The sequence below is a fragment of the Neospora caninum genome, chromosome X, assembly GCF_000208865.1.
Source record: "Neospora caninum Liverpool complete genome, chromosome X".
Lineage (NCBI taxonomy): Eukaryota > Apicomplexa > Conoidasida > Eucoccidiorida > Sarcocystidae > Neospora > Neospora caninum.
In genome coordinates this window covers 5,939,427-6,007,638 of record NC_018396.1, presented here as the reverse complement: position 1 = coordinate 6,007,638, position 68,212 = coordinate 5,939,427, and the positions used below count along the sequence as shown (strand labels likewise).

The 68,212-nt window shown below is 58.4% G+C and overlaps 6 protein-coding genes across 6 annotated transcripts in view; 3 read left to right on the top strand and 3 right to left on the bottom strand.

Annotated features, from left to right (window-relative positions):
* The window catches only part of NCLIV_051790 (putative retinitis pigmentosa 1-like 1 protein), a gene marked incomplete at both ends in the record, with an annotated part of 4,929 nt that extends 1,077 nt beyond the window's left edge, over nt 1-3,852 (bottom strand). Inside the window, 2 exons of the mRNA XM_003884732.1 lie at nt 1-12; nt 79-3,852. The exon at nt 1-12 is cut by the window's left edge and continues 1,077 nt beyond it. Coding sequence (XP_003884781.1) covers nt 1-12; nt 79-3,852 — 3,786 coding nt within the window. The remainder of the gene's footprint in view (nt 13-78) is intronic.
* Nucleotides 3,853-8,485: 4,633 nt separating this feature from the next.
* On the top strand, nt 8,486-13,952 carry NCLIV_051780 (conserved hypothetical protein; the record flags this gene model as incomplete). The annotated part of the gene is made up of 3 exons (XM_003884731.1): nt 8,486-11,548; nt 11,897-12,567; nt 13,058-13,952. 3 exons carry the CDS (start codon nt 8,486-8,488, stop codon nt 13,950-13,952), a joined length of 4,629 nt encoding a protein of 1,542 aa, XP_003884780.1.
* Nucleotides 13,953-16,152: 2,200 nt separating this feature from the next.
* On the bottom strand, nt 16,153-22,089 carry NCLIV_051770 (conserved hypothetical protein; the record flags this gene model as incomplete). The annotated part of the gene is made up of 9 exons (XM_003884730.1): nt 16,153-16,252; nt 16,500-16,639; nt 17,372-17,446; nt 18,455-18,517; nt 18,958-19,058; nt 19,186-19,360; nt 19,964-20,061; nt 20,488-20,900; nt 21,710-22,089. 9 exons carry the CDS (start codon nt 22,087-22,089, stop codon nt 16,153-16,155), a joined length of 1,545 nt encoding a protein of 514 aa, XP_003884779.1.
* Nucleotides 22,090-27,055: 4,966 nt separating this feature from the next.
* Nucleotides 27,056-42,720, top strand: NCLIV_051760 (conserved hypothetical protein; the record flags this gene model as incomplete). Its single annotated transcript, XM_003884729.1, has 15 exons — nt 27,056-28,942; nt 29,438-30,347; nt 30,677-30,819; nt 31,494-31,626; nt 32,087-32,187; nt 32,664-33,189; nt 33,494-33,847; nt 34,218-34,689; nt 34,954-35,566; nt 35,814-36,159; nt 36,431-36,837; nt 37,205-38,284; nt 38,522-38,853; nt 39,292-39,517; nt 40,081-42,720. 15 exons carry the CDS (start codon nt 27,056-27,058, stop codon nt 42,718-42,720), a joined length of 10,170 nt encoding a protein of 3,389 aa, XP_003884778.1.
* A 2,662-nt stretch (nt 42,721-45,382) lies between these two features.
* Nucleotides 45,383-62,905, top strand: NCLIV_051750 (conserved hypothetical protein; the record flags this gene model as incomplete). The annotated part of the gene is made up of 13 exons (XM_003884728.1): nt 45,383-45,915; nt 46,225-51,759; nt 52,022-53,441; nt 53,935-54,267; nt 54,796-56,286; nt 56,801-56,880; nt 57,340-57,778; nt 58,506-59,242; nt 59,787-59,883; nt 60,514-61,386; nt 61,617-61,871; nt 62,091-62,231; nt 62,789-62,905. 13 exons carry the CDS (start codon nt 45,383-45,385, stop codon nt 62,903-62,905), a joined length of 12,051 nt encoding a protein of 4,016 aa, XP_003884777.1.
* A 3,651-nt stretch (nt 62,906-66,556) lies between these two features.
* The window catches only part of NCLIV_051740 (hypothetical protein), a gene marked incomplete at both ends in the record, with an annotated part of 4,173 nt that continues 2,517 nt past the window's right edge, over nt 66,557-68,212 (bottom strand). The window contains 2 exons of the mRNA XM_003884727.1: nt 66,557-67,162; nt 67,748-67,822. Of these exons, the coding sequence (XP_003884776.1) occupies nt 66,557-67,162; nt 67,748-67,822 (681 nt within the window). The remainder of the gene's footprint in view (nt 67,163-67,747; nt 67,823-68,212) is intronic.

Genomic DNA, 68,212 nt, shown 5'->3' with positions numbered 1-68,212 from the left:
TGCCCGGTGTGCCTGGGACGTGTGGCGAGGGCACAGAGAGGGATTGGAAGACGCGACTTCGCTCGGGCCTGGACTCACACTCGCTGAAGCCTCTTGACCTTTCTGAGGCGGCGACGAAGGCTGCAGAAGCCACGGATCGATCTCCTCAAGACCGGGACGACTGTCCTTCTTCCCCAACCCGCCCTCGTCTTCCGCACCAGTCTGGATCGCCCCCGAAGGCCCGCGCGCTTTACCCCGCGTCGCGAGCGAGGCAGCCCGCTCCGCCTGGATGCTTTCTTCCTCCAAGGTCTCCAGCAGTCTGGCTTTCTTCCTGGGAATTCGAGGCGTGCTGGAGTCGAGCAGTGGGGGCGCACTCGAGGGAGGGCCCGCCCTCTCGTCTCCTCGGCGTGAGACAGCGCCGTCGACAGACGCGGAGAGCTTCTCTCGTTTTCGGGAGTCGACAGCTGAGGCATCCAGCGACTTCACCCTCTTCTTGTCTTCGCCGCGTGACCGCTTCGCCCCGAGAGACGCCGAGGGCCCACAAGACGAGAGACGACTGCTCGAGGGCGACGGAGACGCAGGATCTAGGAGCGCCTGAGGGGCGTGGGAGGACGGCGCGGGAGCGAGCGGCTCGAGGCGTCCTGCTCTCTGTCTTGACTTCCGTTTCGGCTTGACCTCGTCGTATTCCTCGTCTGCCTCTTCCGGACGAAAATCGCACTCCGACGCCGCGTTTCCACCGGGTTTCATCGCTCGCCGTCCGCCTCTTCCTGACTTCCTCCTGTCTTCCACCTCTCCCCCGTCGGAGTCTGCAGACATCTGCCGTTGCTTCTTCCCCTTCTCGTCCTTCTTCATTTCTCGCACTCTCTCCATATCGCCCTCTCCCTTCTCTTCAGTCTTCACCGTCCCCGTCTCCTGCCCATCAAATCGCATCTCGCAGGGGACCCCGCGAGAGACGGCGCGTCGCACGCCGGACGCATCTTCGTCGGCACGCACGACCTCCCCGTCTCGTTCTCCGCGACCTTCCACACCCTTTACTTCCCCCGGAAACAACTGAGCAAGACGCTGTCCCTGCTCGGCGTCGCCCTCCTCAAGATGATCTTTCTCCCGCTTCACTTCATCCATGCCCAAACCCATATTCTGGACCAGTCCGAGTGGCCGCCTTGAAGCTGCAGACAGCGTCTCCGACTCAAGTTCGCCACGCGCAACTTCTCGTCCCTCGCGGCGCTTCGGGTCATCTCCATCTCGAAGTGCACGCCCCCTAGCCGGAGTCGACGCCTCCCCGCGAATGATGGCGGAAGCTTTTCTCTCTTCCTTCGGCAGAGAAGGCGTGTCCACGACGAACGACGCTGATGGCAAAAGAGTCGCGAGGCTTGTAGCGAGTTCGGGCCTCTTCTTCCGGTTGCGTGCCTCGTCGTCTCCACCTTCGTCCCGTTCTCCGCTGTGCAGCAACCCTGGCTGGAAGACGGTCTCCGCCTCATCGAAAGGCGCTGGAAAGGCAGAGCTCCACTCTCTCATTTGCTGCAGATACTGTTCCTGTCGAACTCTCAAGAAAATCGGCAGATTCAGCGGAGAAATCCCCCCTTGCCATACCCCTAGGAGTCTCTCGCCGCCCTCGCCACCCCACACCTCGTCGCATGCTTGCCCTCGCCGCCCGCGTCCTCTCTCGACCGCGGTCGCGGAGCCCGAAAGCGCGCTCTCCGCTTCGACCGGCGGAGAGCGATTCTCAGGCCCCGCGGAGGAGGAAGAGGACGCGATTCGGTCCACGTGCTCGAGATTGAAATCGCCGCCTATCCGCATGCCCGCGTCGAGCCGCAGCGCCTGGTGAACATGCAGAGCCGCCTCCAGAGAGCAGAAGAGCCTCTGGAGCGCCTCAAGACGCTGCACAGGGTTCAGGGATGGCAGGCCGGGGGGTTTCCCCGCCGTGCTCTGAGGAAAGGGCGAACTGTCGATTGCCAGGATGTGCTCGAAGAAGGTTGCCAGCGTTCGGGACGCACCGAGACACGCAGGGATCCCCCGAGAAAACGAGACAGCTGAAGGCGGCCGGGCGCACGCGCGAGGGCCTCCTTTCATGCGGCCTTCTGCACAGGCAGCCAGAACAGCTTGGAGAGCCGCCGCCTCTTCACTCGGCGAAAACCCCGACCGCAAAGACGGCGACCAGTGCACTCCCGCCCACGAGGCAGGAGCAGAAGAACACAAAGAGGAAGAGGAAGAAGAGGAAGACGAGGGCGGAAGCGAGAGAGGGAGAAGATGCGACGACGCACTCTCTGCGCTGGGCGCCTCTTCTCGGTTTGCAGAGTCTGGAGGAAGCGCGGGGCGGAGCTGCGGCGTCGACGCAGTTGAACTCGATTCCGGCAGCGAAAAGGACGCGTTATAGATGTCCGCGGGAATAAGGGAACACCACTCTGCAGGGTTCACCGTTGAGTCTACAGAACCCCTGCGAGAGCTGTCTCTTGCTCCCCGGCGCGCGGCCAAATCGTCGGCCTCTGGCCGAGACCAGCTCTGGCCAGAGCCGCGCTCCCCGTGGCTTCTATCGAGCAAAGTCGCTGGAACTCCGCCTAGCAAAGAAGTGTCTCCAATCGGGTGACTGCCTTCCTTCTCAGCGGCAGAACCCGCGGAAACGACGGGAGCGAGAGGAGCCCGCAAGGCGTCCTGGCTCGAGACACCCGGAGGCAACACGTTTCCTTCTTCTCTCGTCTCTTCTCCACCTTCTTTGTCTCTTCGGCAAGGAGCCCGGCGAGCGGCTGGACCGAAGGACGCGGGGCAACCGGCGACGAGGCGCTCGCGCGCGTCCTCAGACCCCTCACCCTCGTGGACGAGACTTGTGAGACCCGGAAAATCCCCCCCTCTCGCCTCCTCAAACTGTGCCTGGACACCTGCGCTGTCTAGAGGCTGAGCCTGAGGAAAAGAGACGCCACCTGACAAGTCAACGACGGGATTTGAAGACGGGGCCGAGCTTTTTCCTTTTGCCGCTCTTCCTCGCGGTTTGCTCTCTCCGTCGCCCCGTTTCCTCCCTCTCCCGCCTCCTCTCAACGAGCGGCCGCCGTCTCGCCTTCCGTCTTCGCCCTCGCGCCCTGGCAAACGTTCCGCCTGCTTCGCCCCAAGGCCCTCCTGCGTGCTGTTCTCTTCGCCGCGCGTCGTCTCCGGGAAAAAGAGACCAGGCCCCATCTCAGCGCAGGCATCGGGACGCAGCGAAGGCTCCAAAAACCCAAAGGAAGCGTGAGAAGGACGAGAAGAAAGAGAAGAAACCCCGTCTCGTTCTCGACTGACCCCAGTCAGAGTCGAAGTCGCCTCGTGCATCGCTGCGAACGCCGCTGCTCGCTGCCTCTGTTGAAGCAGTCGCTGTTGCTGGAGAGAAGAAGAGACAGAGCATCCAGGAAGGGAGAGGGAACTTCCGGAGCTGCCGTCGCCGCCCCACCCCGCTCCGGCGTCTCCCCCGCCGCCGGGGAACGCGCAGACGGACGAACCGTTCGGAGCGCCGGCGTGCGTTTGAGCGTTGGGGAAGAAGGGGAAGCCTCGAGTCGCGCGGTGTGTGAAGCCGAGGCCCTCGACTGAGATCGGAAGGCCGTCTCTGCATGCGTGGCTGGGATGTTCCCGCAGGGGCATGAGGTGACTGTTTGCCCCGCTGGGGGGACCTGCACGGGCACGCTGGGCCTCTGGGGGCGCGGCAGAGAGCGCGTCTCGGTGGCTAGGGTCTCCATCTCCGAAAGGAAACGGAGACAGCAGGGACTGCTGGGCGAACTGCGGAGCGAAAGGGCCCCACGCCTCTCTGTCGATGGCAGGGTTGAGGCCCGCAAACCCCGCCAAGTGGGCGGTCGACTGCGGGGCGCCTGACGGAGTGCGATCCGGCCCCTGAAGAGTGCCCGTTAGATCCATAGAAGTCTCACGGCACACGTCGCGAGAAAGCGAAGCATCGGCGCAGAAAAGGCGAAGACAGCCGCCTTGGTGAGACACTCTGAGAAAACGACGGAAAGCGCGGTCGCGCGGGAAAGGGGGGCGAGAGGACAGGACAGGGACGACCGTGAATACGTTTGACAAGCACAAAGGCACTAGAAGAAGGGCGTGACAGAAGAAGGACTGTGCGACGGATGGAGGTTGCTCAACAAGAGGGCCAACGGACCTCGACAGAGGGAGGGGGGTGGGGGGGATCTGGCTTTGCCTCGCTTCAATCGGAAGGGGATCCTTCGGCTTCCGTGTCCCTTCGGCGACGGTGCTGCCGGCGTCTCCTTTTTCTGGAGACTCAGCGGGAGAAATGGCGAGGAAAGACAGAGAGAGCACAAGAGAGTGCGCCTAACTGCAGTGGTGTCGCGTCGAGAGCACAAGTTCAGTTCTGGAGATGCGGGACGCTGAGTGAGAGAGGAAAAGTGAGGAGAGGAAAACGAACGAAGGAACGGAAGAAGCCATGCGGGGGAAAAGGACGACAATAGAAGAGAAGGACAACATCGGAAGAGGAAGACGACAAAAGGAAGGAAAAGGGAGGGCTTTGGTGTGGATGGAGGCCAACGGGAGACAAACGTGGCAACAGGAGAGGAGGGTGAGGCGTTTTGCGCGTGTCCGAAGAACGAACGGGAAGGCAGAAAAGAGTGAATCGACTGGTTTTGTCTCTTTGGTGATGAAGAGATGGGCAGGGACGAGGGCTGAGGCTTCTGGTCACCTCTCCAGTGGGAGTCGCGGTCGCTCCCCCGTCGGGGGAGGCCGCGCGGGAGACAGCTGAAAGACGAGGCGGAAAGGAATCGCAGTTAGGCACACACAGTCCTATATAAGAGTACTTATTTCACCGGTGACGAAAGAAGAAAAGATGAAGAAGTGGAGGAATCGGGTGCAAGAGGAGAGAAGAACGTCACAGTGGCAGAAAGCAGCGGAGAATCTCGAACTCAGAGAGGCCGCGGAGCCGCCGAGTGGCGGAGGAACGGCAGAACAAGACGGGGAGAAGAGAAAGAGGCTGTCGCGAGTCAAAAAAGGGAGAATCTCCGGCCTTCAAAAAATGCTTTGAGTTGTTCTTGAAAGGAAAGGGAAAAGGGAAAGTTCAAGCGACGCACAAAAGAGTCTATAAGCGGCGTTTTCTCGAAAACGCGCGCAACGCCGCCGCGCGAGACTTGGTACGCTGTGAAAAAACGTGCGCGAAAAGAGCGGTTTGCGCACGAGACAGGACACAGGGGAATGAGGCACGGAATTCTCAGGAGGTCTTTGTTCCGTCGCCGGCGCTGCCTTTTTCCTTGATTCTTCTCTGTCGTCCACGACATGAACTTACGAAAGGACAGCCGAGTATCCGTGTTGAGGCACATGCAAAGCGTTCGGTTACACATCGCTTTTTCTCTCGCGGGTAGAATACGCGTGATAACAGTAGTCCATATATTCCGCCTAGAGCATAGCCCATGTGGATAACCTAATGTCTTCGGAACCTGAAATCCGACACTTTCGCTGTCTTTAGCGGGCCAGTGGGGTGGTGGTGGACATATTTGCCAAGAAGAAAGCCGACAAAACTCTTTTCCCAGTGTTTTCTCGGGGGGTGGGTGCCTTGTGGCAAGAAATGACAACTTGCTCCAGGCAGTGATGAGCTTGGTGGATCAGTGGAAAGCGAAAGTTTACTCCATTTACAAAAGAGTTTACCGCCAAAGATGTGCCGGCCTTTTAGAAACGTAACGTCTCCCACATGAGGGGTGATCCCGCCACTCGCTCGACGAGGCGCCGCGATCAGGACACGCACACAAATCTACACCTGTCCTCACTTTCTGCCTTTCTCCCCGTTCCGCCACACAACTCTCGACTCTGTGTTGCGTCGCGAATGCTGGCCGCATCCTTCTCTGTAGAAGTCTCACGAAACTTTCTGCAACGCTCTGGGGTCACTCTGTCCCCTTGTTGCCGAATATCGTCAGGCGCTCGTATCCGGGAGGATCGCGGAAGCCCGAGAGGGGGAACGAGGCTGCAAAGCAACGATGTATCCATTCCCTCGAGTGAGTCCGCTTCTCTCTCCAGAACTCTTTTTCTGGCCTGTAGGCGACTGAGCCGTGACACGCCGCTGGCAACGAGACACAAACTCTTGCGATGCTGCAGAGTGGAAGACACGCGTTTGACAGCTTTGTGAAGAGGCTGTTTTTTTAGAGAAATGCCGCCGCTGTCAGAAAGGGGAGGCCTCCTGCTTTTCCCAGAAACGCTAGGTGCTGCACACCGCCGGCTTTGCCTTCCGCCCTTTCCCCGTGCGTTTTTGTTTCTCACTTCTCGTGGAAGAAACGACGTTGCTCAGCTTTTTAAAGAGTCGTCGTGGACATCTTTCTTCCGAGAGCCGTCTTGAGGGTTACATGAAACGTACCCTTTCCGTAGGATAGACCCCTTTCGCACATCTACAACGCTGCAGAGATGTGAATTTCGTGGAAAGTACTGTCACCCTTTTCGATCGACAGGAGCCTCTCGAAAAAACACAAATCCAATGCAGCAGCGGTGAGACAGGAGAGCTTCGTTTGCTTTCCTGGGGGGTTGGCGGATGTACACACCAAGAACCCAAGAAAGCATAGCGTGCGTTTGCAGAACGACGTTTCACCACACTTTCCAGCCTTTCTACGCTGAATCTGTTCATGAGGTTTGCGAAATGTCGATGCAGGCAACGTGCATCTTTGCGTCTGGAGTGCTGCTGCGGGGTAGAATCACGCACTGAGCACCAAGATCCACAACGAGTCAAGAGGAACGGCGCTTTCATGCGTATGCACGTGCCACGCTTTGTTTTGGGCGCGGCGACAGCAAAGTTTGTAGCGTGGCGTTCCACGCACTCTTCCAGGAACCGAGCCTGCAAAGGAAGCCTCTCGGCTCGGAGGCTTTTGAGCCCAGCTGCGACGGCACGGTTGAAAAATAAACTTGCACTTTAAAAGAGGCGAGCGCCACTCCCGACGGAAAGAGCTGACGCCCTTTAATTTTTGCGTCGAAATCCGCTTTCACGTTTCATTTGTACTTTTTCTAAGGGGTGGTTGTTCCCGAATTGCTTGCGGGGGCCTCGTGTTTGCGAGCGTGTCTATATCAGCTGCGCTGCTGCGTCTGTTTTTTGACTGTGTATTCGTGTTGCACACTTTTCTCTGCTCTCCTCCACTTTGTGCTTCTCGCTTCACACTTCTGCATTCTCCTCAGTTTTCCCTTTTCTCACCCCCCTAGGGGGAAGCAAGCGTCCGAACCTCGTCCGAACTCACGTGGCAAGACGAGATGTCCTGTCGCAAAGCGCGCCGACAGCGAAGAAAATGTGTTCACCGCACGGTAAAGCGAACGGAGAGGGGACTGGGGCGAAGAGCTCTCGCGTCTTGGTCGTTTCATGTTTAAATTTTCAAGGAGAGACGAGAGGACGCGCCTCAAGTTGACGGGATACTTGAAGTCCCCTGCTCCTTGAACTCGAGCCCCTGGACGGTGTCTCGTCGCGAAGGCGCCACAGTTGGGAGAACGCAAAGGCGGCGAGTAGCAACGCTGTCGTCCGTTAATGCAACTGCTGGTTCCGCAAGTCAAAGTTTTGCACGATTTGCTTCTTTTATGCGTGAAAAGACGACCCAACTAGGTTTTCCGCCTTCTGAGGTCCCAGCGGTGAAAAAAAACGAGATTTTTTTACAAACATAATACAGGACTTATCTGTTGCTCGATTGTTTTTGCGTTTGCTTGCAAGGCAGCGAGATCCACACACAGACCGAAGCACTCCAGAGGCGACGTGTCTTTTCACAGAGCGACACTCCAGCGAAAACTGGCAAGTCCAGGACTTTTCCTTCTCTCCTTGCTATTTTTGGTTCTTTCTCGTCAGTCTCGCTGTTTCCCGTCCTCTGTCGTGTTGAATCGTGTTTCTGCCTGTACGTACACCTGAGAGCTTCCGCGCAAAAAAGACCGCCTGCCGCGGTTCACAACGCATCTCATTTTCCTCAGTTTCGGTGTTTGATCTCCGACTGAAAGCGTATCACCGGTGGTGTGTAGTCGACGCATATTTTTCTGTCTTTCCAGGTCGTTTTGCATCCCGAGGCTTTGCTGGTGTAACAAGTAGCACCGTGCCGGCGAGCTGGATGCCCTGGCAGAAGGTTGTCGCATTGTCAGGTTGTCTTTTTTCGGTTTCGGCTCGTTTCCTCTCTCGTCTCTGAGGACTCAGACCCTCTCTTTCTTCCTCGCTGAGCGCGCCTCTCTTCCCTCCAAGAACTCCTGTTCTCCACGATCGAATCCGACGAAAATGTAGCAACTCCGCGCCCCCCTTAACTCTCCTGCCTCTGTCGGTGTTGATCCTGTGTCTGTGGTGTACGAAGGGCACTTCTGTCAGCGGTTGTCTTCCCGCCTCTGTCGCTGTTTCCTTCTCACCTCAAACCGCCTTTTTGTAGATAGCTCTCCCACCAAACAAGATGCGGTCTTCTTTTGCCTAGAGCAATTTTCTGTTTTTGTCGTAAGCTGCCGTTCACAGGTCTTCCGTCAGTTCTTCCGTTTCTCTTTCCTGTTCTCTCGTCTTTTCCCTGTTCCTTCGTTTTTTCCCTGTCCTTCTTCTCTTTTCTTTTTGCCGGTGCCCATGAGTCGATCAACTTCGTCCGGCGACGCAGCTGCGCGTTCGGCTCTCGGGGCGTCGCCGTCGGGCAGCGAGGTCGATCGGCTTCCTTTTCTCCCGTCTTCTTTTTCGCCGTATTCGGTTCTCCGAGAGCCTGCTCGTGGCGTACTCAACGCAGCTCGACTCGCACCTTTCCCCTCGCACAAGAGCACCTCTTCTCTGTCCCGTCTGCGTCCACGGCTCGCCTCTCCATCAGCTGCGCGTCAGGCAGCTGTCGACCTCCCTTCTTCCTCTGCTGCCTCTTCGGCCTCCTCTGCCGCCCCTTCCTCTCCGTATTTCGCGGGATGTGTGCCTCGTGTGCACGAGACTTCTTCGCAGGACCAGTTTCCAATCGGGACCGGTAACGCGGACTGTCCTCGTCGAACCCAGAGCACTGCACAGCCATCTGTTCCTTCCGAATGCGATCCTTGGCGCAACTCTTCTCACTTCCCACCTCAAGTCGTCCAAAATTGTCTCCTGCCTCTTTCGTCCTCATCGTCTCCGTCTCCTTATCCGTCATCTTCTGTCGCCTCTTTGTCCCAGTCCAGAGGCCATGCTGTTCAGCATGTCGCCGCGCAGGCAAGCAGCAGGGAGTCAGAGCCTGAGTCGGCTGTACGGACAGTTGGCGTGCGTCGTGTCTCTTCTCGCTGTGGCCTTGCGACCCAGACCGGAGCGAGCGACAGCTCGGAGAGTGGCGAGTCTCCTCTCCTCGGAAATGCATGCGACGCGTTCGCCTTTTCGATGTCAAGGAAGGAAGAAGCTCGCCACTCGCGCCTCGGCCCGCCAGTGCCGAGCTCGTGTCAGTTCCCTGATGCTGGAACCCCGCCAATCTCTCACGCGAGACGCACAGACATTCCTCCAGCTTCCTCCGTCACCTTTGCGTATTCGGAGTCTCATCCTCATGTCGCCTGGCTCTTCTCGACGCCTGCGCCTTCTTCTCTTCCCGCCCGTTCGTCCTTTGCTATCGGTCCCTCGTCGCACTCTCCTTTCCTGCCTCGGGGCTTCGGCCAGTCCCCACAGACCGACGAAATCGCTCCGACCGTCCGGTACAGCGTCGCCACTGCGGTAGCTGAGGCGGAATGCGAACAGAAGAATCATCGCGACTTTGAACGAGAGTGCGACGCAGCCCACGACACATGTCCTCGATTCCACGTTTCGACAGATACCAAAACGACGTCGTTCCCGACCGCTTCTGCCTCGCCTTCCTTCTCTCCCGTCTCGACCTTCTCCTTTCCGTCTTCTCTCTCCCATGCTGCGTTCGTCTCGTCGGCGTGGGGGCTGCGAGAAGAGCTGCAAGGCGACGTGGGCGCATACCAACAGACGCGCGACACCGGAGAGAAAGGGCCAGGAGGCAGCGGTTTCCTCGACACCGAAGAGGCAACAGTTTGCCGCGGTCGAAGGCCCAGCACCTGCGAGGCTGTCTGTACACCCGCGAGGGAAGTACACCTCGTCGAAGACACCTCAGGTTCTCCGCCTGCCGTCAAATTGCGCAGAAGCGCTCGCCTTCAGGAGCTCTACGCGAAAACCAAACGTGAACGGAGCAGTCCTGACGACTGGCTTGCGCGTCCTCCGTCCTCTGCGTTGCCTCTTTATGCGAATGCTGATGTGTCGCCGGCCGTCTCCTGCCCTCAGAAAACACCTCTTGATCAGCCGAGCCTTTCACGAAAGCGCCCGTCTTTGGAGCGAGAGCCTCGCCTGAGGGCTGCACAGTGTCGACCTTCTTCGCCGCCACCATCTTTACCGGAGAAAGGCCCGAGACTAAAGCTAGGAGGAGGTGTTGTCGCCCCTGGCTTGGATCAGGCGCGGGCTGGTGTGGAGGAGGCTTCATCCGCTGCGGCGAGGCGGACGGTCTTGATGCATTGTGGGGTTGAAGCAGGCGGAAGAAGACCTGACGGGGAGGAGGCAGGGAAACGATCGGCAGAGAGCGAGGGAGCGCAGCCTTCCCGGGCGGACGGCGCCGCCTGTCTGTTTAGCCCGGAAGACCCGACCCTCGACGACCGGATAGATACAGAAGAGCGAAAGAGAGAAGGAAGAGGAGTCCGGAGCTCGAACGCGTTCACGGTCCGGCGAGACGAAAGAGTCGTAGATATCGTGACCGATTGTTCGCCAGAGACGCACGGACGCCTAAGAGGGCACAGGCACGAGCTATTGCATGCACTCGCGGCGGGAAAGGCCAACGCGAGCGAGACAGCGACTGCCTTTGCTTCCTCTTTCACTTCTTTGTTCCCTGGGTCTGGCGGGAAAACACGCGCCGTATCGGCCCAGAGGCGCGTGTCCCTGGGGCCTCTCCGAGACGAACAAGGCCAGGAAACAGTTCGGCGACATGGGGAAAAGGAGGCGATAGAGACGATCCGTTCACCTCTCTTTGTGACGTCTGTTGACGACGTCTTTCGAACGAAAGGTGATATCCCCGCTTCGCTCTCTGCGGGGCGTAATGAAGGCCAGACTGTTTCCTTTGCGGGCTCGAAGGGACAGGGCGAGGCAGGGCCCGCCGGGAGAGAGCCGGCGGCGGCCCCGTCGACTTGTGTGTCTCTCGTCAGTCACGCGTTCTCGTCGCGAAGTCTCAAACTGCGAGAGGAGACACGCGTTCCGGCCTCGCGAGCTTCTTCGCCTTCCTCTTCTTGCCATGTCGGGTGCACGCCCGCAGCTGATGGCGGATTCTCTGGCGAGGGCCCTCACCGTGGACTTTCTCGCCTGTCTTCCACGTCTTCGCGCCTTCTCGCTTCCGGCTCTTTCGTTCCCGGCTCGTCTGCCTGGTCCCCCTGCGGGTTCCCCGCCTATCCGGCTTCCCCCTCGTTCCACCAAACGCTGAGGCAGCCGGCGCGGCGGCAAGAAGGAAGAGACGACGGGAACTGCGACCTCGAAAGAAGACGGGTGTCCAGAGGCGAGGAATGTCCCGAGGCGGCGAGCGGACACGTTCGGCGAGAGTTGTGCGAGTTGGCCGTGCCTGGAACGGAGACGCGGGGCCGCAGAGAAAAAGAGGCGAAGGAAATGAACTTTCTGCGGCGCACCGTCCTGGGAATCGTCCTCTTTTGCCTCCTTCGCAGGGTGCGTGGAAACGCCAAGGAACCGAGAACAAAAGCAACCAAACACACTGGAAAGGGCATCGCGAACGTCTTCAGACACGCAAGAGGCCTCAGTCTGGCTTTCGAGAGATCTACGCATACATGGATCTGCACACACACACACACGTATTCATACATGTACAAATATAGGTATATAGACGTTTTGTGTTCTGCCTGCCCCAACCCTGTGAGTGTGTCTCTACATGCGTTTCCAAGTGAGCATCTGCGAGTTCCTTCTGCCGCGTTGTTTCCAGTTTTCGCGTATCGCCATGTTCGCTTTGGTTGTGCACCTACCGTCTCTTTCTGTGTCACTGTCTGTTGCTTGCCGCAGCTTCTCTTGGCCTGGCTTTGGCCATCGGGGCATGGCCCGCCCCCCGATGCCTTCTCTCTCAGCTCGCCCGACGAGGGCGACGCGCGTTTTCGAAGGCTCATGGAGACGTTGGCGGCGGAGTTTCCGCAGCACCGGCATCGGTTCCTGCCAGAAACGTCGTCTTATTCCGCGCATGCGTTTTCGCCCTTGGCTGTCGCCGGGCCAGGAACGACGCAGGGTTCGGGTTCGTGGATCTCGCTTCTGAGCAGCCTTCTTTCGCGTTTCTCTTCTCGCGGGCACTCTCTGCGTCTGTCGCTCTTTAACGAATTCACGCGAGAGGAGAGAAGAGAAGAACGACGTCCTCTGTACTCAGAAGATGCGCCCTACCTAATCGAGACGGCCGACTTGGAGTCGACAAAAGCGGAGAGTGCCTCCGTCACTTCGTTCTTCTCCAGAATCGTCAGTGCGCTTTGGAGGCCGCCCTACGGCTTCTCTCCCGCTATCTCTGCGAGTCTGCCTCTCCCTATCCCGTCGCGCGGCGACGCCGCGACGCGACTGGAGAAAGAGACCGAATCCCGAGAGACAGTGGAGCCGAACCACTCGCCTCACTACAAATCGTGGAAAGCGAGAAGCCCCAAAACGGTCCCCCTGGCTGCCGTCTTCTCGCTTCTTCTTTTCTTCCTTCGCAGCTGGTGAGACGCGAGTTCGGTCAGAAGCGAAATGGCGTCGAACCGATTCTAAATTTCTTCGCGGGTCAATCCTTGCATTCGACACCAATCGTCACTTTCAAAGGCGAATGTTCGCATACATAGAACTGTATACATGCATATATATATATATATATATGCATCTATAGAGAGAGGGATATTTATTTATCTAAGTGTCCATACGCAAAAATGTATAGATATATAAATACATCTGTTTAAATAAATGCAGATTCTTCAGCTATCGATGTATACATATATATATATATATATATATCTGTAGATGCACGGGTGTGTATCATGGTGCATGCGCGTATGTCATGTGTATCCGTGGCTGTTTTTCATGCGAATGTGCCCGTGCGATGAATCTCCCCGCACTTGCTTTTGTCTGTGCATCTGTTTCCCTGTGCGTGTTTCCATTTTTTTTCCTCTCATGTGATTTCCTGCTGAGTTTTGTTGTGCCGACGTGTGGGTTCAGGGGCGTGCTGCTGCGTATGGTCTTCACGTGGGTGATTGCTCCGCCCTTTGCGCTTCTTTTTCGGCTTCTTCTGTCTCTTCTCGTTCGGCTGTCTCTCTCCTTCTTCTTCGTCGCGGCGACCTTCCTCGGCGTCGGCTACTTTCTTCTGGTCCACCTTCGGGGCCTCTTCGCTGTCCCCCCCACAGGCAGGAGACATCCTGTCTCTCCGCCCTCGCCGTCGCACCGCGCGTCGTGTTCTCTCTCTTTCCTGTCGCATCCCTGGAGCTCCACGTCGATGTGCACCCGTCACGCAGGGGTTTTCTTCTCGGCGGTCTCTGGATCTGTGCCTGTGGGCGAACGGCGGGGAGGTCGATTCGTCCCGTCTGCCTTAGATGAACCCGCAGACGGTGGAGTCTCTGCGCCCTGTTCCCTTTCTTTCCTCGCTGCCTCAGCGCAGCTCTGCGCCTCTGCAGCTCGGCCGCTTCTCCCGGTGGTCTTCTCGCTCTTTTCGCGGGCCGTGCATGTCGTTGCGGAGACACAGAGACAAGGGACAACCGGCAGCCAGGGGAGCGAAGAAGAAAGAGAGAATGCGAGGGAAGAAGAAAGAGAGGATGAGGGGGAAGAAGAAAGAGAGGATGAGAGGGAAGAAGAGAGAGAGGGTGGGAGGGAAGGAAAGAGAGAGGGTGGGAGGGAAGGAAAGAGAGAGAATGAGAGGGAAAGAGGCAGGGGATATGGAGAGGTGGAATGGGCTGGAGAGGAGATGCGCAGAGAAGACACGGAGAGGACGTTGAGGAAGGAAAGAAACAGCTGGAGGTGGAGGGTGACACGCGAGGAAGATGTCTTCATGGAGGAAGAAGCGAGAGCAAGCACCCCGACGGAAATCCCGGGAAAAGTCAGAGAAGCGGAGATTGCGTAAGGAGAAAGAGACTGAAATCGAGATGCGACGCGTGACCACAAGACGCGGTGAAACGACGAATCACAAAGGAGAAGAAGGGTCCAACGCGTGTGTATGTGTGCATGTGGGGAGTGTGTCGGAATCGATTTTTAAAGACACAGATAGGAACTCCACTTAGGAAGGCAGAGGGGACACTCGGGGAGGCGAGACCTCGTGGATTCTCATACAGGCTCGGTGTCGTGTGAGCTCTGTCAGGAGTAGAACGTGGAGGAAACGCGCTCTTCAGATCAGGTAACAACTGTGCTGGGGTGGAGATGGAAAAGAAAGAAAGCGCTATAGCTCGGACACTTAGCCTCTCAAGCTTGCGCCTGGGGTAGCCAAGTGAAACTTGGCGAAAACGGAATCCGTTTCCGTTAGTGTCAGGTGTTCACCGTGTTCTCCTTGAGAGACCAACGGGGGGCGGAGCAGCAGCGCAGGAGTGGCGAGAAAATGTTTTTTCCTTTGTCAAGACATGAAGGCATCCATACGAAGAAAACACACGCAGAGAATGCCTGCGCGATCGAACTGATTGCAAGCTGAGGGAGGCTCGTTTTCGAGGTGAAGCGTCTTTTTCTTAGGGAAGCATTCAGACGAGAGAGCAATCCTTTTTTGTAAAGCACAGTGAAGGAACTTGTGAAGAAAAGTTCTGTGTTTTGCGCGAAAGAGAGATCGCGGAAGTGTGGGCTGTCGCTGTACAACATATATGAAAGAGACCCGACAGAAGAGAATGTGTGAGGAAGGTCCTCAGTTTTCTGTTTGGAATCGTGATGCATGGAACGACGGAGGCGCTTTCTCTCCGCTTCTGGCGACAAAAGACTCTCGTCGTGGAAGACACGGAGGTTGTGGCTCCCCCTTCGCCTAACGCGTATCGCAAACTTGTAGAGTTTGAAATATTCTTGATGGATCATTTGTACAGAGAAGAAAGGTCTGTTTTCCAGACCGCTTCCTCTAAACATGAAGCTTAGAGTTGGCGACGAGCGAAAGAGACTCTTTTCTCCTTTATCGAGGTTGCTGTATTTCACGTGTCTCCATCGCTTTTCCCTCCCCCTCTTCTATTGCATCGTCTCCCAAACTTCGCTTGCCTTCGCTCTTTCTGAAGCGTTCTCGTTTTGAGGCTTCGCTCTTCGACTCGCGCCCTCGCTTAGCACTCTGCTGCTCCCGCTTCTTCGTTCCCAAAAAACGCATGCAGGCAAACGCCAGATGACGGTGTCTTCAGGTCCCAATGCCCAAAACAAGGCCGCTGTCGTGACCCAGATTTTTATCACCGATTTTGCGCTAGGTTGTGGAGGGACAAAAAGCACACGTGCAAGCTCACCTAGACAAGGCGGAGCTTGAGACCTAAAGAAACGACCGGTTAAGATTCACCTAACGAAACAGGTTGCGAATACCCACCTAAAAAAGGAAGCGTGTGATACCACCTCAAAGAACGGCGGTGTTTAAAGCCCAGGGGGCAAGAGAAGCGCGCGAGTCGGCCGTGACAGCACAGAGAGAGCGATCCAAGAGGAACTAGCGATTACACGTATTTTTGCAGATCTGTAAAGACACAAATCTCTCATTGTGTGTTTCGTCTCGTGCGTGGAGGTGTCTTGATCTGGGTAGCCGTGTGAACGTCTCGGTTTTTGCGTTTTGGAAACCGTGGGCCACAGCTCCATCGCCGTGTTTCTTGTTCAAGTTTGCCGTGGTTCACAGGTTTCGGGACAGGGACTTTCCACAAAACTCAGTTGCCTTGCTGCACAGACTCACACGTCCGGCGAGGTGTTCTAGTGTGAGCTGGGTACTGCCCCGGTGCTCTGCATGCGAATTTCCTCCTCAGTTTCGTCTCTGGTGAGTGCCGCGGTCTCGCTGAACGCGGCCGCACGCAACGGAGTCTCGCGCAGAGGGGGAACTGCGCATTGGAAAAGAGACAAAGCGGCCAGAGAAATCCAGAGACTAGCGCGTCTCCTCTCTCTGGAAGCGTCGACGTCCGCGACAGCCAAAAATCTCGGTGGGCACTGACAGCTGCATGTGCGTGCGGGCTTCCAGTATAGTCGCCGATGCACAGATGTTCCCGCGTGACCCGCACTTGGAGTTTACCCGAGGGAGAGACAAAGAAGTCAAAGAACGAAAACGACACGTGCTCATTTTAGAACAAGTCGGAAAACGGAGAGAGGCAAGTCGCGCCGAGTCCTCGTTGAGGCAAACATCAAATGTCGTCGCCCGGGCCAGCGGGCCCCGTCATCCACAGAGTGATTGCGAACCGTTTGCGATGGCAAGGAAGCACTTGATGTGGCATGTCGCGACTCCTGCAAAAACGCAAGAACGGTTTGTGACGGGGATCGATTCGAAGCCGTGTGCTGCTTTGCCTCGCGCTCGCAGTCCCCGTTGCTCCGTGGGGACGGGCCTTTTCAGGGTCGTTTTTTCTCTTCTGGGATCGCTCTGGTTTCTTGCCTCTGCTTCGGCGGGTATCGCTGCTGGGTCTCTGGCTGCCTCGCTTCTTCCGCTTCCCTCTCTCTGGTCCCCGAGCCTGCGCTCCCTTCTCTTCTCTCTTACCTGAAAAGCACAAGAGTGTCGCCGACGGGGCTGATGTCGGTTAGAGGCTCCGCGTCCGGAGGCCCCGCCGCCGAGCCTTCCCGCAGCTGGACGTCCTTGCGCCGGCGCGGATACAGACGCAGAAACCCGCCGTCTTTCTCCTGGAGCAATGCACAGAGGGAAGACGGCAAAACGGACACGAGCGAGACTACAAAAGAGACGCGGCGCAGTAGGGACACTCGAGAGGGGGGAACGCGAGAGGAACGCGAGGCGAGAGCGAAAGGGGCGCGACAGAAACAGCCAGGGGAGAACGAGCACGGAGAGAAGAACCCTTTGAAAACACCAAAACCTGAAAGAGACACAGACTCGCGCGCAGACGAGAGGGGACATGCCTGCCAGTCTGGCGGGTTAGGGTAGTATATCGCTGTAACTTTTCGTCCGTTGTCGAGAGCGGGGTCATAGCCCGCGTCGATGTGCTTCTTGTAGTACGCCCCATCTGCGCGGAACATGGCCATTTGGAAGACCCACGAAACCTGCGACAGGCGACGGGGGAGAAGACACACTGAGCCGTTGCCGTGAAACGAGAAAGGAGCCGAAGACGAAACGCGCAGGCTCACGAATCGGGGACTCGCAGGACAGAAAAAATCCTGCGAGAGCCGACGACAGAACGCGAAAAGAAACAAACACTCGCTGCCAACGGGCCCAAGACTGGACAAACCGGTCGAACGAAACCGATCTAGACGAGGCGGCTTCTCTCGCTGGAAGGGCGATGAGAAGAGACGCCGAGGAGACGCCATGTGGGGGCGAGAGTCGAAGTGAACCGGAGACATGGGCGGGCGAATCAGAGACGAAACTGACACAGCAAGAGCAGCCAGGAGACGATTGCGGCTTACTTGCAGGCACAATGTGGCCTTTTTGTTCAGCTCGAACGGCAGCGCTTGCATGGCTTTGAAGAGCTGCCAGAGACCCTGGACGGCACGCGGGGGAGGACAAGGAGCGGAGACAATCGACAGCAGAGCTGTCGGCCCTCGTCTCTGGCCAAGGCGAGAAGGCCCGTGAGACACCGCGTGAGAAAAGGCGTTTCCAATGCACTTCGGACACCGCTCTAGTTATTATAACGCGCTTGAATGGTGTAACGCACACGAGAACGTGCGGGAATGAGACCTAGCGAAACGCGGCTCTGGAGGAAGAGTAAGCGAAGAAGAGAGAAAGGACGCCGAAGAGGAGGGAAGAGAGGCAGTAGAGGCGAAACCCCGCAAGACACTCTCCGGGCGATGAGTCGGCCGACACGAGAACAACGCCGAGACCGAGAAAAGGGGAAGGACCGGGGGGAAGGTTAGGACGAAGTGTAGTCGAGCAGGAACGGGGGGACGAATGCATGAGGAAGGTTGTTTACTGGAAATGTCGGGAACAGACGGCCGTTTAAAAACGGGAAGGCAAGGCGCAAGAAAAGGTCGAGAAAGTCTTTGCATGCAGTTCAAGGGCGGATGTGAGTTGGGAAGAGTTAGCATCGAAAGTAAATAACCGAGTATCAATGGAAGTGTACAAATGGGTACACGAACATGGTACGGTTGAAAGCAGATATGGACCAGACACCCCAGAGGTAGAAAACTACCTCTAACGCCAGTTAACCAGTCCTGATCCTAACCTGCTGGGTCTCCCGATCGAGGTCTGATGAACTCATCCAGCACATGTAGTCGGTGCGCAGTTCGTGCATCGTCTGCGAGAACTTTAGATAGAAACAAACAGCCGGAAGAGCAGAGATGAAAGACGAGGAGATGTGGAAACGGAGAACAGGACGAAGGGTCAAGGATACAGGAGATGGAAAGGGAGAAAGGGTTCAGACGATGCGCTAAAGAGAGAGGAGACAGGAACAGAGAGGAACTGAGAATGAAGCAGCGGGGGGAGGAGAGAGAGAAGGGCGTGGAAGAGACACAGACGGAGATGAGACATGAGAAGGAAACTGTAGAATTTACCACTTCGTTAAAGCGGCCGTCGTACTCCAGGAGCTCGGCCTCCTTCCAGATCTTCTGACGCATCTGAAGGCAAACCGCATGCAACGCACGCCCACCCTTTTCCGGCACAAGGTCCGTCTATAGGCAGCAACGACGGTGCGAGATAGTTTTCTTTGCTCACCTCCAATTGCGTACACACTCTATGCCTCTATGACCAACGCTTCCAAATACACACGAGTAACCTATATATATATATATATACATATATATATATATATATACCACAATGGATACCTTTATATGTACGCATGCATACATCCAAGCACTTTATACAAGTTGATGCATGCACGCATGCGTTCGCGTGTGCACATGATTCGATGCGTGAACGCTTGACCTTTTAGTGGGACTGCTAGACAAAAACGGTTTTATGCATGCGTCGCATGTGAACATCACGCGTGAATATGGCGAACTGCCCCTCCCGCACGCCTGAATCTGGCAAGGATGGGAAGACACGAAACGCCGACCTTTTCACCCAGGAAGCCGTGCTGGACGGCAAAGCCTTCTTTCATGAGGTTCCGCACCGTCTCGTTCGTCAGGTAGCTCAGCGGGCCTTCTCGATAGCCCTCTGCAAAGAAGAGTGAAATGTGCATGCGACGAAACGCAGAGAGTGTAGGGAACCACAGAAAACGGAAGGCCCCAGACGACACAGGGAGGCCGTGGAGGTTCTAGACGTCCCAGCGGGGGCGTCTCACGAAGTGGGAGAGGAAAAGGAAACACGTAGACAGAGGGCACTCTGAGGGCCACGGAGAGCGACGAAGTGGGAGTAGCAGTTGGGGGGAGATAGTCCGCGAAAAAGAACAAAAACAGAAAAGGTGAGACAGCCTCGAACGCGAACTGGTAGTGGCGGAGCTGCAGGACGATGACGGGCTGAGAGCAGATGGACAATTAAACCAAGAAGGGATCGGAAAAACAGAGAAAGCCCAAGAGAGAAACAGGAAGGAGTGTCGGCGCGACGTCGTCTCACTGGGATTTGCCAGCAGGCCGCCTTCTCGGCAATCTCGCAGCCGTTCGCGCCGAAGCTGCAGATGGGGCAGGCAAAAAAAGTGTCAGAAAGCGACAGTGAAGCGAGAACGGTCCACGTAAGCACGAAAAAGACAAGAAACTGCGCACACCCTTGGAGTGTATTGACACTGCCTCTTTGTGTCTCCTAGCCGTCTGTGAATTATCAACTGGCTTCGCTCTGATGCGCTTTGTTCTCTCCCTTAAATTCAAAACCGGGCGTGTTCCTTGACGCGTGTCGGACGCCAGCAATGCATGCAAGCACGCAGAAGACGCTTCCACACACATACAGACCTCTGCAGGCGGCTGTGTGCATGCATGGAGGTGTGCAGGCAGAACTATATTTCCCGGCGCGATCTCTGGCGACCGCAGACGAAATCTGAACAGGCTCTGAGGCTGACAAGCGAGACACACGAGAAGGCTCTTGCGTGTGTGGAGGCGTTCTTTTCGCTTCGAATTCCTTCTGTTCACCTCTGTACAAATGCAAGCGTGAATCTCTCGGACGAGGGCCTCCTTCAGCACGTCCTGCCGGAGTTGCTTTTCCTCTTCTCCCGACAATGAAAACCCCTCTGCAAACCCAAAAACACGAAAACGGTTCTTTCTTCCAGTGATTTAGGCATCGTTGCACACCCTGCCGTAGAGACAACTGCGATCCCCAGCACACCAGACCGCGAGAAAAACACACGCACGCAGAGGAAGTACCCCGCTCCACAAAACGATGCCGGTAGATGTGCCATGTTGCAAAGACGAATACACAGCTCTATCAGCAGATACACACGTCACCTGCAGATCTACAAAAGTACACGTATATATCCGTTTCTAAACATGTCGGCATCGGAGGTTCGGCGGGACCGTCAGGGGACCCCCCCCCGCTTCATTTTCCGCGTTCCCTCAATGGCCGTCGACCGCCGGTTGTCGCTGGCCGTTAACGCAGCCTCTGGCTTGCAGGCCAACGACCGTTTTCGCTTTCTGTTGCCGCCGTTCTTTCTTCTCACCTGCTTCGCCCCTCGCCTTCACATTGTCGTAGACCGTCGCGGCGCGCTCTGCCACAGATCCTGCAATTTCTCGCAGCTTCGCAGGCTTCGTCCATTCGTCGAGCATCGCCCCGAGGCTGTCTTCTGCATCTTTCTGAAACCGGTAGATTGGTGGCGCAGGGAAGCCGCCACACATCGAGGGAGAAGACGCAGAAGCGGTAGACGAGTTTTCTGGGGCCGCTGGAACTGTGTGGGTTTTGTGGGAGTGGGAAGAGTCGCTGCAACCGTCACCGTGAGCCTCTTGGCATGCATGCGTCTTCGACGAAGAAGGCGAATTGGCAGGCGCCTGCGCGCCGCTGGAAGAATCACAGCCCTTGGAGCAGGCGTCCGCACAGCAGTCGATACGTCCCTTCTCCTCCGTTCCCGTCCCCGATCTGCGAGAGAGAGGAGCAAATTCGACAGTGAGCGAGAAAGGTCCAGAGAGGAACAGGAAGAGCCGCAAAGGGAGACACGCCGGCAGAAACCAGGCAGCACACACAGTTCGAGGCTGCGAAGCCAGCAACGGCGACAGAACGTGCGGAGCGGGGGAAAGTCAGAGCTACAGAAGGAGAGAGAGGATTGAGAGAACCAGACGGAGAGAGCGCGCAGAGACGAGCAACACGCAGTACCAGATGAGAACAGAGCAATACGTGCACGAACGCAAATGAACTCACGAAGGAGCGAAACGGCCGCAGAAGAGACTACGCAAGAAAGGACGGCCGAAAGCCAAGAGAGGAGAAACCCGCGAAAAAACTGCGCGTTCGAGAACACGCTGGGAAAGCCGCCCCACCGTGTAGGCAAGAGGATACAGATATCCAATTCACACACGCACATATAAATATATATATATATATATACATATATACATGCAATCATATAAATAGGTATTTAGATATGCGTGTTGTGTTCTTCATCGCGGCGCCGAGAAATGGGTAAAGGGAGAAGAGATATGTTCTGCTAGATAGATAGATAGATAAATAGATACAGATATATGGGTACATGTATGTGTACGCGAATACTGTAAAACAGGTACGGCCCTGGAAGCGGCGCAGACTGCATGACGCTTCTTCATGACATCTCAGCGTCTCCCGCGGTGCTGTCATGAACGAGAAGCAACGGGCGTCCTTTCATAGAATGCAGGATCTCCGCCAAACGAACAGCGCCTGTGGAGCTGCATGTCAGCACTGTTTTGTTGCCGGCCTACCGTGTGCGTCTTTCCAGATCTTTTCGAGTGCTGTAGTTCAACACCCTGAGGCACGCGGCGACCAAGGCGTCTTCCACGTCTTTGTCCCACACAACGCTCGGCCCGAGTTTGTGCTGGGCTTTTCCAGTCTCAGGAAGTGTCGAAGACACAGCAGTCGGCGCCGACGCACGCGGAGCGTCTCGCTTTGCCTTACTACGGGGCGACCGAGGCTGGCACGACCCCCCTTCTTCGGGTGTCGCCTTCTCGTCACCCTTGAACTCTGTCTGTTGTGCAGGTTCCTGTTCTGCTTCCTTTCCGTTGTGGTGGTCGGTGCGTATCCCCCGTGCAGGCGCTTCTTCTCCCTTCTCCTCCGTCGCGCGCCGCTCGTCTGGGTCGTCCATCTTTGCTTCGCCAGTGTCGTCTCTGCCTCAGAGATCTTCGTCCCGAGGCCTTTCCTTTTTCTCGCCTCGCCCGTCGGCTGGGCACCTGCAGCCTGCGCTGCGCCTCGAGGTGCTCGACGAAAAGAGAAAAGACGCAAACGAGACGCACAGCCGAAAGGATGAAGGCTGGTGAACGCAGTCAGTTTTCCGCCGCCAAGGCTGTCCCAGGTTTTCAAGGCCAGGCGAAGAAGCTGTTTACAAAAGCGAGCGTTAAAAAAAGGTGTCAAGGAGGCGCGCGCGGGAGAAAAGTCGAGAGAAGCAAAGAAGCGAGTGGATGCCGCGTCCCGATTTTCAAAGAGATTTGAAGAGGCGGGAAATCACGACGCTGAGACCGAGGTTGAACCCAACACAGATAACAGACACCGTGGCAGGTCGACGCTTTTCGCGGGTCCCGTGTACACTCCGAATGCACAGAACGGACTTTCTCTGCTCTCTGCCTCGCTGAGAGATAGCTTCCTGTGTTTGCGTCTCCTTCTCTCTCTATCGCCGGCATGCGCTCTCGCTCGTTCCCCCTCAGCAGACACCGTCGGAACCCTTGACGTGTGTGCGTGCTTGGGGTCACTTTTCTCTCGGCCTCTAGACAGCGTTTTCCTAAGACTCGGCCCCGGAGTCCGCAAAGTTCTCCAAATGAAAAAGTACCTTGCCACGCAACGCTCGCTCTTGCAGAGCACAGAGTGGCAGAGGAGAACGGTGTAAATCCACAGGAAAAAACCACCGCTGCGAGCACCGGCGGCCCCGGCACTTCTCTCAGTTAAAGCGAGATGCGAAAAGGTCCAGAACGGGGTCTCGTGTCGAGCGACCCGATGGAAAGGCGCAGGAAAACGGGACGAAACGCGTCAGAGAGCGTGGGAAGAAAGCAAACGAAGACTGTAGGCGGATTTTCGTGGAGGAAACAGTCAAAGGCAGACGCAACGAGGCGCATGCATCAACGAAAACTGCGCAGGGAATCTAGCTAAGAAGAGGGGGTCGAAAAAGACAAGTGCCGCAGCACGAGGAAAAGGGGAGAGAGACGGGCAATCGCTGTTCACGGGAGTTTGACAGAAACATGCAAAGTTCGAAAAGAGTAGACAAAGAAGAGTAAGGGGCAGACTATAGACTGGCAGCCGAGTGCTGCATGTTCAAGTGCACATTTGTATCCCGCTTGTCTTGGCGACACTCCGAGCTGTTTTGGTGTTCTTGCGAGGGGGGTGATGCGGGGGTAGCCCCCGGCGCGCGATTCTCTAAAACGTAAGCATCCAACTCTTTGCTTTGGAGCACGAGAAGAGAGTGCAGTTACTCTTGGATTTTGAGAGGCACGAATCTCTGGAGAGAGGTTCCTGAAAGTGTGCTCCGTTTCTTCTCCCCCAGCATGGGTGTGCTACACCGAGGGCGGGGAGAACGCGAGTGGCGGTATTGGGGCCGAAGACCTCTTAGGAAGGCCAGCATTCCTCTTTTCTCGATAAACAGTCACTCTCAATCAAGTTCTGCTAATGGTGGTGCTCCTCCCACTGTGAGAAAGTCGGACATGAGAGAGTGGAGCTGCAAGTGCCGAGTCTTCGCGGCCAAGCGCTGGTGAAATTCCTGGAGGGTTAAAAGCGTTTCAGCGCTGACACCATACGGCGGAACGTCGCTGTTCACAAAGCTGCTAATGCGTCTATCGGGTTTCAGAGCAAAAGCGAACCCCCGTGTGAGCAGTTCGAGACACCCCGCAGTGACAACAGGCCGAAATGGCTCTTGCGATGCTCTGGCGTTCTCAGGCGATACGTGGAAATGCAGTCTCTGTACAAATGATCCGCGATCCAGAGCTGTATAACCTAAAGGTGAATGAACAGAGACATTATAGTACCTAGGATACTGAATGTGACTCCAGTTATGAGATACTGACAACCAAGTTCTTTGCGATTGCTGCGTGAAAGCTCTTTTGATTTCCATGAACGGAGTTACATATTATATTTTTTTCGCTCCCATGGTCTGTAGTAAGTTAACAGTAAAACGTATCCAGTAGCTAACTACATTACAAGAAACTTGTCAAGCATTACTAGATTTATATAAACGACAATGACATCACGATTTTAGATCGGCTGGTACAGAATATCAAACCTAACGCTAATTAACTGAGCTTCAATGCCCAAGGCACAACACTGGATTGGATACCCAGGGAACTGTGCTGAGCAATCATAGAGCACTTGGTTGTCTGTATTTCATAACTGGAGTCATATTCAGTATCCTAGGTACTATAGTGTGTCTGTTTATTCGGCTTGAGTTATACCAATGTGATCACATAAAATCATCGTATATAGCGGTAGGCTCCTGAATGCAACGGTACAAGCTGTAAACAAAGGACTAGCAGGGCAGAGTTAAGATGATAACTATCGTGGAGATAGAAGCAATTGAACACCCTGTATTAATACAACAAAGATAATCAGGGAAATCTAGGGAAGCGCAGTCTGGGCACTGACCGACCGGAAAACGGAAATCCGGACTCCACCAGTTTGGAAAAACAACGTGGTATTTCCTTGTGAAAACCAACACCGGCAGTGGAGCAAGTCGCCCGCAAACTGCCAGCGAAGCCCGATGCACCACGGCGCATGTTATTCTGCGGGGAGTACGGACGTTTTTGGATTAATTAGAATCGTCACACGCTCCTCATGATTTCCAGCGGAACGTTCACTGCCTTGCTTGTATGTGCAGCTCGTGCAAAACGCGTGTCTTCCTAACATGTAGGTGCTTTGTGATGCGTTTCGCCTGCGGCACACAGAGAACAGCGAAACCCCACGAATGGAAAAGTAGCATAGCTTCCCCTCTCTGCTGATACACACGCAGAACATGTCTTGTGGGCTTTTTGAGCGTGGGTTGTAAACCGTCCAACGGGGCGTCCTCCAGCCACCGGCGACGGACTCGACCACGTAGGCACCAAGACTCAAGCGCGCCGTAGAGAGGAAGGAACGGTCGAGCGGGATGTGTCGCGCCTCTGGAGGTTGCAGATTTGGGAGGGCTCTTGTAGCACTCTGGGGACTCTCGAAAGGTGAATTCTGCGTTTTTTTGTCAGGTGTCATCAGCTGCTGGACATGCAAAAGGTGCTGATCCCGCAGTCCCCGTCGCCGAGGTCACCCCTCGTCACCTCTCCACTGAGGGCCGCACACTCTGCCACGAACGGCGCTTGCGAGGGAAACCCCGACAGAATCGGCCCCGATCCAAATCCGATAAAAACGTTTTCGTCTGTAGTGGTGGGTCTTTTTCACCGTAGAACTCGAGAGAGTGTTGTGCTCGTCTTCTGAGCAGCTAGCTGCCGCCGCGCGTACATTCCACTGTTCCAAGGAGCGCGGCTTTTACCTTCTTCATGCGAAGCAAATGCCGCGGGCTCTACGTGTTTTCGCTGCTCGTGTGTACCTTGCGTAGTGTGGCCCCTTCGGACTCGTCTCACCGCACACAGTGTACTGGGCTGTCGTTACTGCGCCTTCGTTCTGCGCTTCGATTCTTGCCCTACAGAACGCTGGACGAGCGCTCCTCTGTAACAGCTTTGTCGCTCACACACCCGCTGACTCTGTAGCGCGTGGGAGCACTTTCAACGCTTCACCTAGTTTATACCATGTCGTTCTACACGCCCACGCGGCCTCTGTACCCCCGTTTTTGCTTGAGGCACTCCTCCTCTGCAAATTAGGGAGTTGGCCTGTGCATGCACACTCTCGGCAGTCGTCGCGAGATAGGGCACGGTTCCGTGTTGGGGGCCGGGATAGCGGTTTGGAAGGCGGCCGCTTGTCGCCCTCACGCGGGTTGCTTCGCTGTCCGTCCTTTCCAGCAGAGAGAAGAAAGAAACGATCGTTTTTAGTGCGCCATCGAATTTTCCCGTCGGTTAGTGAGAAGCTCGCGGCGATTGGAAACGGTCTTGGGCGTGCGGTGCCTGTGCATCTAGTGGAACGACATGCGCGTTTCCTTTCTCGCTTGCGACTAAGAAAACGAAAGTGAAGGCCTCCGGTCTACAAGAAATAGCTTATTCTCTCTTGGCTTTTCGTCCAGGCGTTTTCTTTCCCCTTTTCTCCTCACTTTTTCGCCGTCTAGTTGTGTTTTTCGGCAGCCGAGCCGTCGGCCAAGGCGTACCTCATCTGTATGTACACCACCCGCCGTGCTCGCGTTCTCGCCCCTGTCTCGACTTTCCTTTTTCGTTCCTTCTTCTGACGCCATGTTTCTCCTTGAGTCGCCCCCCTCGCCGTTTTCCTTTTCCTTCGTCCCAACTCGGTCACCTCTCTCCTGCCTTGCCTTTTCCGTCTGGGAATGAAATTTATGCCATCCACTTTTGCAGTTTCGTTGTGTCGCACAAGACACCCCGGGCAGAGACACGGCAGAGACGACAGCACATCGGGCGAAAGGACTTTCTCTCAAGCGGTCCGTCGTCGGTTGTGCCCATGTATTCTTCGTGTTCTTTTGTTCCCCTCCTGAGGGTCCGATTCGAATCAGCGGGTACTCATCACCTCGATGTGTCGAGGCGCAACGAGCTGTTGTTCGAGATCCTCGCGCTCATCTCTTCTCTCCTGTGCTGCCTTCTCCCCTTCCTTCTGTGTCTCCTCATTTCCCTTGCTTTTATCTCCCTCCCGACTCATCTTTTTCGCTACCCATTGGCCAGCAGGAGAACCCGGAACGCTCGCCATGGGACGCTGAGCGCCTGGTCTCACGACAAAGGGGTGGGAGAGAAGAGGCTTCTCTCTTCCGTTCCCCTTCCTCTCTTCCGTTCCCCTTCCTCTCTTCCGTTCCCCTTCCTCTCTTCCGTTCCCCTTCCTCTCTTCCTTCTCCGTTCCTCTGCATCCCGCTTTTCTTCTGTCTCCATCCTTTACGCCTCGTCTTCTTTCTCTTCTGAACCCCTTTCGTCTCTATCGCTCGGTTTCTAGCAGGCATCATCACACGGGGCCTCGGCCATGTATCAAACTCCGTCTCGCTGCCTTCCCACCCCACAATGACTTCTCCGCTGTCTCCCTCCTCTCTCTCCCCCGCCGCCCCTGCCTCCCCTTGCTCTGCTTGGCCCTCTCCGTTTCTTCTCCCGCCCCCTCTGCCCGTGGCCTCGCCGCCGCCCTCGTCCTCTTCGCTTCGCGGATGGCTTCGGCGCACCTTCTCGCCCGTCATTCTCGTGGGGGGGACTGAGCGCGCCAAGCGGGAAGTGGCTGCGTTGACAGGCCTCTCCCTCGCCTCGCTCTTCCAGCCTTTCAACGGCAACGCAATCGCCGTCCGGAAAGTCGCTGCGACGCTCCGCGCAGCTGCCAGTGCCTCAGCATGCGATCCCCCCAGCGGGGCTTCCGCGTCCTGCGGCTTCTGCCCAGATATTCAACACACGGAACAAGATGAAGAGTTTATTCGCAGGGAGGGCTACCATCCCGTCCACGTCCACCAGCTCGGCCTCGTCGGCGCCTCGCAGCCGGCCGCGTCTGCCAAGGCGACAGGCGCGTCTCTCGTGTACGAGGGCCCAGATGTCCCTCCTCTGAACCTCCGCCTGAATGTCTCTTCGCCCTTTCTGAGCACGAATGCGTCAAGCTCGCAGACAAACTCCACTGCTGTGGCCGCCCCCCCTGGGCCGAGTGGATCCGCTGCCCGAGGCAGGGACGCAGGCCCCGGACGGTCGACGCCCTCGTCTGTGTCCTCGACGGCACCTTCCACGGCCTCGGTTTCTGCCCTCGCCTCTTCGCTCTCTCTCCCCTTCTCTTCTGCCGGAACGCCGGAGCGCGCCGCGGGAGGTGAGGCGGGAGGCGCGTCTGTCTCCGGCGCTGGGTCGGGCGCGAAGAAGGCGAGTATCTCTCCGGACTTTGCCGTCCGTTTCCTCGACCTCGAGGAAGCAGAGTTGCCTTCCGAATTCTCGGCCGACACTCTCGCCACGCGCGTCCTCTCCCAGTCCCCACCGAGTCTCGCGGAGCTGAGCACGTTTGCGGCAGCTGCCTCCCCGGCTCTCGCGTCCTCTGGGCGCCTCGGCGCCCCAGGGGGCGTGGGCCCCTCGGGCTCCAAACGGCCGACCGCGGTCGAAGCCGCGCGGACGAGCGCGGTGCGGGCGTCGGCGGCCTCGCCCTTCATCTCGGACGTCGAGGGGGCTTCCCGAGGGCCTCGCGTCCGAGAGAAGCCGGCAAGACAGAAGGGGCCGAGCGCCGGCGCGGAGGGCGAAGACGCTTACGCACAGGCGTGCAGCCAGCCGATCTCTAGCACCACGGGGCTGCGGGGAGTCGACTTGCCGTGGTACAATGACTGGGAAGGAGTCGTGTTTGACGGGCTGCGCTTTTCGGAACACGAAACGCTCTGCCAGCCTGTGGGCTTGGTTCTCGTGGCCAGCAGTCGCGACGCAGATCCAGTTGCTGCGTTCGAAGAACTGCTGCAGACCAAAAACCTCCCCTCCCTGTGTGGCAAGTATGTCTTTGATCCCAATCCGGTACGCGCCCTCGTTATCCTCGACATCCATAGCGATGCCTTCGAGGCCAAGGCCGACCTGAGCACTGCACTAAAACTCTCAAAACAGGCTGCGCCCGCGTCCGCTACCTCTGTCTCTTCTCTCTCCTCCCCTTTGTCGTCGTCTGCGTTTTCCCTCTCATCGTCTCAACAGGGGACAGAGCCGCGCGTAGGCGAGGGCGACGACAAGGCGGGGGCGACTGACACGGAGAGAAGGCGCGAGGGGAAGCAGAGCGCGAGAGCAGGGGGCGAGGACGATGAAGGGGTGGAGGAGAAACAAAGCGGAAGAGACAGTGAAGATCCAGCGGAAGATGGAAGAAACGAAAGACTTCTCGAGCAACTCTGTGCTGCGTTCCCTCCCGCCAACTGCCACCTTCTCACCATTGGCAGAAAAACGAACGTACAGAGTCACTGGCAGGTAAACCTATACATATGTATATATATATATATATATGTATATATATGTATATATATGTATATATATGTATATATATACGTATATATATATATATATATATATATACATTCGCATGGGGCGTATTCGTGGGGTGTACATGTGTATGTACATGTGTGTCTCTCTCTACATAGTTCTGATTCGAAACATATATAGGTATGTGGATGCCTTGTTTTGCGCCGTTCATTTCTCGGTTTGTATTTTGTGCCGGCTGCGTGTCTGACTACGCATTTTTTCCATTTGCATCTCTAGCGCTTCACAACGTCCCTCGCTTTTGGGCGTCTGTGTCTGCTAGACCTCGTGTGTGCACCACCGCTGTTTGCTTCCCCCGAACCCCTGGAGATGTACCGGCGGGTTCCGATCCTGTTTGCCCTCTCCTCTGCTCGGTACCTCCTCTTCGCTGCGACGGCCCGTGCTTCACTTTCGTCCTTTTGGGCCTTTCCGCCTCTGTCTGCTCAGCTTCTTCCGTCCATCCGGTACCTCTACGCGCAGCACCTATCGGTCAGTTTCTCTTCGTCCCTGTCCGGGAATTTATTCCCGACGTTTCTCTCCCCTGCGACGGGGCAGAGTCCTCCGGCTTCGCTGTCGCCGTCCACGATTTCGTCTCTCTGGCCCTCTGCTTTCGCACCGGGCTCCGCGTCTTCGCCGTTCGCTTCTCCCCCTGGGTACGGCGTCAGCGAGATCCGGTCGCTCATTGGCTCTGACGTTCCCCTTCCCGTGGCCTCGCGCCTGCCGTGCAGCGCGTCGGGCGGTTCTCTTCATCGCGCATCGTTTGGTTCCGTTCCCTCGCCTTCTTCACCGGGCGGCCACGCTTCAACCGAGCGCGGCCCCGTGCCGTCGCCTCTCCCTGCCGCGCACCCGGCTTCGGAGGCGCCACCGGCCTCTCTCGCGGACTCCGCCCGGGAGCTCTATGCGCACTGCAGCACGCTGTGCTGTCTCGACACCTCGTTTTGCGTGGGTCTGTCGTGGAGCGACTTGCACTCATTGTCGGCGTTCACTCAGCACTTCATCAACACGGGCATTCTGCCTTGGATGGAACGGAAGGCGCGACAGCTCGACGGCTCGATTGCGAGCAATCGGAAAGGCTTCCGAAACCAGCTGCGGTACCTCTGGAGGAAGCCGCGAGGGACTGGAGCCTCGAGTGCCTCCGGCGCACACGCCTCCGGAGTTGCGCCCGCGCCGCCCCCAGCCGGGGGCGGCGCGGGCGGCGCGCCCAGTGGAAACCAAGGCGAAGGCGGGAGTGCTTCCTTCTCGCCCTTCGCTTCCGCCTTTCCTTCCTCAGCCAGCTCCGTAGTCGCCAACGTCGCTGAGCAGGCAGGCGGCGCCGCGGAGGCGCTCCTCTCTGCCGTCGGAGGAGCGTTCCTCGGAGGTAAACCGAGTGCACACGAGGCCCAAAGAAAGGAAGCCTGCTGGACGTACACGCAGGGCCGTTCTCGCCGACCGCCCAAGTTAAGCGGCACATCTCTTATGCACCTGGTTAGAGTTTGTATGCATTCACATGCCTACATAGTTACACACCCGCATGCGGGTTTAGAACGCGATAGACCGAAGAGGCTTTCTGCTCGCCGGACAGCGTAGGGAGCGGCCGGCAACGCCTCTGTAGGTCGCCAGGCCTGGGTCGGCACGTGAGGATGTGTGTGGAGGGCGGTGGTCTCGAGTGGATGCGCACATATATGTGGCGGTTTCGTGTGTTTTCAGAGTCTGGGAGCTTCGCTCAGACTTACAGCTCGTCGAAGTCCAGCAAATCTGCGTCCTCGGGGTCTTCTGGAGACGCGCCAGGAAGCCCACGGAAAAACGGAGTGCAACAGCCACAGCACCAAGTCGTTCAGTCTGCGTACCAGGTTAGACCTCGCCGACGTCCGAGACCGCAAATCAGAAATGTGAACTTCCAATATGGGCACACCTATATCAGCACGTCCATATACATATATGCACAGGTGTACGTTTCGTGAGCATCCGGGTTGCAGGTTGCTATCGAAACGGAGTTAAAGCCCGTCGTTCCATATGCTTCGGCGTTGTAGGATCCAGTAGCTGAACCGCCGCTAGAGATAGACCGGGTCACAGTCGGCCGGCGGGAGAGGAGATGACGGATGCATATCTGGAAAGCGAGTTCGCGAGACGACGGGTAGTGTGCGAGCGACGTGCACAGACACTGGAGCAGAAACACCTGGTTCGCTCCGTTTGGAGATAGATCATGGAGTACTTTTGCAAACATGTGAACACAGAACCCGTAGACACACAGCCGGCGCTGACGACAGCTTCGCGGCATACAGACGAGGCACACGCGCCCACGTCGACGTTGCCGCTCACGCTTGAGGTTGCGCGTTAGCTGGCAAGCAGGGGCGCACGCCGGTATGGGCATTTTAACACCTGCGAGGTTGTGCGTTTGGTGGGACGATATGAGGCGTCTCAGGTGGGGGTTCCTGGTCTGGGTGGGGCCCGCGGTTCCCCGGCGTTTTCACCCCGTTCGTCTTCCTTCGGGCGTGCGTGCTTGACTCTGCGTTGCTCGGTTCAGCTGCATGCGATCGAGTGGCAGTACCGTCTCTTGGGAGATCTGCAGCTTTTCTTCGGCATGCACGAGGCGGCGCTCCAGAGCTTTCGCAGTTGCGCGGCAGACTTCAAGCAGGACAAACGCTGGAAGCAGTTAGGTGCGCCTAAGGGACAAAGCCGCTCGTTCGCGACGAAACTGTCCACTCTTTTTGACCCAGCGCCAGGAACGAGAATCCGTGTCCCTTTGCCACCGCCCCGCATCTTTTGATCTGTACTCGTTGATGTTGGTATACCGATTTAGACTTACAGGACGAGTCGGTGCACAGATGTCGACTGTATCTGCATAGTTTTACACTCGGGATCCAGGCTCGCGACACGTGGTCAGGTGTATGTACACTCCAGTGTATGCGCATCAAGGGGACGCAGGAAGAGACAAAGATGCCGTGGAAGCATGCGCCTGCATATCGCTGTGTATGCACAAGCGATGTGTCGCATTCTGACTGTCAGTGCCTCGATCTGCCTATCTGCGGATTTCGCGTGGGGTGTCGAAACCAGAAACGACGGGCGCACTCCGTGTGGAGTTTGAAGGAATGGCCGCGTCCGCTGTTTTTGTCACAGGCGGCGCGTACGAAATGAGCGCAATCTGCCTGCACCTGTCAGGAGCGGCACGGAGAGAAGTTGAGGGATGCATTGAACAAGCCTATAGTGCTTACGTGAAAGTAAGGCAAGACCAACTCTGTGCGACTGCTCTCACTCACGCACCTGTACATGCGGTCGTTGTCTTCTGCTTTTCCCCCCCATGGCACTCACCCTTCGCCTCTGATTTCCCGCATGCTCCATTCCTTGTGCAGATGCACATAAACGCACAAATATGCATAAACGTATACATGTGTCTTGTTTTTACCGTTTTCCGTCTGTCGCACGTCTCTCAGTGATGCTTTATTGTCTCTTATCTCCTTTCCCTGTCTCCTCCCATAGTTTCCGCGGCACCTGTTTATGTCCGTTTCCTGCTGCCTGTTTCCTTCCCGTTGGCCTTGTTCAGATCCACCGCCGAATGTAGCTCCTCTAGTCTTTTTCTGCAGCTTCGTCGATCCCCGACCGCGTTAACTCGGTTTCCCTGCCTGCGCTCAGCCTCCCCGCCCGTCTTTCTCACCTTTTGCCTCTCAGCGTCCGCTTCTTTGCTCGTCTTTCGCAGGCCTCGGCGGGACGCCTGGCGCTCCGGTGCGTGCTGCTCGGGACGCGGCTGACGATGGACCTCGTGGGGATGCTTCCGCTCCCGTTCTCGCCGCCCTTCGCGCCCTTCCTCGCTCTCAAGCAACAGTGTGCGTCTCCGGCGGTTCTCGCGTCTGTCGATGCCGCCGTCGAAGCCGCCCGCCGCCTGTTGGCGGCGAATGCAGAGCTGCCTGCCGTCGACGCGCGCTCGCGGCCTTCCCTCTCTCTCCCTGCGCGAAGCGGCAGCGAGGCTGGAAGCAGCGACGGCGGTGCGCGGGGCGAGGCACGGTCTCCCACCGGCGCAGACCGTGGAGAGACGAGGCGCGAAGCTCGGGACGAGACAAGGGACCTCGAAGCCGCCATGGCCGCAGCCTTCGCGCAGAGCCAGGCCGTCAGAAGCGCGATGCTGCTCGAACAGGCGGCGCTCTGCTTCGAGCAGGCAGGAGTGCTCCACCGGAGAAAACGAAACTTCCAACTGGTCATGGCAGGACACACCTACTATAAGGCGGGTGAGAGACGGACGAGCTTGGAAGGGAAAAACGGACAGAGGAAAAGAGCAAAGCGGGCAGCCTGGGACTGCTGGACGGCGTCGAGTCTTTGAGGGGGTATGTGAGAGCGGGAGACGAGGAGGGCTGCTCGGCGTGGAAGAGAGACGGTGCGTGGAGGCGTCACGACCGAGGCGACAGAACGCACGGGGACAGCTGCGCTCCCGCGTGCACTGATTGCCAGGTTCCTGGACTCGTTGCAGGTTTCCGCGATTCGCAGTCTTGCCCATCGTCGTTTTCGCTGGGTTTGTGGCTGCGGCTTCTTCAGGATTCAAGCGCCTCGCCCTCCGATGCTACACGTCCGTGGTTAGTCACTACGAGTGGTCGGGTTGGCAGCACGTCTCGCAGCATCTTCGCTTCATCATGGCGCGGCAAACGTTTTCTCTCCACCTTCTCTTCGACGCGGCTTTCCACTTTGCGGCCCTCCTGAACGCGGTCTCTTCCCTTCAACAAGTGCGGCAAATCGTCTCTGACCAGCCTCCCGTCTCTTCTTTCGCGTCGCTCTGCGCCGCCCTCGGCCCGCTGCTCCTCCCGGCGGGGCGCGGCGAAGCAATCTCGCTAGAGCGAGAGGACGACGATCGAAACGGAAACACTTGCCTCTCCGTCGGCCAATCAACATACGGTACACACCAACCCTGGGTCCTTGGGGCGATGAAGAGATGAAAAGCACAGAGAAGGCCGGGCGCACTGGCGACGACTGGGCACGTGCTTTCTGTCTGGCTTTTTCCTTCCTGGCGTCTCTGTTTCCGGCGCCTTGGCGTTTGCTGTCCCTATGCGCTCGGTTTATCCTTCTCTCGGATATCTCGCCCGACGACAAGAGGTCTCCGATGGCCTTGGGTGGAATCCGCAAAGTCTCTGCGTCGCGCTTCCTTCTTTGCTTTCTCCTTCCGTGTGTGGCTGTTTTCTCTTTCTCCCGTGCCCGACATGGGCGTGGCGACACCCGGACCACACATGGACGCTTCTTTGATTTCGGTCTTGCTCTTTGTCTTCAGGGCTTCCCGTCATCCCTGCGAGTCGCGAATCGCACTATATTCGGGAATTTCTCTTTGTCTGCCGGGTCATTCTGGAACGGCAACGCCAACAGGCCGAGCAGCAGAGTCGCCGTCAAACTCCCGCGCGTGCTCCGGGGCCGTCCAGCGCGTTCTCGCGTTCGGCTTCAGACACCCACGAGGCCGCGGGGGTGCTGGGGCACGGGAGCCTCCTGAACGGAAGAAAGGAAGAGGCGGGGGCCATGCTGTCCAGAAAGGGTTCTGCCGTCTCTTCAGACTGGTCCTCGGCTGGTCCCGCCGTCTCCACCACCTTGGACTCCGTTCGCCACTCCGTGCCGAGCAGGTCGGCGAAGAGCACCGGAGGTGGAAAAGAAGGCCCGAGTAACCTGACCGCACTTTCTTCCCTGACGCTTCCTGTTGATCTTCGCGTCCCCTACGTGGAATGTAGAAATCGACAAGGCGTCTTCAGAGACGGGTGAGACCATTCAAAACAACGCGCCCAAACGGTTGGTGGGGCCTCCGTGTCGTCATGCATGTGGCCCACCGGGGCGAGTACGTACACTCCAGACACAAAGGTAAACCACTGTGGCGCGCACCGCGTCCCCGTTTTTTCCTCCACATACAGGGATGCTTTTGTCCATTGCGTATGGTCTTCGGCTTTGGTGTTTCTTCCAAACCGCAAAAGCTAGAAAAGAGGAAAGCTCGACGTTTCTTCTCGTGGGTTTCTGCGCACCTCCAGGATTTGCGTTCGTCTCCCTGGCGATGCCTCTCTCCCCTTGGAGCGCCGCCTTCCCCTCGGTTCTTCTGCCTCTGTCCTCGGGAGTCCCGGCCTCGGCGCCTCGGATTCCCTGTCTTCGCTGTGCGACTCCGCGGGCTCGGCTTCGTCTTTGCTGTCGCCCGTGACCTTTTCGTCTCCGTCGTCTTCGCTGCCCGGCTTTTGCGAGCTCGGCGAGATCCTCGAGGCGGCTGGTCGGCCGGCACGCCGCGCGCCGTTAGACGCGCAGGTCCGCGTAGAACTCGAGTGCCAAGAGAGATTGAGCGACGGCTATCTGGCGCTTCGCTGGCACCAGTGGCGACAGCATGCGTCGTCTGCGTCACCCGACAGTGATCCTCTTTCGTCGGCGGGAGAGAGCGGCGAACGAGGCGACGAAATGGGGCACCGAACCCGCGAAGAAATGGAGACAGAAGAACCCGCACAAAGAAACGCAGAGGATGCGAGTGCGGCGCCGGTGACGGGTCAGCGTCAGTCCCTCGCGCTGTCATCAGCCCGGGGAGGAAATGGAAAACAAGCGGGGGACGGAGAGGAACAGGCACACGTTGAAGGAGACGATCCGTGGATTCGCCACGAAGTGGTAGGTGGCGAGCCGTTGCTGTTTTGGGAGTGCTTTGTCTCACCGCGGCTCGACCCTGAGATCTGGGAAACCACTTGACCCTCTGCGGCCGTGTGTGTGCCTCGCATCTTCTGTTTCCTTGTTTCGTCGCTCGTCTTTGTTCTCTGCTTTTCCGTCGTTGTTGGCCTCGGCAGGGGCGCCCGCACCTCGCCTGTCTCTTCTCGTGTCCCTCGAGGCGGCTGTTCCCTCTGTTCTTTGTCTTTGGCAGCTCGTCACTCCCTGCCCAGTCTCTCTGCCGGCTTCGCCCTCTGCGGTCACGCATGCGTCGCGGCGGCGCTCTGCAGTCGGCCAGCCGGTCGCCGTGCTGCTGCGTCTGGTGAACCCGCTCCAGCTGCGCATTCAGTGCCGCCATCTCCACCTCTACGGCTCGGTGCATCCCGCGTCTCCGACCCCCACAGGGCGTGAGGAGGAGGCAGGAAGACTCACGGGCGAAGGACGAAAAACGCGGACGGTCGAGTTCCCCTCCATCCCAAGCGTCTCCCTGGAGCCTCGAGAGTCGACGCTTCTCACGCTTCTGGCGATCCCGCGCGTCCCCGGAAGACTCGTCGTCAGAGGTGGGAAATCGCGGCGAGACACAGGAGGAAGGCAGCACGGGACGGTCAGAGGGTACCTTGCGTCTCGCCGGCGGGGACGGCAGCGCGCAGGCCGCTGGCAGAGGTGGGGACGCGCAGTAGAACCACTCGGGAAACAGGCAACGGCGGAGGGCGATAGAACCAGATCGGCCTCGAGAAAAGCTGTGCTGCGGAACACAGGCGTCGACGAGGCGCCCCACACAAACCGCATGTGCGTTCTTGTCTCTTTTGTCGTCGGTGGGATTTGTTTTAGGACTGTCTCTGGAGCTCTTCGGCTTCATCCGACTCCTTGAACCCTTTTGTCTGCACGGGAGTCTCCGGCCAGAGGCGCGCTTCAACATGCGGCACTGCCACGTGCCTTCCGACGACATATCCGTCGCCGCGCCTCCTCACGGACAGCGGGCGTTTGAAGACCCGCCAGACGGACTGCACGAGCACGCATGGCGTTCCGGTGCGCCCGCCCCGTCTCAGCTTCCTGGCCTTTCCTTGCCACAGAACGCAGCCCTCAGTCAGGAAGGCCTCGAAGGCTACCTCGACGAATTTGGTGGCTCGGGTGGGGGCCTTCTCGACGCAGACGGGAAGCCGCGCGCAGACGTGCCGATCCACTACCTGCTTCAAACGGAAAACTACAAGCTGCTGTCCACCGGAATCCCCGGACAGGTGAGGAACACACAGGGAGTCGACGCTGCCGAAAAGCGGGTGATGCGAGCCTCCAGACTCGAAGCCGCCTTGTAGACAATTCGAGACGTGATGGCAGGGCACAAGGTGGAGGCGGGGATATAGAAGTGTACATTTAGTTACACAGTTATATCTGTTGATGTATTTCCATTTGATGTAGGTTTTCAGATCCTACTGGAGGTTTGTGAAGGTGCACGGCTTCCCGCGCGTCTCCCTGCTGTCTGTTTGCCCGTCGCACGTGGTCACTTTTGTTTCTGGATCGTCAAACGTTTCCGCATTTGCATATCCAGTGAAAAAAGCGTTCTGGACTTCCAAACCGTGTGTTTGTGGCAAGGCGCTGCGTTGGAAGTTTCGGAGCCGAGCCGTGGAGATGCATGAACCGGACTACCGCTTAGAAGTCGAGGTCGACGAGCTTCTCCCTGTTCTCTCGACGCTCTTCCTCGGCTGGCCTCTCAGCCCGATTCGCCGACCCGGGGAAACGGAAGACGAGGACGAGCAGGCTGTCTCGTCGCGCGGCTCGCAGGATGCCGTTTCCGCCCTGCTGGCCTCACGCCATCTCCCTGTGCTCGCCGAGCCCGAGGCGCCCGACAGGGCGTCTCTGGCGTCTCCCCCCTTGGCGGGGCCTCAGGTCAAGGATTCGTGTGCTCCCGCTCCCGGCGTCTCCTCGCGCGCGTCCCCGTCTCGTGTGTTGCGTCGGCAGTTGTATATGGGCGAGGAAGCTGGCGCCTATCTTGTTCTCTCGAGCTCGTCGTCTACGCAGGCTCTCGACTCTCTCTCGCTCGCGGTCACGCCTTCTGACTTGGTCCGTGTCGTCGATGCGATCCTCGTGTACCCGGTGGAAAAGTCTGGATCTGCGCCCGCGCTCGGCAGTCTGCCAGGGACAGAGACAGCTGGAGACCGCGTGGGGTGTGCAGCATCATTCGAAACGTCGCGCCAGTCTCCCTACGCCTTTGAGAGACTACAAATCCTCGAAAACGTCACAGAGGAGCTGGAGAAGACCAGGCCAGGTGGCGGCGCGGGAGGTGGTCGGGAAGAGGAGAAAGCAAAAAAGATTCAAGTCGTTCGCTTCGCGCGCCAACGGCCTTTCTGTCCCTCCGGCGATCCTCACAGAGATGAACAGCGGACGCCTTCTCTCTCGGCCTCAAAAAAGGCAAACATCCTGCTGCCTCCAGGAGGCGTTATTCAGCTCTCGCTCGCGCTTTGCGGGAAGGTGCCGGGCATTCACCGCGTTCGCTTCTGTGTCAAGGCGGTGGGGTGTCCTCTCGACTCGGAGGCGCAGGGAGACGGGAAGGAGGCTGAAACGAACCGCGAAGACTCGGGAACGAGCGCCGATCTCAGCGACAGCCCGACAAACGCCCGACGCACCCTGTGGCGAGCCGTCGAAAAAGTCCTCGCCGTCACACACTCCCTCAGACTCACAGTGGAGCCCGTAAGCACGCGTCGCAGGCCGTAGGATCTGTCGATACATGCAGGGTGTGCATGGACGCAGATCGTCTGTGCTGCTGGAGTCAAAAAGGAATGACAAATTCTGCTGAGCGCCATGTCTCAAAGTAACACAGGGGTGGATTCTGCAAGGTGATGGAGCGCGCGGTTGCGTTGCCCTCTTTCTTGCTGCGATGCGACGCGCGCCTCTCCCGCGCTCTCTCGTGCTTTGCTTTCTCCTCAGCGATTGTCGTGGCAGCGTCCAAGGCGCCACCTGCTGCACTGCCGCATTCGAAACTTGACGCGACAGACGTTCTGCATCGAGGATCTGTCTGCCTTGCTGCCGTCGTCTGTTCTGTCGGATTCGCCCTCCGCTGGAGCCTCGCACACGCGTCTCGATCGCCTGGCCGTGCCGCTCGTCCCCTTCGTGGCCGAGGGTGGAGGCGCCGCGCCGCCTGCCGCGGTTGTGCGCCCGTACGAGACTCTGGAGCTCCTCTGCGCTCCCTGGCGGGGCCGCGACCCGAAGGCTTCAACTGCCCGAGGCGATGACTTGCTGGAGGCCGCTGCGCGATCCAGGTACGCGAAGGGGAGACGCAGCAGTGAGAGAGGGAAAACGCGCGACGGTGACACAAAGGGACGGAGTGCCATGGTGGCAACGGTGCGCGCGGCGTCTCCGGGAACAAGAAAGGCGACACGGACGAGGAATAGAGATTTCAGGAGAGATGGAGAGAGAACGTCGAATGGTGCAGTCGACTGACGAACCTGTGCAAGTGTATCGAGGCATGCAGCTCCCATCACCGGGACAAAAGAGGGTAGAACAAACGTCCAAGGAGACAAGCGACGGGGACACCCAAGCAGGATAGTACCGGAAGACAGAGACAGCCGCAGCCACGCACACAACTCAATATGTATATTTGTCGAACAGGTACACACATATACATCAAGTATCAACATACCGATGTACATATATACGTATATGTATGGTGTGCCTTCGTCTCTCCTGCGTTTCTGTAGCGTCGGTCTCCTCGTCCGTCTCCGGTGGCGGCTTCACTTCTCTCCGGCTCTCGCCTCGAGTCGGAGCGCCTGTGCAGGCGAGGCACTCGCAGGCGATCGTCCTCTGTCTCCTTCGCGGGCCCTCGCAGGCCCCCGAGCGTCCGGCGATTCTTCGCCTTTCCGAGCGCACGATCGTCTCCCGAATCTTGCAACAAGCCCGTCTGGATATCTGCTTTCCGAGAGGCCGGTGAGGCGCCGAACGCGTGTTGCCGATTGCGTCCCTTCATCTTCATTGCCCGGAATGGCCTTCGGAGAGACTGCATTGCCTTTCGCGACTTTCGTCGCGTTGTTGATGCACGTGCATGCGATTGCGACAAAGCGCCGGCCTCGGTGAAACCGTGGCTGCGCTCTCAGGAAAGCGGCGCTGGAAATGTCCTGCCGTTCGGCGCCCCTACGTGATCACACAGACATATATATATATATATATATATATTTATATTTGTATGCAGAGGTTATGTGCATTTGTTTGCGTCTCGTACCCTTTCCCTTAGAGCAGACATCAGCATAGCACCTCGCATCGGCGATTTCGAGCTCTGGCTGGGCCCACCTTCTCCTCGAGGCTTCGTGTCAGGATGCCTGCCTGCTGCTTTTCTGTGTCGTGCGTCCACCGCCCGCTGGCTGCCGGGAAGACTGGGTAGAGCGTTTCCGGCTTGGGGTGTCTCGTCTTCTCCATGTGCCTGGCCGGCAAGCGGCTGAGCGCGAGGCTCATGCGGTTCGCCTTTCCACATGTCGCACGATGTTCCTGTTCAGGTCTGCCTTGCGCCGCGCATTTCGTCTCTGCCGCTGCGCCTGACAATCGAGACGGATCCAGCGGGGTCAGGAGCGTTGCCTTCCTCCGATCGCCGTCTCCTTGCCTTTTCCCAGCGCGAGGCGGGGTGCTTGGTCCCCATCCGCTTCTGTCTTGCGAATGTGTCGTCGACTCTTCTCCTAGGCGTGGAGTTGTTCGCCGACATCTCCGGCGCAGGGCGCTCGGCGCCGCTTCGGCTTTCTCCGGGCGACGTGGCCGTCGCGCCTGCGCTCTTCTACTCTCCTCTGGAAGAAGAAGAAGACCGCCACGCCGCCTTCTTCTGCGCTTCCTTTTTCTGCGAAGGGGACGAGGGCGCGAAAGGTGCACGCGCGTGGGGGGGAGACGATGCCGACAGGTTTTCTGCGTTGCCCCGAGCCCCCAGTCGCGAGCGGGAGACTGGCAGAGAAAGACAGGACGACGGGATTTCCGACGAGGCAGATCGATTTCCGCGCTCCCCAGGAGACTCCCTTGACCTGTGTCGGGGGCGCGGCGCCTTAGTTTCGATGCCTCTCTGTTTCAGCACGGCCGGGGACGCACAGCCTCCAGGTCGGGCTAGTGTCCCCTCAGGCGCCTCGCCGCACAGAGAAGGGTACAACACTCCCGGATTCCCGAGCGCGTCAGGTGAATCCTCAGCCGGCGCCGAGCCCGACTACACAGGACCCAGCACAAGGCCGGCCGCGTTCTTCTTCCCGTCGCCCTCTGCTCTCGCTGCGAGGCGCCGAGAGCTGTTTGGTGGGGCGGGTCGCCTCATGGCCCCCGGCCTTCGCCACACTCACGAGAGAGAGCGTTGCTTCGCTTCGTTGTCGACTTCTTCGCAAGGGAAGGATCGCGGCGGGGCGGGTTCGCAGCTCTGGAGAGAGAAGCCTCTTCCTGTGCTGGGCTCGCGCCGCCCCTCTTCTCTGGCGTATCTGGAGACGCTGTTTTCTCTCCCTCTCGCGGTCCCGGAGTCCGTCGCGCCTTCCTCTGCTGCGTCGCGCACCGACGCTGGTCCACTCCTCGAAGGTCGGTCTCCGTCTCTCGCGTCCCCTCCGGTCTTTCAGCGGCGCGTCCTGGCGTCTTTGCTTCGCCGCGCTCTGATTGTGAATCCGCAGTCGTGTCCCCTGCCTGTCGTCCATCCCACAGTCCAGGCCGACGCCTTTCGAGGCGGCCCTCTCGCCCTCGCCTTCGGGGCTTCCTGGAGTCGCGACGAAACGCTGGAGAGCCCCGAAGACAGCTTTTCTCTCGCGTCCCTCGCGAGTACCTCCGATTCTGCGCTGTCCTCCCAAGACAGAAGCCGCTACAGCAACTCGCGGGCCCCGCCTCCCCCTCTGCATGCGCGACTCGGACCTGGCCCATCTTCGCTGGACGCAGGATCGGGCGGCGCGGCGTCTGCGGCCCTGGCGGGGCTGTGGGGCGCGCACGTGGCGACTGGGTTTGCCGCGAGCTCGGTCGCGGGCTCAACGAGCGCAACCAGCCAGCGCACCCCGGGGAACTCGGCCGGCGGCATCGGGTCCTTCCTTGGCTCCCACACGCAAGTGTTCCACCGGGGCAGCGCCAGCAGCGCAGGGTCGGGCCGCGCGGGAGAAGAAGAGAGGCGCAAACTGCCGGTTCCCGAAGAGGCACTCGCAGCTTTTTTGAGCGACGTGTCGACGAGCTTGAGCTCAGGAGTGGTTGTCGGAGGGACGCCGTACAGTGACACAGTCGAATTTCCAGGGACAGATGTGAAGGACGTCGATTTGCCTGCGGCTTTCAGTGCCGCTGACTCTCTTTGTTTCGACTCGGAAGAAGGCGCGACGAACCAAGACAGGCCTGGCGCGCCGCAGTTGCCTGTGATTGACTTGACTGACGTCTCGGCCTCTGCGGAGGCCTCTGGGCCTTGCGAGGTTCTCCCGCGTCTCGCTTCGCGGCACCAGGTAGCTGTGGCGAGCGCGTTAACGAACAGAGATTCCGCAGCCCTCGGCAACGCTCCCGTCGCTTCACACCGAGGTGGACGCGCTGATGTCCACGGCGACCAGGTTCTAGGAGGGGCGATGGCCGAAAACCCTCAGAACAGCGTCCCGTCGCTTCCTCTCTTGCCCCCTTCATCTCTGGCTGCTTCGCTCTCTCCAGTCGGAACGGCACATGGACAGCCGCTCGGTGCGCCGGCGTGCTTCAACGGCTTCTACTGGCTCGGCAAACGGACGCAGCAGCTGGGGGTTGTAGGCCCAGGGGAGAAGGTTGAGGCGACACTGTTCGCCTTCTTCCCCTCTCCCGGCGTCTTCAACGTCAACAAAGTGCGCTTCCGGGTGTCGATATTGGGTCACGTCGAGGCCGAAAAGTCGACTGGCGATGGGAGCGACGCCGAGGCGAAAGAAAGGCCACAGCCGGAGCAAAGGGCGAGGGAAGAACAACGGCGAGAAGGCGGGGCCGGCGACGGCTCGCCGTCTGCAGCGGCGGGCGGGCGAACCGTGATTCATCTGGACCCCAGCCTGCACAATGTGCCGCAGCTCCTCGATGAGAAACGCCTGGAAATAGAAGAGAACCAATGGGAAAGCGAGTTAGTCGATCGTTTCGCTGGACGGAAAGCTGTTGTGGGTTTCCCGTTTGAGTGTCTCGTCCACGTCCAACCCGCGGCGACGCTGTGAATTGGTGACATTCCCCACGCGGGCCGACTGACGGAGACCAGAGACTGTAGAGAACGAGAACGAGGCGACTCGACTTCTCGGAGACAGAGGAGGAGCGGCGGAACCGGCGGCCCTGGAGGAAAACCGCGGAAAGCTGACACTCTGGCAAGAAACGCTGGAAAGGGATTTTTCTCGAGAGTGCCGGGAGGACGAAAACACGCGATGAAAAACGTGAAAGGGAGGAGAGACACTTCGGATGGTTTCATGACCGTCCAGAGACGCCAGGATCCCTGGACCGGACTAGGAAAATAACGGGGAGCGGAGAAGCAAAGGCAAATTCTAGCTGCGCCTGGAAACTGAGGCTAGGGGCGCAGAAATACGTGATCTCGAGACGAGGAGCTGGATGCTGTTTCATGCTTTTGGAAGGGAATCGCGCTGTGTGTCTCCAACTGCACAAAAGAGACTAGCGTGTGAGCGAGTGCCGGCGTATTCGTTACAGTGGAGACAGAAAGCCCGCTGTTTAGGATGGCCTTTCGGCGTTTAATCCCCCGGAGGGCTCCTTTGGTCAGTCAACGGCTGGTGACATATAGAAAAGCGATTCCTCGCAGGACCACTAAACTAGATTTAGATGCCCCGACTCAGTGTGGTGGCTGCAACATCTGAAGTGTTGTGTTTGTGTAAACCAAACCGTAGATCACAAACACTTTCGGGAACGCTGAAGGAGTCAACTGTGGGTTATTCCCGTCGCGGATCTGGCGATGAAGTGAGGCAGTCTCGCTTGTGTTCGCCTTCCCTGGCACGCAGCCCAAACACAGTGACGCGTTCGAGTCGGACAAGGAAATGCGGAGTTTGTGAAACCACGGAAGCAACAAAGTTTGCGGCTTTTCACCCTCTCCCGATTCGCGCCACAGCTGTGCCCGAATGTGAGAGGCATGACGCATGTGCGCGGGCGAGTTCGCGACGCGTCCTGCGAAACACGACTGCCGTTCTCCATTTCGGGTTTCAACTGATTCAGGAGTCCGTCAAGGAACAGGCATTCCTAGCATTGCTACATTTCGTGATGTCGCGATCTCTGATGAGCTCGCACCTACACCTGTCGGAAAAGCAATGCAGAAAGTCCAGAAATAAGTCAAAATCCTTCTCTCGCACGCCAACACAACTGTGCAAACTCGCTCTCCGAGCATCTGTACAGTTTAGCGCAGTGAAACTTCACTACAGCCATGTTGGAAATCTTACGACATGCCGGTTGTTCAAATACGGCAATATATATATATATATATATGAAGACGCTCCTGCACAGAGAGTTGCTACACGAAACAGCTCATCTCCGTCCGCTGCATTGGTTGATTGCGCTTCCGGTGGAGACGCCCAAGACAGGCCCCTGAACTCGTTGTTCGCACCAGAAAGCGTAGGAAACCACTAAACGGTCATCCGCAGTCCTTCGTCTGCCGATATCTGTCCTTCGTCATGTGGGCATTCTGCACTCATGGCCGGTGTCCGATGTCTGTGTGGAGATACCGACCTTTCCAATTTTCATAAACTGGAACGGCGCCTCCTGCTGCGTTTACACTTGAGTGGATACTCCTTCGCACCTGAAGGTGCCTGGTAGAGATGCTACGGATATATTCCACGGGGAGAAGAGGAGAAGTCTTCTCTTTCCAGGTTCCGCGTGGCATCTGCGACCGAGACTAAAGCACCCGCGTCGCCTGCCTCTTCCACCCTCCACGTTCGTTCTCCACTCGTGTTATTTACTCGATTGTCTTTGCGAGCTCGCCCTAGAAGAAAGGCGCGGATTGCTCCTTCTTCACTGACCACGGCGGAAAAAAGCACGTGTTCGGCTGGGCACTGTTTCTGTCTTCTCGTTAACCAGAAAAACCGGTACAAACCTTCCCGGCTTGTTTGCGGCGCAGCAATAGATGCACAGAGGCTTGGCCTCTTCTGTGGACATGCATTGACATTCAGGGTTGCCCAGCTCGCTCTCCCGCTCTGTTTAGGCGTAGTTCCAAATGTGTTTGCAATTCTAGCCTCAGACAAAAACGAATCAGGTCTTTTCTGCCGTCCTTCCAACCCTTTCCGATATACCAGATGCGTGCATATAAAAAAATACGGAGGGACTTGGCGCATGCAACGACGTCCTGTGTACAAGCCCTCAGCGCGGAGTGTCTGGGAATGCACACGGCAGGAGATTGAATGTTTGGCGTGGACATGCGAAAGAAAAAGAGAAAACGGATGCCTCCATGGGTCTGTCTCGCAATTCTCTCTAAACTGCTCTCCCTTTCATCCTTCCTCCTCCTTCTCGCGGCTTCCTCGCTGTCCCCTTTTCTGTTGATGCAAATGGCGGCCTCCCCCCAGACCTCTCCTCATCTCACCGCAGCCAAGTGACCACGGAAGTCCAGATCAAGCATTTACACAGCGCATTTCTCTTTTCCTTTCCTGCGGAACCCATGCACCCGGTGGTTTCCCGCGTCTTTCCCCCGTCGTTTTACTCTCTCGCCTTTCTCGCGGTTAGCCGCAGCCCCTCGCATCGCCCCTGCAACTTTTTCTCGCCCCGCGCTCGGAAAGATGAAACCACGAGATCAAGGCTCTCTCTGATCTCTCGCCTCGTCTGCAGCTTTCCCTCCTTTCCGCATCTGTAGGTCTCTCCTCACTTCAGCCCTGCCCTTCTCTCTCTCTTCGCTCAACCATGGCCTCGTTCGTCGACTCTCCGGGCCTTATCGGCGGGGTAACTGCCCCGGCCCTGGGCACCTTCCCTTCTCCAGTCCTGTCTCCTTCTCTCTCTTCTTCCTGTCGTTGTATCTCCTCTTCGTCTTCCTCCTCAGGACTTGATCTCCGACTTGATTCCGAGCGACGCCGAGCGCCGATAGACGCCGCATGCACAGGCGACGGCATGCAGACTAAGACAGGCGGGACAGACAGAAGAACGCGATTCTCTGCGGGCGTTGCGGCGCTCCATGTAGGCCAAACAGAAGACTGCACGACCGGCGCTTCGCCCCTTATCTCGGGTGATGCAGGCCGTCTCTCTTCTCCCTCTGCCAACCAGAGAGAGAAGACGCCTCGGCCCACGAGACAGTCCGCTCCTCGCTGGGAACACAGAGAGAAGGGAGACGCAGAGACAGGAGAAGACACCGCAGCAGGCGACGAGAACAAGGAGACGATAGAAGGCGTCTGGATTGCCCGAGGAATTGATGTACCGGATTTAAGTGCACATCTCACCTGGTAAGTCAACTCCGAAGGGACACTTCGCAAAAGGCCAACGACATCAACAAGCATACCTCTCTCTCTCTCTCTATATATATATATATATAGATATATAGCTATGTATATATAATTGTATATATGTATATATGTATATATACATGCAAGCCTCTGGCATGTGCATGTACGCATCGCACGTTTTACACACACGCCTGCGCCTGCAAATGGCATGGCTTTGGCGCGTGCCAATTTCTCTCCATCGGTCCTGTCTCTGCGCATGCAGTTCTTCCACACAATAGGGTGGTTCTCTCTCTCTGTCTCGCGTCTCAGCGTCTTCCGCGCGTCGACACTCGAGGTTTTCAACACGTCCCCGTCTGTCCAAATCCTCGCGGTCTCTGCGCCCGCCTCCGCTTCGCCTCTCACTGACCGAGTCCCTCTTGCCGACTCGCCATGCTGTCGAACCTCCGGCAACTCAAACGGCCCTTCTCACGCGCCGATCCAGCTCGAAATGCCCTCGCGTCAACGATCCCTCGCTCCAACCTTTCCGCTCCTGCTGCGCGTCCCGGTGCCCGCGCCGCTAGCCTCGCGAAAGCTGTTTGACGCCGGTGTCTTTTCCACGCCCTTCAGCACTTCTCAAGGCCAGCGTGGCTGCACCAGATGTGCGCCGCAGTCGCCGAATCGCAGGCTCGCCGGTCGTGAAAAGAAATCTTTCTTTCGATCCCTCGCGGCGTTTGCCTCGTCTCAGCCCTCGGCGTGGCGTGGGCTTTTCCCGCTTCGCTTCCCTTCGCTGTGTCACCGCCGGAAACAGCCCAGCCGCCCCGCCTTCGCCGTCTCCATCAAAAGACCCATCGACAAACGGGTCAGCCAGGAGAGGCGCGAACCTGCGCGACGACGTGCAGCCGGCAGATGGCCCCCAGGCGGCGTGAACGAAGCGCGACAAGAGTGGAGCCTCGGGGCTCACAGGGCGAGGGACTCGAGCCAAGAGACAGTTGTCGTCTTTGCGTTCGTGACCGCAGATCGACAGCTCCACCACGTCCGACTTCGCCTCCGGAGGGCGGGCGAGACGGGGGAAGACAGGCGGCTCTCCGGGGACCAGTCAAACGGAGACGAGGCCCCGGGCGACACGCGAAAGGCAGGCGTCTCGGTTGTCTGTGAGCTGCTAGACGTCGCGTCCGCGTCTCTGGATGTTGAACTGTCCCTCGGTTCCTCGTGGGGCGTGGGGGGCGCCAGTTCCCCGCTGCCTGCACGCGTCGACGCCTCGAGACGAGCGGGAAGTGGGCCAGGCGACGCCCATTCAACCCTCACCGCCAACAGCCACTTGTTTGTCGTCGATGACCGATCGCTGCTTCTCTCCTTCCCCGGCCTGGGCTGCTGGGGACTCCTCGTGATGGGCGCTTGCGAGGGCTCTGCGGGCGAAGCTGGGCAAGCTGCCGATCTCCACGAAGGCCTCGGGGACGGGCCAGAAAGTCGGAAGCGCCCTCGGCAGTCCCATGACGACTTCGAAGGCACAGAGGCCACGGAGCAACGCAGCCCTTGCGGCGCCCGGTCTGGAAAGAGGCGCCTTGACGCGGCGCTCGTGCGCGCTTCCGACCCAGAAGGCGAGATGGGCGAGATACGGCACGCCGACGGCGTTTCTCAAGCAGCAGGGGCGACTGCAGCCGCAGCCAGCGGAGCCCCAGAAGACGGGCGCGGGGCCGAGACCTTTGCATGCGCCTCTCGGCGCCCGCACAGGCAAGCTGTTTGGCTTCCCGCTCCCTTTTCTTTGCCTCCTCCGCGAGTCGCTTCTGCGCACAGCCGTCCCCACGGGGAGGCAGGGGTCTTCAGTCTCTTTGCGCCTTTCCGCGCGCTTCCTTTCTGCTCACCAGCCGACGCCTCAAAACGTGGAGGCCGCGAAGACAACCTCTGTCGTGGCAGCTCCGTCTCGGAATCAGGGCGCGGACTAGAGAAGAACGTGGCGGACACGAGACGCATCTGGGCGCGTGCGACGTTTGTGGCCCGGCTGGCGCCATCCAGCGCCGGGTTCGAGGGCTGGCTGGGCGGCGGGCGACTCGCACAGCATCAGGGGGGGAAACGAGAAGTGGGTAAATGGTGTCTCTTTCGGAGGCGAAGCAGGGACGAAACGAAGGCTCCGAGTCCGCTTCTCCCTTTGCCATCTTGCGGCTTTGAGCCGAGTCTTGAGGCGTCTGCGTGCGCCACCATTTTTGTGGTGACTTGCGGCCCCGTGGGTCACCAGACGGGGAGGGCGGGCGACGAAGGCGAGAGCTTGGACGGGGCAAAGACGTGCGAAGAATGCCGGGGCGGTGACGCGCCGGACGAAGACAGCCGTGCGCCTGACCTTGCAGGCGACGGGAGGAAAGGCGCACACATGCACCATTTGGGTTCGGAGGTCGAACACGGTCGTGCGCAACGTCTCTCTCCGTCGGCTCGTGCTTTTGACGGGCAGAGTGAAGAGAAAGAAGACGCGCCGTTTTCCCTTTCCGCCACCCTCGCGGAAATCTGTGTTTGGCAAATTGGCGTCTCTTGCACACTCGACTCTGTCCCCACACATTCACGCTCCGACTCGTCGCCCTTTTCTTCGGCCGGTGTGTCTCCTGGTCGCTCCTCATTTTCCCTGTTGGCGCGGCGTGTCCTGCGGCTCTCGCCTCCGGGCGACTATGCGACGTGCTTCGGCCACGGCCAGCCGGACGGGGACACCGCACAGCCAACTGGCTTCTCGCCAGGCTCTGCCGCGACCTCTCGGCGCTCCGTCTTCCCTGTGGAAACACTGCTGATTGCAGAGAACGCGCGCCTGGGAGCGAGGGAGGGCGAAGAGACAGAGGGTCTGGGAAACTCGGAACGCAGGTCGTGGATCGCCGTGGTAGACAGCCGGGGCCGTAGCCACCTGCTGGAATGGCGCGTGTGGGGCATCTGCCGGGCGGCGGAGACCACAGAGATGCAGGCAGACGCAGACGACCGCGAAGCGACGTTGGAGGAGGCTTCTGAGTCGTGCCTTGTGGGCACGGCCGGATGCGCCTTAACCTACGTCGAATGCATTTCCTTTTCTCACAGCGATGGTGCCAAAGCAGCAGGCGCATCGCAGGGTAGGCAAAGCGAAAATCGATGGCCAGTGGCAAGGAGGACGACTTGCGATGTGGGGCGTACACTCGCCGCTTCTCAAGCGCGGGAAGAAACAGAGGGACAGTGGCTGCTGACCGACACGCACCTGTGGCGACTTCCGTGGGGAAGCAGTGAAGAAGAGAGTTCTCGACAGGGACATGTGGTGGGAATGGGCCGTAGCGGTCGGGAGGGAACTTACGTGCATGCGTTTCCTCTCCCGTCTTCGGCGCCTTGGAGAAAGAACGCGTTTCCTTCCCTTTCGGCCTTCCGCATCCCCCTCGCGCACTCGCCCGCCCCGGAGCCGCCGAGCGGCGGTATCTGGAGTCCCCAGACGTGTCGCGCTCGCCTCGAACACCTCCTTGCGTCTTTGCGGTCGCTCCGGTCTCGCTCACTGGTCTCCTTGGGGGCGGCGCCGGACACGTCGGCTCCCGGGACAGTCTCTTCCCGGTGGCGGGCCGCGGCGGTTCTCCTGGCGTGGGTCGCAAGAGCCTTGGAGCCTTCAGACTCGTCTTTGGGCGGCTCGTCGTGTTCCGCCTCCTCGCTCTGTCAGTTCTTGCTGTGCGCCGAGCAGAGAGACCCGGGGCAAGCGCGCTGTGACCGGGCGCATCCCCACGACGTGGAGCAGATCCCGGAGTCTGTCTCTCTGAAGCGTCTTTTGTGGGGCGTCACCCTCCTCACGGTGCAGAGGGCCGACTCGTGTGCCTGCGGTCGTGCGTCGGGAAACTCGTCGCCTTCTCATTCGCCGTCTTCTCGTTCGCCTCCTCATTCTTGGTCACGGTCCCGTTCCGTTTCGCCACAGAGGCGAGAAGACAAGCGCGCTTTCCTCGCTGATCCGCTCCTGGCTGCTGTGACCGCGAGTATCGTGCTTTGCCGATTCTTGGTGGACACGCTGGATGCGGGTTCCTCCGCGCTCGCGCCGCTGTGCGCGTCGGTCGCTGGCGAGAACCGCGAAGGCTCGTGCAAATGGAAAAGGTCAAACGCCCAGCAACTGCGCTTCCTTGTGTCTGGGCGAGCTGAGGCGGGCGGCTTCTTTCTGGGCGCCTCGCGGGTCTGGTGGGAGGAGCTGGAGAGAGAAAAGAGGATTCTCGACTGTCGGGATAAAGGCGACGAAGGCTTGCTGGATACGGACAGAAAGGCTGGGATTGAGGCGGGTGGGGGAAGATGCCAAGCCGCGAAAGTGTGTTCTGCTCCGGAGGGTACACAGACGGCGTGTGCGCTTCCGATGATCTTCTCGTATTCGTCGCTTCCCGCCTTTGTCGTCCAAAACTCGTCCACTTGCCGTGAAGCCTCGCCTTCGACTTCTTCGTTTCTCTCCCCCCTCGGGCCCCTCGCGGCTTCGCTGTCCCTGCTTCGTCCAGCGACGTCTCTACCAGAATCGATTCTTCTCCAACTCGCCTCTCTGGCGCGTGCGGTTGGAGAGGACGCGCATGCACTCGGTCTCGAGAGCGCAGAACTCACCGACGAAAACGGATACCGAGGGTTCTCACCAGACATCGAAGCAGCGTGTGGTGTAGAACGAGGCTACGAAAGCGAGGCGGAGACGCCTCAGCCGGAGGGCGACAGCGGGGAACCAGAGGGAGGGAGCAGGATCCCAGATGAAGCCACACTCGCTGAATGTTTTTTCTTGCTGCATGCGCAGCCCGAACCCTCCGGGAAACCCGGTCCAGTCCAGAAGCGCGTGGCGCGTCGCTCTTCGTCCCCGTCCTCACGGGGCGGCGTCTCGGTGCGGCCTACGCGCCGTCGGAAGGCTGGGCTGCAGGCTGCGCGTGAAAGCCGCGACGCTTCCGAGAGCGAAAACGATGGCGAGGAGAACGGGGCTGTGCGAAGCACCAGCAGATTAAGACTGCCAGTGACTGAAGCGAGAGAGCGCGCGGCAACAGAGAGACTCAACCCTCCCGAGTGCTCAGTCGCCTCGGCAGCTGTCCACGCTCGTCAAATTCTGTTTCCGGTTGACGATGCGCGGAAGGCTACAGATCAAATTCGACACGAGACAGTCGGCGACGAGCTCCATGTGACGGGCCGTGACCACGAGGAAGCGAATGAAGAGAACCCGGTGGTTTTGGAAGCTTGGCATCTGTCTGCTCTCCAGCGTTTTTTTCTTCGGTGCATGCAGCGCGAAACGGGCGGGATATCGCCTCTCACACGAGACACGCATGCGACGTGGCCTAGAAGCATCCTCATACGCGAGGTCCCTGAAACGGCGTTTTCTGTTTTCCGTGGCCTGGCGCGAGAAGACCGGGCTCGGACTGGAGGGGGGAGCAGAGAAGGGGGAACAGACCGCCAGAGAGGCCACCCAGGCGCGCAGAGTGAAGGAGAGATCGAGCGAACCATTGAAACTCTCCTTCGCCTCTCGTCTGCGCCTTCCTGGCGCATTCTGCTCGCCGGGTGTCTCCGACTCGAAGCTTCCCTCGCCCTCGCACGTGTCGTGGAGAGTTGGAGCAACAGCCAAAAGGGAAAGACAGAAGGCAGCCGAGAAGAACGTGAAGTGGACGCCGATGACAGCGCCACAGAAGACGAATGGCTTATCCATGATCTGTGGGTGCCAAGATTAGACGACGTTGAGAGCCTTCTTCGCCGCGTTCTAGGCAGAGGGGAAAGCGGGACGAGTCAGCGGGAGACGCCCAGCAGCAACACAAGGAAAGGCGCCGAAGACGGCCAGAAAAGCACGAAAGACAGGAACCGCCAGAATCGTGGACAAACCCGGTGTGCTCTTTTCAGCACTTGCTCCTCCGTTACATCGGCACTGCGCCTGCTGAAGTCCGATACAAGGTAAGGACGTGAGACACAGGGCTTCCATCGTAAAACCCGCCCGCTTCAATTCTTGGTCTAGCGGGTCCCACGGATATTCGTTTTTCTGTCTCCATACAAATAGTGGATTCTCTTCTTGTGGGTCGATTCTTCTATTCCAGCCCCCCCCCCCCCCTGCCCCCGAGGCTTTGTTATCGTAGGCGCCTTGCCAGCCTCGTGGTGTCTCCTCTTCCACAGGTCGCATTCGTCCGTTTGTCGAGTTTGCGTCTGTTGCGCTTTTCAGCCTGCTCGACGTCCCCTCAACTGCCGAGGGAGAGTCTCCTCTCGACGCCTTTCTGGTCTTCAGAAGTCGTGTGAATCGCTTGGTTGACGCTCTGCTCTCGCCGCTTCTTCGCCAGTCTCCTTCTCGCGGGCATCTCGCCCCTCCGCTGCTTCCCCAGTCTCCGGCCCCCGGGTTGGACCTAGCGAGTGTAGCGCCGCCGCTCCCGTCGCTCTTTCCGCTCTCGTGGAGTGGCCAGGAACGCGCTGCTGTCTCCTCCCAGCAGGGCTGCTCCGACCGAGTGTTGCCGTCGCTCTACCGAAGTGGCGCAGCTCACATTCTCTCTTTTTCCCTCTTTCCGTCCTCTGTTCGAAAAGAACTCGGTTCGGCGTCGCCCTCCGGTCCGTCGCCAGCCTCGTCCCTCGACGCCTGCCTGTCTCTCCTCCCGTTCGCGAGCGTGGGTGGGCATTGCTGGGGGCGATCGGCCCTACCTGTTCGACGGGGGCTGCCGAGCGGCGAGGCCGTCGCGCTGCCTCCCAGGGGACCACGAGAGGCGCCGGGACATGCGAGGCAACACGCGTGCGCCGCGACGACCTCGGAGGGGCTGCTGGACAACCCGCCGTTCGCCAGCCGTCTGGAGGAGCTGCTGTCGCCGCGTGGGGACTCGGGGCGCGCGGCGCCGTCTCAGGCTCGGAGCGGACGCAGCCACGCTGCCGAGTACCAAGATGCTATCTTCTCTGCCTTCTCCCGCCTCGGAGCACGCGTGGTGGGCCCTGCGCTCGGCAGCGCCGTCGTCGGTTCCTACTTTCTTCTCGCGGCTCTCGCAGCCAGCACGGACTGGGCGATTGCGGCCGTCCTCGCTGCGTCGGGGACTCCCGTGGACATCGGCACGGCCGGAGCCCTCGAGCAGAACGAAAGGTTTCGCCTCGCCGTTCGCCTTTCGCTCGATCCCTGTCGCTCTCCCGCGTCGTCCTGGGACCCGCACCTGGCCACCGGCGATGGTAGGGACTGCAGTCCCGAGTCACAGGCTCAGGGAAGGCAACAGAGACACATCTGCAGCCCGCACCCTGCTCTCGAGAGAAAGAACGCCTTTTCTCTGGAAGCGGACCCCCAAGCCTGGAGGTCGGCTCTGCGCGGCGACGCTTCCCGCTCTTCCTCTCCTACCTCGTGCGTCTCGTTGGGTGTCTCTGGTGGCCTGGAGTCCCGGCGAGCGGTGCACGGCCCTGCGACGTCCGAGGACGCCGATGGAGACACCCGCGGTCGCACCGGAGACAGTGAGCGAGCCCAGCGAAGACGGCCGCGAAGCGATGCGTCGCCCGGCGGCTTCTTCTCCCCCCGCTCGTATGGCTCCTCGTCGCCCGCAGGCAGAGCTGAAACCTCGCCAGGCGCTGGAGCGGCGGCGAACCAGTCCCTGCACGCGCTTCAGACAAGCATCGACGGCTCAGTAAGTAGCGAAGCGTGATTCAGAGAAGCTTTCTGTCGCTCCTGGCGCATGCCTTGAGGGCAGTTTTGTCGTTGGTTTTCATGTTGCTTCACAGGCCGCGCCGCGGTCTTGAACGGAGCTCTAGGGTTCAAACCGTTTTCGTCCTTCGGATACAAACATAGGCCTTCGTAGATGTGAAGATATGTCTGTGCGTCCACGCTTGTAGGCGACGGTCATATATGCCTTTTGTGTGGCTCTTCGCTTCTTTCCGACTGTGGTCTCTTCGTTTCGTCCATGCGCTCCCCTTCCGTCTGTCAACATCAGTCTTTTAAATATCTCGCTCTCGTTTTCCCCGTGTATGCAGCTCCACGTCTACGCGGGTCTAGTCGCTGCGTTTCGCCTCCGTCCTCATGCGCGCTGGCCGTCTTCTCCAGCCGACGCGTTTTTGTCGCTTGGCTGTACATCGGCTGCTCGCCGTTGTGCGCCCGCAACGCGTTGTGCGTCTGCTTCACAGTGCGCGTTTCCTCCTGCCTTCTCTCCCGCGTTCCCTCTCCTGCTTCTGCACGTTTGGCGCGCGGGCCACGCGGCGGCTCTCCGGGCCACTATGCGGCGCAGAGAGAGAACCGAGAGCGCGAGAGACAGAGCGAAGAAGTGGGGAAACGACGAGAGAGAGGAAGGCGCAGAGGACTCCGAGCTCTCATTCGGTTCACGTTGTGCAGCCGACCCGACAGAGACCAAAACATCCTCTCCCCGCGCAGATGCAGCTGACACCTCTTCGTTCCTCGCCTTCTTCCTTCGCGCGCTTTGCCAGCATACCTTGCCGTCGACGCTTCTCGCGAGAGCCGAGGTAACCTTCGCTGGCGATATTTCTGGTCTGGCCGTGTTTCCACCTCGTTGCATATGTTTCGTCGGTGGATGTGTGTTTTTGCCTGTCTCTGGGCGTTTGCGGGATCCCTTCTGGTTTCATTGTTCGTTCGCATTTCCCTGCCCGTTTGCTGCCACTCGCCTGGTTCCTGCGCGGTGTGGGAACAGCTCGCAGCTGCGACCGCACCGGTTTTTGCTGGCAGATCGCGAATCCACTCGACTGCCCAGTGGCGGAACGATGTAGGCGAGCTTCGCTCTCGCGCCTGCTCGCCCGTGCCTTCGTCTGGGCGTCTCGTCGCGTCTGCCTTTTCGCCCTATCCTCTGCGCTTCGAGTGCCCGTTGCTTCCTGACCATTTCGTCTCCTCGCGCCGTGCGATGCCTGCTTCGCTGTCTGTGTCTGTTTCCTTGGCTTTGCGTCGCTTCTTACACGTTTTCGTGGTGTCCGCCGTTTCCTCGTTTTCATCCTTGTCTCTATTTCTTCTCTGCGTTCTCTCCTCTCCTACGCCTGCAGGCATCTGAGACCCTCGCCTCGGTTCTCGCGCAGTCCCCTCTCGCTGAGCATCGGGTGGCAGCCCATGCTTTGCAGATCTGGGTACTGCTGACGAGTGTATCTCTCTTCGCGCACCCCTCCGCTTCGCCGTCTCCCTCGTTCGCCCTTTCGCCTCCTGTTTTCTTCCTCCTCTTGGGACGCGCAGCATCTGAGGTGCACAGCCATGCTCTCGGCGCTGTGCTCGAGACAGGCCAATCCTTCTCGCTTCTCCAGAAAACCGCCTCAACTCTCTGCGCAGCCCCTTCTGCCGCTGCCTCCGCGTCTCTCCTACGCCCCTTCCTTCGCGTCCTTTCTCCCTGCTCGCCCTCAAAAACACGCCATCTCGGCCATGCGACAGCGAGCGCAGCCCGCTCCGAAACGGAACAGGACAGCGTGGACGAAGAAGAGCGCTTCCTGGCTAGATGTTGTGTGAGTGTTTTGAGGAATGGCGAGAACCAGCGTCCACCAGCCGCCGACGACAGGTTTCTCGTGAAGAGTCTCGAGGCGCTTCTCCTTCTGCGCCTGTCTCGGCATTTCGACGCGTTTTTCCCGTTTTCCGCCACGCCATCTCTCGCTGCCTCCCCTACAGCGTCACCGCCTCCTTTGCTTCTTCCTTCACGCTTCCACAACCCCACCGCCACGTCGTGGTCCGTTTCAGAGACTCCAGGCAGCCCCCGCGGACGCGACGCGTTTCACGTGCCAGGCTCTTGTTCTTCCCTCTTTCCCTGTTCCTCAGCGTTTGTCGCTCAGTGCAGGGCGTCTTCCGCCGTCGCCACACGGAGTTCGCCGTCTCTCAAAGCTCTGGTTCTCCAGTCGGCAGCAAGAGCAGCTGCAGAGGCCAGAGAATCTCTTCTTCTCCCCCGCAACCCTGACTCCCTGATCTCGCCAATTTGTTCCCGGGACGCGTCGCCAACTCGCTCTCCGGGGCCTGTCCAGAACGTCGCAGCGGCCTTCGAGGGCGAAGTGTGGAACCAACTCTTTCTCGCCTACGTTGCCTGCGGCCAGCTCTTCGGGGCCTTGGAAATCCTTCCCCGTTTGTCTTCTGAGCGCAAGGAGACGGGCGTGCTGGCGATCCTCGCCTTCGTCATTCGGGCGCGGCTTCGAAGAGGCGACCCGCAGAGAGACGAAACGGAGGACGAGGCCGATGGGGCAGCGCCTGTGGAAGACGAGACGAAACAGCGCAGGGAGAGGAGCAGGCGCGGATCGTGGGAAGCAGGTGGGGCGGTCTCCCCAGGCAAAGAGGATGGCAATCGAACCGAGCCGGGAAACCCGGCGAGGGATCGGCAGCGCTCACTCGCGCCGGCCTCAGCCTTCGTCGAAAAGAAAGCCGAAGTAGAAGCACTTGCCGACTTTTCTCTCGAGACTCTCAGGCGCGCATGCACGAAACGCCTCAATCTGTTCATCGATCAGATTCTCTTCAGGGCCGCTCTGGCGACGCATGCAGCGACGGGGCCCGCCCGGGAGGCTTACGAGGTAGGCTCAGAGACAGACAAATAGGGTGGCTGGTGGGACCGGGAGCGCAGCCGCTTCCTGGACGCGACGGCGAACAAGGGGAAGGCATGGGCGGAACATTTGTGGAGAGCAGACCGCGGGTTTCTGTCCGCTCACAGGAAAGTCAGATGCCCCTATCTACCTGTCCCTAGCTGGCCGCGCAGGTCAGAGCGCGAGAGCGATCCGCGAAATACCCAGTTTAAAGAACGCGCAGATAGCGCCCAGACATGGCAGAACTGCATACCCGAAACACTGCTCCTGGTGTGCCTCCTAAATAGAACAACGCCAAGGGCGGATAGACCGCGAGCGGCACGACAGCCGAGCGAAAGAAAGCATGGAGCGCGAAGCGCACGGAAGCAGGAGACTGGAGACGACATGCAAAAGTGTATTGACACTTGGGGGAAGAAACTCCTGTCGCTTTCTTCTCGGCTGGCGCCCGCTGTCGCGTCCCGCCATCTATTGTATACCGTCCAGAACTTGTCTGCCCGTTTCTCAGCTTCTCAAACAAGATCTTTTGGCCTCGTCTCGGTTCGAAGACGCGGTGCGGCTCGCCTTCCTTCACGCGGCATCCATTCGGTGAGTTTGCTCTGCCCAGGTCTCCTCTATGTCTTTGCGATCGTTTGCCGCTGTCTCTGTTTCGAGTGTTTTTTTCGCTGGCGAGGGCGCTCGCCTCCCACCCCTGTTGAGCCTTCGCCGCGGAGACCGGTCGTAGTTCGTGGGACCCTCTCGCGTCTGCTTAAAGAGCGAAACAGCCGGGAGGACGCCAGAAGCGGTGGCAGCCACTGCCGCGCACTCTCACACACACGCACAGCGAACGGGTGTGTTTTTCTTCTTGCCGAAGAAACACGAGAACCGTCGCGAACGAAGCGTGCGTGACAACGACATGCCGCCCTCGGTTTGTGCATGCGCACATATGTGTCATTCACACTCGACAACCGTCGGGAAAACAGGCAGCACACAAAGACAACCTGTCTCTGCCTCTCTTGCAGCCTTTTGCATGCTCTTGTGTGCGTCGTGTTCCTTTTGGTTCCGCAGAGCGTCGTGTGCTTCCCCCGTCTCGGCGCCCGCCGTCCGAACTCCGTGCCCCTCTTCTTTCCTTTCCTTCTTCTCTTCTTTCCCGGGGTCGTCTCCCCACAGCCCCCTGTCTCCTTTGTGTGGGGCTGGCGAGGCCCCGACATTCAACGCGGTGTTTGGGTATCTCTACGGGGGCGCGGCATCGTCTCCGGGGCTAGCGAGGCTCTCAGACGCCCACCTTCACAGTGTGACGGGTCACCGAGGAAGGGGTGCCTTCGCCTCGGGCGCCGCCGCCGTGCCCGCCGCGCTCTCCTCTGCATGCGCGAAAGAGGACGCCGTGGCAGTTGCAGAGCTCGACTTCCCTTCCTGGACCCTCCTGGGGCTTGGCGAGCTGCAGCGCCTGATGGAGACCGGCACCGAGGGCGAGGACGGAGACGCGCCTGGGAGAGAGGCAGGCGACGTGAGGCAGGGGAAGCCACGGCAGGGGTACAGGCGAGGCCGGGTGGACGCTGAGACAGCCGGGACACGGCGGAGAAGCGAGCGAGAGAGAGCGGGGAGAGACAGTGAGACAGGGCGAGGAGAGAGGACGAGGAGTGACACGCGGCACCAATGCGACGGCAGAGAGGAGGCAGAGAGCCAGCAAGGCGCACGCTCAGAAGCCAACTCGCTATCGGCCCAGCATGCGCGTCTGTCTCGTGTCGCTGGACGCTTTCTCCGAGTAAGAGAACACGGAAAGGCACCAGAAAAACTTGATTCCCTAGCAGTGACGTTCCTCGTCTGTTTCGCGTTTCTCACGCTCCCGTTTCACCGTCTCCGCTTCCTGTGTGGTCTCCTCCCTCCATCCTTTCTTCTGGTCTTCTTGTTGTTCGTTTCGAGGAGCCTCGGTCTCCACCTTTCTCTCCTCTTTCCCGTCTTCTCGCTTTTCGGCGAACCGTCCACCTCTGCCCTCGCGGTGTGTGGTGCGAGCTCTCAAAGCCCTCTCCCCGCTCCGGCTACTGGTCGCCGCCGCCGCCCGGAAGCGGAGCATCCACAGACCTGCACTTCTCGTTTGTGTTTGGATTGTCGTTGCGCTTTTTTCCGTCGTCGCCGTCTGCCTTGTCCCTTCGTGTCGTCGCCCGATGTGCACACGTGAACTTCGGCGCTGGTCCCCTCTCTTTTTTTCATGTGTCTGCGTCTGTGTGCCTTAGACTTGCGCCGGGACGGAGCGCGCGTCTCTCGCTGGATCATGCTTTTTGTTTTCGCGGCAAGGCGCAGAAATCCAACGGCCTCACAAACTTCAGAGCCGAGCCGCATCCGGGAATCGAGCGACCGTCGCGCGTTCTCATTCCACCTTCTCCGAGCGCGTGTTTGATCCGGCAGTGTCCCTGGAGGCCGTGCTCGAGGACCTTACGTTGTGCAGCAACTTGTTGTGCTGCTTGTCGTCTTCGTTTCTGTTTCTTCCTCCCGTGCTTCCGTCGCTTTTTCTTCCCCTCACGCCTTCTCTCTCGGGCTCGACGGCCGACTCCGTCGGCGACGTGTGTGTACTGGTTGCGCCTAACCCGCACGAAGCCGGCGAGGGCGAAGACATGACAGATGACGAGAGCACGCCCGTGAACCTTGACCAGTTTGCGTCACCCCTCCCCGACCTCTGGGCCTCCTCGCCTTCTTCGCGCGCATCCGCTCTGTCTGAAGCCTCGTTTCTCTCCGCGGCTCCATCCCCCGCTGCGGCGATGCATGCACGCGCCACCCCGGAGGGAGAGGAAACGGAAGAAAACAGGCGACGCAGCTCTTCCGCGAACCAGCCGCCCGCGTTCACTCAGCTTGTACCGGCGACGGCGACACTCCTGGTGGATGACGAGGGATCCGCAGCTGCGGGGCGTCGAACCCAAGCACAGGCGCATGCATTTTCCACGACCTTCTTAAATAAACTTGTGGAACTGACCAGGTACGGCACCGTCACCTAAACTGCATGCAAGCGTGGGGTGGCGCCTGCCTTTTCTGCTCGGGGGATTTTTGGGAGGGGGGGGATGAGGTCACCTCTCTCGATCCCGTGTCTGGCAGAGGATGTGTGTCAGTCGCCGTACGGAACAAGGTGGTAAATGCCTTTTTGAAGCCGTCTACCTCTTTTCTCGTGCTTGCCTCTTCTTAAAAACAGAGTTCAAAACTGCCCGTCTCGCTTGAAACATGCCCCGCCCGTCGCACGCCCTGCATCCGCACATCGCTCTACCTGTGGATGCATATGCATATATATATATATATATATATATGTTTCTGTCTTTGCGCGTGTACATTCATCTTTCCTGTTTCGTTCCTTTGTCCTTTCCTTCGTCCTTGCCGGGCAGAATAACGTAGAGATCGGTGCATTTGAGTGCCTATCCAAAGTCCACATATGACGGTAAACCGACGAGATGTCTGGCGGCGGTTCGCTGGCACCACGGCTTCCCTTCCTGTTCGATGTGTTCCCGCTTTGTCCTTTCCTCTCTCTGCAGAGGACGCCTGCTGCTTCTCTCCCAGACGACAGACGCGGCCGAGGTCTTCAGCCACCAGCCCTGGAGCCTGGAGGGCGCAGAAGTCGTGGTACAACTGGTACGTTGGAAGGCGCAACGCGAACAGGAGCCGGCTTTCAAGTCCACACTCGGCACACCCGAGGTATCTGTCGTGTTTGTCCGGAACGCTTCCGGGAAAGGCACTGTCCGCGGCGCTGACTCTTCATTTCCCGTTCCTTGCTCCCGCCTCTCTTGGCGTCGTCCTTCCTCTCGCGCAGATGCTGCGTTTCCGGATTCTCGTTTCCGTTTATCTCCGAGTCACCTTTCCCCGGGGCATCTTCATCTCTGTTTCTTCTGCTTCTCACGCTTATGTGCCGTTTCGTGTCTTCGACTCCCTCGCGTGTGTTTCTTCCTTTTTATCCCCTCGTGTGTCGGGCCCTCCCCCTCTCCACGCTGTTTCGTCCTTCTCAGCGCTTCGCCACCCGTCTTCTCCTTCTCCCCCTTCTCCGTCCGTGCGGCTCTCCTCCCAGTTTAACCCCCCTCATCCGTTTCTCTATCTCGTGTGGCCTATCTCCATTCAGATTTCTTTCCAGAGCGTAACATATATATATATATATAGGACCGACTTTCATGCACGACGATAATTGCCCGACACGGTTCGCCCCCTTTTCGGGCCGCTTTCGTTTGCACGTTTTCTTTCTTGTCTTTTTGCGGTGTTGGGTTGCACCAGGGATTCGCGGGCCGCCTGGCCGACGCCGTCCAGCTCGCCAGTCATCTGGAGCTTGATCTCCTTCTGCCTTTCCTCTCCTTCGTGTGTTTTATTCTCCGGACCTACGTCATCGTAGTCGATCCGCTCGCGCCGGCTTCTTTCTCCTTTTCGTCTTCCCTGTCGCCTCCGTTCTCTGCGTTGTCTCCTCCGCCGTCGACACGGCGCGCCGCCGCGCTCTTTCCCCCCGGCGGCGAGTCGGCCGCGGGCGGGAGGAGCAGATTCCACTCGACCTCCTTGTCGGTGTCTTCCTTGCTCGCGGCGCATGCAGCCGAAGAGAGAAGGCGAGGGGAGCGAAGGCACATGGGGGGAAAGAAGCCTGCAGACCGCGTCTCGAATCGGCAGCGCGTCCGCGCAGATCTCGAAAACGAAGAAGCCGGGCAAGCGTTCGCCAGTGACGCCGACGCAGACCCCTTCCTCACGAGTGTGCACGGCGCCGAAGAAGAAACGACGGAAGAAGAGGCGCGGCGAGGAGCCTACTCGTGTTGGCTAGAACTGGTCAAACAGCTCCACCTTCGTTTCCTTCGAGTTGACAAACAGTTGCGTTCTCACCCCTGGCTGCAGCCGCTTTCACAACTTGGACGGGAAACCGCAGAGGCTGACGCAGCGCAGGGGGTGTTCGGCGAACCAGTGGCAGCCTTTCCCTTCCCCTGCGCGGACGGACCCTCGGAAAACGCGACGCTTGACCCCTTCACGCAGACAGCTCTCAGATTCACCGGCGGAAGGTCCCCGGCAAAAGTCGAGGAGGAGGGTGCGACTCGACGCCTGCATGCAAGTTTGCTGAGCGAGCTGCACACTGTCACGCGACAGTTCCCCCACGCGATCCCATCTTTTGTCGTAAGCCTTGATTAAACCAAATTCCCTCGCGGGCCGCGTCGCCGTGTTCTGCGAATGCTGGGCTCCAGCAGTGTCACCTTTCGTCTCCGCCGGCTTGTAACCCGCATGCTTTTGTCTCTCGCGTCTTCCCGGTGGTTCGCTCCTCCCGCGGAGTATTCGCCAGACGAGGGCCTCTGTCTCTGCGGGCGCCGTCGCTTATCCTTTTTTTTTGCTTTTCCCTTTTTTTCCAGTTTGAATACCTGCGAGCAGCCTCCCTGCCGAGCCACCCTGTGGAGGCTCTCGGGCAGTTGCTCAGAGACGACCGCCTCGGAGACGCCTTCAACCTCGTGAAGCATCACTCGCGCTTCCGGCTCCGGTCGCGTTCTTCCGTCTCTGCTGCGACGGACGGAACCTTGGCAGACTGGATCGCGTCGTTGCCGCCTACGGGGAGACCTGGCGCCTTCCGAATGACATTCCTCGCTCTGAGCTTCCCTCTCGTTCTTCAGGTAACACCCAACCCTTTCAGTCTGTTCTGCCTCGGCCGCGGTCCTAACTCGTCTCTGCTCTCTGCTCGGGCCCAGCCCCGTTTGCCTTTCCTTCGTCCCGCTCTTCTCTCTGCTGTCTCCCGCCTCGCTTCTGGAAACGGCCCGTGATTCGGTGAACGTGCGTCGTTCGCGTTTTCGCCCCTCCACTGTTTGTGCTCCCCGTTTGTCGTTTTTTTCCAGCTGCATGCGCGCCTCGAAGACATACGTATGCGGCCTTCCAGCGGCGGGGGCGCCGGCAATAACGCAGGGCGAGAAGACGAGAGCGAGACAGCTGCGAGACTTTTGCGGGAACTCGGACAAATTCTGGCTGACTATCAAAAGGTGCGGCTGCGTTTTTGAGTTGTGCCTCTCTGTCACAAAGAGGCCAGCTGCAGGGTGGGGAAATGCGTGTGGAGAGGCAGCGCGATCGAGTGTGTGAAGGCGTGCGTTGGAAGCCGTAGCGCTGCATGGCTCCGAGGCCGACCAGCCTGGAACCATTTTTTTCTGACTTGCTTCTTATGTAGGCACTCACCCTCGAGAGCTGTAGCAGTTAAATACGGTCGTTTCTCAAACGATCCGCAAAGAGTCTTGAGATGAATAGCGTGAAAAACACACACCCGTGTAGCGTCCAGACGCGGGTCGAGATGGACACACGGGGCGAGCAAGCGGAGAAGGTCTGGGAGAGATAGAGAAGCAGATCGCCTGTCTTGTTGCTTTGTAGAAGACTCGCTTCCTCGCTTTCCTACTTCATGTCGCCTATCGAACACTCCAGTTCTGTTTTTCACCTGCGCGCGCGCCTCGACTCGCCTTCTCACTGGCCTCTCGCGTGTCGGCTCTTTCGCTGCATCTGCCTGGCACGACGCGGCGATTCTCCGTTTTTCCCCTTTTGCTTTTTGCAGGCAGCGCGGATGGTGGACCGTGACGCTGCGTCACTCACTGCTCTGGCTCTGCGACCTCCCGTCGTCTCGGCTTCTCTCTCCTCTTCGGCGGCGTGTACCTCGTCGCGTGTCCTATGATCCCAAATCCTTGCACTTGCGACGCCGTGAGAAAGGCAACGGTTCTGGTGATCTGATGCCGTTGGCGTTCGCGGTCTCTTAATCCGTGTTCGCAGGATTTTCTTTTTCTTCCCTTTTTGGGGGGCTGCGTCTTCGCAGTACAGCGGCTCCGCTGCCCTCTCCGCAAGGCTCCAGTCGTTTCCGCTGCGTCTCCTTCGCCTCTGCGGGTGACGCTCCTCTCTTTCGTTTTTTGGGGGATTTCACAGGTTTGTCTTTGCTCGCTTGTCTTCACCTTGGCCCATGTTAGGCTCTTTTTGTCTCGTGGATTCCGGAACGTTTCGAGTTTTTTCAAACGCTCTGTCTCTTCGCTCCCGTCTCGCGGCCCGCCTTTCAGTTTCGCCACTCGGCTCGGCTGTTGCAGAGTCTGCTTCCTCCTTCTTCGCCGCTAGTTCTCTTCAGCTCTTGCGCTGCGTGCTTTCCCGTGATCACCAGTTTCCGTTCTTGTGGAGACGTCGGCCTTGCGAGGCTTCTCCGCCAGGCCGTGGTGATTCTCCCTGTACGTAGGAATACGCTCTGTGCGGGTCTCGGACACAGTGCCTGTCGCCTTCTGAATCCCCAGGACAATCTCCACTATCGTCGTTCTTCTTTCGTCACGTGAAGTGTTTTGTCGGTTTCTGTCGAACCTCAGTGCGAGGGTTTTGCCCCAGCCGCGCTGTCGGTCTCCACTCTCTGAAGCGACACTCAACAGTCTCTGCTCGACAATTTGAAGCCGTCCTTCGATTCTTTGTGTCTCTTCTACACTGTGCCCGGACCTAAGCTACTCCCGACGTTTTTCCCGGTCCTTGCCCCACTAGGGAGTGCCGCGGGGCTGCAGCTTTCCTGTCTACGCGCTCCGCTCTCACCACAAAGGACCGCCTTTCGCAGCTGTGTTCATCGTTGCGCATGAACTCGCGGCAGTGGCTAAAAACGCAGAAAGAGACTGGAATCCCTAGGACAGCGTTATGCAAATCAGCATTCCGGAGGTTCGCCAACAAAGAGGCAGGAGAGCACTGGCCTCAGCCCAAGAGTCCGGCAAGTCTATTGCTGGCCTTTGGCGTGCAGACCCACAAACAGGCTGTCTCGTCTCGCAGGTTTGGTTTCCACAGTCGTGCGAGCTATGCAAACGCGACAACGGTATCTGCCTTGTCCGTCTCCTCTGCGTGTCTGCGCCTGTCCTCCGTGGCAAAAGTGGGAACCGCGGATGAGAAGGGGTGACGGAGACGCCCTGGGCACTGTCTAGACGCCGACTCTGCTGCGCTTCTCGCTGTTCAGGGCTGCAACGTGAAAGCGGCAGTGTCGGGAGAACGCGATTTATGCAAAACGTAAAACAGCCAACAGTTCTGGTAACGCGCCAAGTGCCGATACGAAAGACCAGGAAAGGAAACAAGAGAAAAAGAGAAAGAACAGGAGAAGCGACGCACACGCCCTTTTGGGCGGCAGACAGCTGTCGACTCGAAAAGACAGTCAAGACTGGGATGTGACGGTGGTGTGTCTCTGTGCCTGAGTGGGTAGGAGCGAGACACCAGCGAGACCTACGAGAAGAGAGAGAAGCGGAGTTTGGGGAAAAAATTGGGGTGCTTCCTGTGTTGCCGCGTCACACCACTGGCGGACCGGTCGAAGAAAAAGCACGGAAGACACGCACGAGAATGGAAACAGATTTTGCCGAAAACGATCCCACCAAAACTTCTGGTGGCGCCTCTCTATTTGCCTTTTTGCTGGACGCCCAGCGGCCCGAAAACGCGGAAGGGAAGTCACGATCAACGCAAACACGGGCGAGACGCAGCGAGAAGCTGCAAACACCGGATGAAGCCACCGAGGCCTGGTGGCACACCTGACTCGGTCCTCGATGGAACAACAAATCGGGACAAGAGGAGCAAAAAGAGAGACGGCGATGCAACGCAAAGAACCGAGTGGCCAAGCAGCGCACTGAAACCACCGCAACGACACCAGAAAACGCCCTGGTGTGCATCTGCTCCCCAAAACGCCTTCCGTTCTCTTCCGAAACAAAGAGACACGAGTCGAACGGACCCGAACGCCCAGCCCCTGTGGAAAGGGCCGCAAAGTGCCAACCGGAGAATCCCGATAAAGCAGAAAACGAACAGAAAAGACGCGACGAATCTCTCACTTCTTCGGCTTTGCCGAGGGACGGTCGAACTCCTTGGCGCCTTTCCGTCCTGAACACACAAACATTTTCTCCTTTCTCCATGCTTGCTGCGGTTCCACACCATGGCGAGAATAAAAGACCAGGCACGCAGCGAGGCGCGCCAACTGCCACACGACAGCGCAAAGAATGCGGTAAAAATGAACTCAAACCTCAACCAAACATATGCACATATCCACTCACGTCCACATGTAATCAACTACCTACCTATATAAATATATATGTGTGAAAATACACTCGGCGCATTATGATGTATATATATATATATATATATATGTTTATATATTATATGTATATATGTGCATCCCCTTCTGTAATATGCAGTGTGAACATTTGATCGGCGTGTGCATGCAGAATCTCTCGCATCGACAGGACCCCTCGCAAAAAACGGTCTTCTTTGCCACTTTGTCCCCGGTCGCCTGATCTCCCGTTTTTTTCGCCAGTGAGCAGACTCTCGTGTGTCCTTTCGCCAAACGCGTCCCAGCACCCCCTCCACCCTGACGCGTGCGGTGTCTCTGTGCGCCTACCTCCCATTTTGTTGTCTGTTTTCTCCTTGATTTTGCTGTTGAAGGCCCAGGCGCTCGTGAAGTCGGTTGTGTCGACATCCACCAGGTGCGTGTGTTTCGTTTGCCCTTGCCGCCCGAACTCGCCGCGGCGCACGCGCATAGCAGCAGGCAGAATCTTCTTGTCCCACTTGTCTTCTCTAAGAAAAGCGATAAGACGAAAACCAGATGCCTAAAAATAACGACTCCGCCAACTGGGCCAGAAAGGCGTTTTTCCCGGAGTGACTCGGCAAAAAACCAGAAATTACGGCGCTCCTAGATATACGCGCACAAACGCATCCTCCCGTCCCCTCCGCAAGTTATCCAGCCCTATCCGTGGCACTGCTCTCGCAGGACAATCCCATGGACGCAAGGACAGCCCGTTTGAATCGACGTGTATTTACACACGGAGAACGCCCCCCCCCCCCCCCCCCCCGGCGCTACTGCTCTAAGTCTTGACCAGTACAAAGAAACACTCTGACAGCCTCACCTCCCCCATGACTGTACATATAAATATGGCCAGACAGAATATATAAATGGGGATGGGCATATAGAAATATAGGAATAGATACGCCGAGAGTGGCTGCGAGGACACAAGCGCGTAGAGATAGGGCAGCAACATCGACAGCAAGGGCGCCCGCTTGAGCTGTCGCTGCTGGTCACGCTTCTTTTCGTGGATGTTTCCACGCAAGCACATCGTGAGAGCAAAGGAGACCCAGGACGTACATACAGGCAGCAGTTCCGCTTGCCCTCTGGTAAGTGAAGTGCCTAGACACTTTGCGGTTGTCGTGCAAAGGTGCCAAGCCTCTTTTGAAAAACTCACCCAACTGGTGCGTTGTAGTCGCGCAGATAAAGAGCCTCTTCTCCGCTCCGTGCGAGATCTTGGAAGAACGCACCCTGAAGACGGAAGAAGAGGAAACCGATGCGCCTTCATTTCTGAAGCCGCGTGGTGCATCTTCGCAAGCACGCGCCCCATGACACCGAAAAAGTACGCATGCGCACCCCACGGACTGACACCGCGCGTGAGTGCCCGTGTCCATGAAGGCATGGTGGGGCGTGTGGCGTACGAACGAAGAGGAAAAAAGAAGGAATTGACTTGGGAAAACGAGAAGAAAGCGGAGCGCATGGCGCGGCTTCAGTCGCGCAGGGTAGCTGAGGTTCAAGGAAGTGAACAGAGGAAGACGCGTATGGAGGGACAAGGACGAAGGGGCAAGAAACTGAAGGAAAGACGCAAGAGCAGAGGACCAGGGAGGAAAACGAGACACTAAAGGTGAGGATGCTCCGCCATTGAGAAAACAGTGCTGAGTAACTCGGCACTTGCACACCCTCAGCAGCGCTACGAAACTGCGGAGAGAACAAAGAGACAAGGAAAGGAAAGATTAAAAGAGAGCGACTGCCGCTTACTCTGTGGTAGTATTTCTGCATAAAGTTGTATTTGTATTTGACTTCTCTCCGTGGCTGCATGGCGTCGAGTTGTTTGTCGTCCAGCCGCCTCTCCTCCTCGGTCATTTGCCGTCTCCTCTCCAGAGCTTCCAACTGAACGAGGGTGAAAGAAGCAGAGACAAATCGCGAAAGGCATGTTTGGCAAGTGCACGGGCCGCAAGCGGCGTTGGCCAGCAAACACACGAGTGCGTCGTCGCTGCCTCGGTTTCTCCGAGAGCTGCAGAGAACTCGGAGAGAGGGCAAGCGGCAACGAAGCACAGGAACCGAGGACAGCCCCGCCGTGCCGGACGGGGTGCTGACGCGCCGCGCCCGATCACTCAAGAATGAGGAAGAGAGGAAATCGACCCGCACCAAGATGCGCGGATGGCGACGAAAACAACAAAGCTTTCCGCACAACCACGACACGTGGAAGAAGGAATAAAGGGCGGAAACGGGAGAGAGGAGTGAACGCATGAAGAGGCGCAGAGGCTCCGCATGGTTGGCTTCGCCCGATATGTGCCTGGTGGCGCGCCAAAAACAGAAGAGAAGGCCGAGCTGTACGGCGCCTTTCGCAACAGGAAACGAGGGGTTTTCACCGGACGCCCGTCGGAGATGTCTGCGGTCACAGGAGTTGTCTACTGAGAGCATCACTGGAAAGCCTCAGAATAACAAAAAAACGTCGAAAGAAAAAAGACTTACGAAGTTATCGCGCGCTTGGCGCTCTTCCTGGTCGCGCTTGATACGTAGCAACTCCCTAGCCTTCCACGCCTCATACTGCAGACGAACACGGAGAGAGGAAAGGAGACACGGAGACACGTGAGAGATCGAAACAATGCCGGGCGATAAAATGGCACATCGAGGCACGCCCCCGCCTAGAAGAAACGGGTTCATGGATGCACATGCAGAGATCGCATCTTTTCGCATATGCTGTCCTAGCTAACGTACATGCTTACCCTTATTCATGCGCACATGCATAAAGGCACTGTCACGTATATGTTCCAGCATGCGACGGGAAGACGTACCACTACAGAAGAGCAGATGCATATTTATATATATATATATATATATATACATATAGAAGCGTGCAGCAGATATCCACGTGAAGATATACACATCCATGAGCAGATAACCAGGGACAGGGGATGGCGCCTTGTCGGCAGATAC